This window comes from Schistocerca americana, chromosome 8 (genome assembly GCF_021461395.2).
Source record: "Schistocerca americana isolate TAMUIC-IGC-003095 chromosome 8, iqSchAmer2.1, whole genome shotgun sequence".
Classification (NCBI taxonomy): Eukaryota; Metazoa; Arthropoda; class Insecta; order Orthoptera; family Acrididae; genus Schistocerca; species Schistocerca americana.
Window position 1 is genome coordinate 287,834,908 of NC_060126.1, and position 72,089 is coordinate 287,906,996.

General features: G+C 42.3%; 1 protein-coding gene and 1 pseudogene across 1 annotated transcript; both read right to left on the minus strand.

Annotated features, from left to right (window-relative positions):
* Positions 1-5,735: 5,735 nt before the first annotated feature.
* LOC124545246 (cuticle protein 19-like) lies at positions 5,736-38,862 on the minus strand. Its single transcript, XM_047124119.1, has 4 exons — positions 38,825-38,862; positions 30,319-30,399; positions 16,276-16,597; positions 5,736-6,394 (listed from the first exon to the last, which is right to left on the minus strand). The coding sequence occupies exons 1-4, from the start codon at positions 38,837-38,839 to the stop codon at positions 6,285-6,287; spliced, it is 528 nt and encodes a 175-aa protein (XP_046980075.1). The 5' UTR covers positions 38,840-38,862; the 3' UTR covers positions 5,736-6,284.
* LOC124546321 lies at positions 28,497-28,614 on the minus strand (annotated as a pseudogene).
* Positions 38,863-72,089: the final 33,227 nt, after the last annotated feature.

Genomic DNA, 72,089 nt, shown 5'->3' on the forward strand with positions numbered 1-72,089 from the left:
TAGGGCTGGGGTGAGGAGACCCACCGACGTATCAGACATAGGATGTAATGCAGTCACGTTTGGTTCTCTGCAAGTATAGATACTATTAACTGAAGTTTTCATCTTCTGGTATGTGGGTCAATAAAGTGAGGCAAACGATACTGTGTGTCTTATACTGTGTGGCTTTGTGGTGTCATAATGTCGATTCCTGGAGTCTTGTGGTTGTTGGTCAACACTGAAATGCCTTCAGATCTAGATGCAAGGGCGAATAAAGGTATAATATACAAACAAGTGTGGGCACCATGGTACAAGATCCACTTACTCATTCGAAGTTTTTCTCCTATATAGCTTGAAAGCACAACAGTTCACGGAACCACGAGACAGACTTTCTGCTGTAGATGAAAAGAAACAACGAAATACCTCAGTTTCCGTGAATAACATAGATTGCCGTAGTGTTTCAAACTTCAGTCGGTGGAGAACAACTAAATTAGTGCCATCGACGAAGGACGCATTAAGGGATGACAGAAGCTGCGTGTAATCTTGATAGGTACTACGAACTTTATATAGTACGTCCAGCGAACAGGGACAGAACAGTACCAGTAATGTTATACAGCACAGAGACTTTTTGAAGGCGTTACAACATATGTGGCGTGGCCACAACACTTGTGCGGACCAGTCCCTATAACAAAGGAAGAGAGCTGAATAAGATTAATTCCCTAATTTAGATGACAGATGCGGGATGCCTAAAAAATTACGAGTTGAATGATAGTAATTACAGATCAGATAGACCATTAATTAATAACTCATAAAACTAACTCATAACCCCCCCCCCCCCCCCCCCCCCCATGAACCATGGACCTTGCCGTTGGTGGGGAGGCTTGCGTGCCTCAGCGATACAGATAGCCGTACCGTAGGTGCAACCACAACGGAGGGGTATCTGTTGAGAGGCCAGACAAACGTGTGGTTCCTGAAGAGGGGCAGCAGCCTGGATGATTGACTGATCTGGCCTTGTAACAATAACCAAAACGGCCTTGCTGTGCTGGTACTGCGAACGGCTGAGAGCAAGGGGAAACTACAGCCGTAATTTTTCCCGAGGGCATGCAGCTTTACTGTATGGTTAAATGATGATGGCGTCCACTTGGGTAAAATATTCCGAAGGTAAAATAGTCCACCATTCGGATCTCCGGGCGGGGACTACTCAAGAGGATGTCGTTAGCAGGAGAAAGAAAACTGGCGTTCTACGGATCGGATTGTGAAATGTCAGATCCCTTAATCGGGCAGGTAGGTTAGAAAATTTAAAAAGTAAAATGGATAGGTTGAAGTTAGATATAGTGGGAATTAGTGAAGTTCGGTGGCAGGAGGAACAAGACTTCTGGTCAGGTGACTACAGGGTTATAAACACAAAATCAAATAGGGGTAATGCAGGAGTAAGTTTAATAATGAACAGGAAAATAGGAATGCGGGTAAGCTACTACAAACAGCACAGTGAACGCATTATTGTGGCCAAGATAGATACGAAGCCCACACCTACTACAGTAGTACAAGTTTATATGCCAACTAGCTCTGCAGATGACGAAGAAATTGAAGAAATGTATGATGAAATAAAAGAAATAATTCAGATTGTGAAGGGAGACGAAAATTTAATAGTCATGGGTGACTGGAATTCGAGTGTAGGAAAAGGGAGAGAAGGAAACATAGTCGGTGAATATGGATTGGGGCTAAGAAATGAAGGAGGAAGCCGCCTGGTAGAATTTTGCACAGAGCACAACATAATCATAGCTAACACTTGGTTTAAGAATCATGAAAGAAGGTTGTATACATGGAAGAACCCTGGAGATACTAAAAGGTATCAGATTATATAATGGTAAGACAGAGATTTAGGAACCAGGTTTTAAATTGTAAGACATTTCCAGGGGCAGATGTGGACTCGGACCACAATCTATTGGTTATGACCTGTAGATTAAAACTGGAGAAACTGCAAAAAGGTGGGAATTTAAGGAGATGGGACCTGGAAAAACTGAAAGAACCAGAGGTTGTGCAGAGTTTCAGGGAGAGCATAAGGGAGCAATTGACAGGAATGGGGGAAAGAAATACAGTAGAAGAAGAATGGGTAGCTTTGAGGGATGAAGTAGTGAAGGCAGCAGAGGATCAAGTAGGTAAAAAGACGAGGGTTAGTAGAAATCCTTGGGTAACAGAAGAAATATTGAATTTAATTGATGAAAGGAGAAAATATAAAAATGCAGTAAATGAAGCAGGCAAAAAGGAATACAAACGTCTCAAAAATGAGATCGAAAGGAAGTGCAAAATGGCTAAGCAGGGATGGCTAGAGGACAAATGTAAGGATGCAGAGGCGTATCTCACTAGGGGTAAGATAGATACTGCCTACAGGAAAATTAAAGAGACCTTTGGAGATAAGAGAACGACTTGTATGAATATCAAGAGCTCAGATGGAAACCCAGTTCTAAGCAAAGAAGGGAAAGCAGAAAGGTGGAAGGAGTATATAGAGGGTCTATACAAGGGCGATGTGCTTGAGGACAATATTACGGAAATGGTAGAGGATGTAGATGAAGATGAATTGGGAGATACAATACTGCGTGAAGAGTTTGACAGAGCACTGAAAGACCTGAGTCGAAACAAGGCCCCCGGAGTAGACAACATTCCATTGGAACTACTGACTGCCTTGGGAGAGCCAGTCCTGACAAAACTCTACCATCTGGTGAGCAAGATGTACGAAACAGGCGAAATACCCTCAGACTTCAAGAAGAATATAATAATTCCAATCCCAAAGAAAGCAGGTGTTGACAGATGTGAAAATTACCGAACTATCAGTTTAATAAGTCACAGCTGCAAAATACTAACACGAATTCTTTACAGACGAATGGAAAAACTAGTGGAAGCGAACGTCGGGGAAGATCAGTTTGGATTCCGTAGAAACACTGGAACACGTGAGGCAATACTGACCTTACGACTTATCTTAGAAGAAAGATTAAGGAAAGGCAAACCTACGTTTCTAGCATTTGTAGACTTTGAGAAAGCTTTTGACAATGTTGACTGGAATACTCTCTTTCAAATTCTACAGGTGGCAGGGGTAAAATACAGGGAGCGAAAGGCTATGTACAATTTGTACAGAAACCAGATGGCAGTTATAAGAGTCGAGGGGTATGAAAGGGAAGCAGTGGTTGGGAAGGGAGTAAGACAGGGTTGTAGCCTCTCCCCGATGTTATTCAATCTGTATATTGAGCAAGCAGTAAAGGAAACAAAAGAAAAATTCGGAGTAGGTATTAAAATCCATGGAGAAGAAATAAAAGCTTTGAGGTTCGCTGATGACATTGTAATTCTGTCAGAGACAACAAAGGACTTGGAAGAGCAGTTGAATGGAATGGACAGTGTCTTGAAAGGAGGATATAAGATGAACATCAACAAAAGCAAAACGAAGATAATGGAATGTTGTCGAATGAAGTCGGGTGATGCTGAGGGAATTAGATTAGGAAATGAGGCACTTAAAGTAGTAAAGGAGTTTTGATATTTGGGGAGCAAAATAACTGATGATGGTCGAAGTAGAGAGGATATAAAATGTAGACTGGCAATGGCAAGGAAAGCTTTTCTGAAGAAGAGAAATTTGTTAACATCGAGTATAGATTTAAGTGTCGGGAAGTCATTTCTGAAAGCATTTGTATGGAGTGTAGCCATGTGTGGAAGTGAAACATGGACGGTAAATAGTTTGGACAAGAAGAGAATAGAAACATTCGAAATGTGGTGCTACAGAAGAATGCTGAAGATTAGATGGGTAGATCACATAACTAATGAGGAAGTATTGAATAGGATTGGGGTGAAGAGAAGTCTGTGGCACAACTTGACCAGAAGACGGGATCGGTTGGTAGGACGTGTTCTGAGGCATCAAGGGATCACCAATTTAGTATTGGAGGGCAGCGTGGAGGGTAAAAATCGTAGAGGGAGACCAAGAGATGAATACACTAAGCAGATTCAGAAGGATGTAGATTGCAGTAGGTACTGGGAGATGAAGAAGCTTGCACAGGATAGAGTAGCATGGAGAGCTGCATCAAACCAGTCTCAGGACTGAAGACCACAACAACAACAAAACTAAATCAGTAAATTTAAATAGTTAGATAAATCTTCCCCAGCCAACATATACCACCGATGGCTTGCCTCCATGGAGTACCATCAATTACAGGGCGTAAAGTAATTTCGAACTCGTCCTGAAGCAAGTTGGCAGCTTGCCAAGCCACTGCTTGTGACAGGACAGCCTCACATTTGTGTTTATTTCTGCAATATATTCAAGATTAACAGCGTTTACTGGGTATCATTAACCTGTAGCTTTGCAACTGTGCCTTTTTATTTAACTAAACTATCAATTAGACGCCGAAACACCTGCAAGGAGAAGAAGCTTGACGCCGTCGAGGCCCAGGGACAGAAGATTAGCATGTGAGTGTAACTTCCTGTCTCATAGGGAAATTGTGATAGGCAGTACATTCCCCATTCTAGTAGACTTTATAGTTACACCCCTGTGTATCGCTCTCGCAGAGACCACAAAGACAAATTTACACTAATTACAGGCACACAGAGGCTTTTACTCTTTCTCTTACAGCTGCAGTGAAGGCAGATGTCGTATCAGCCACCATATACAATCGTCGTTCCGCACCTACATCTTCTTCACCCGAATAACTTCATAAACAAAATAAAATGTATTACGAGTCGAAATTTTAGTATAAAAGCTTTGTTTTGTGTGACAAAGTGTATCTATAAATGTTCTTGCAGGCGAAATTAAACGACTTTTTCTGATATTTTCTTGGCCCTTTTTTACTTATGTGTTTAAAGGGCAATGTAACCTATAAACTACGAAATAATTAGATTCTTTGTGGGCTATAAGCAAACAATCAGTTTTAAATAACTAACGATAAGCTTACTAAATGGAAGGCATATGTTTAATGACGTGTGGCAGTAATACATGTATTTGCAGAGATTGTGAACAGCCACTCCGTAAACTTCGTTGCCATGCAACCAAATAATAAACAACTCCTCAACATACGACATAAATATTCTAATAATCCTAAAGTCAACTAATTGACTTGCTCTACGATTCCTGTTATGTAAATTTAGACATGTCATTATCGTGTATTCGGTAGAGTGTGAGTACTGTTCTATGAGTTTATTTCTGCCGCTGAATTAAAGACTAAGAGCGCGAGGAGCAATACAAGAAGAAAAAAAAATGTGTTATTTAGATAATGATAACCGCAAGAAAGCTAAATAGAAATATAAACAAGTAAAAGGACAACGCTGCTTTCTTTGGCGGTTCATCTAATTAAACTTACTGATTAACAGACTTTTAAACTGAACTAGTACAGGTGTGGGCTCCCAGTCGATAACTGATTTATTTTCCACTTAAGTTGTCATTGAACATCAGTTTCTGGGTGGATGGTGGTCGACGTAAATCTCTTGTGATCTCAGATTTCTGGTTTTAAAACAGAATCCCTTGCTCTACGTCCAGTATTTCTTGAATTGTCGTTATAAAGCTGAATGGAACCCATACCAGTTTTTCAATAAAGATTAAAAGTTCTTGCCGCCACCGAGAATCGAACCATGTGCCTACTAGCGATACTGAAGGACACACAGACAAAGTCTAATGGAGAAAAATAACGAAAGAGAACCATAAACGCTTATCGTAGTATACTACTGGCAGAAATTATCAACAAATTTGTAATAAAATAAAAATATTTCTTTACAGCAGTATTTAGAAGATCTGTATACACATTGCTGTTGCAATGACATAATTGCAAAGAATTTAAGGATTACTTTTTCTTACACAGTAGTTCTGGAAACTAACATCTATAAATATTTAGGAGATACTTTTATTTATAGTCATACGTTTTTACAGACTTATGAAATTAAATAAATGTTGTACACTGTACACTATGTTACGGACTTCATTTTTCATAAATTTTGATTGGTGTTAGCGCACTGTATTTTTGTAGTTATGACAGAAACACGTGCGACGTGACAAGTTTATCTATTGTCCCGACGCAGAATGTGCTAGACGTACTGTAACCTCACAGCTGTTATAGCTTTGCTCTTGCTGTTTAATATATTGGTTACAATATATATGTAAATATGTATTTACATGTGAGAGGTACATAGTAAGAACGTGAGTAATTACTGGCCTAGGACAGCGAGCACCGTCTAGACTCTTGTATGAGGTAACGAATGTGCCGCGGTGGCGTAGCTTGAGCGGTAAGGCCCACTCGCGTGCAGCCCCCGACAGCCCCTGGCGACCGCCACTCCTGGCCGCCTCAGTAGTAGCTGTAGTGGGGGTAGTGCGCCGCGTTGTCCACCACGTAGCCCGCTGCTCCGTCGTACAGGTCATACTCGTGCTGCGTCACGTAATGCGGTTTCACTACTTCTGTCAACAAAAACAGGTTTTCTGTACTTGACTGGTTACTTCATTCCCCATCAAGATGTTGAGGTGACAGCAGCCACAGCGTCGCTACTCAGAATACAAAAGTATTTTATCATTTTCTTGATCCTTTACAATAAGATAAAAGAGATAGTTGGAACGAAATTTGTACGATGCGCATCTCCTTCCTAGCCCTCTGCCTAACCCTCCGGGAATATCAGCGCTCCTCCCAGCCCCATCTCAGTCAGTTCACCTCCTAGCGGCTCTTTAAACTTCCCATGGTTTCCATCTCCACGAGTTTTTCATGGCCGTTTATGACAATCCTATCCACTTAAAAGAAAATTCCACGTCAGACTAAAACTACATACTTAGTAAACACGAGGACTGCATTCCTCCATCATATTCCACACCAACAAAGAGTTGATCCATACCATCCTCAGGTGCGTCCATGTAGACTGAATATTTGACCGACCAAAGTTCCATCACAGTGTCCGTATCATTGAAGCCAGACATCCCACTTTGCTTTCTGCATCCGTTTAACTTTGCCTACACGAATCCGTTACCAGCTCACCCCTTACCTCTCCCTCCTGACACTCATTGAACACTTCCGCATATCTTACACGTCTCCACCAGCTCGACTCTAACAACTCCCTCTAATTTCCAGCTCTGTTATGCTGCCGCACCTATTCTGAGACAGCCTACACCCATGCCTAAACACTCTCTATATCCTCTATATATTTTAACATACCCCTCTCTCAGACAAAGAAATTCGCCCTGACATTTATCCTTCCTACCGGATCTATACCACCCATATCAGGGCACTGTATTCTCTTCCCGTTATCTTGCACACATTCTTCCTCATAACTATGTACGGCGTCCATTTTAGTTACACCTTCCTCAAATTCCATATTTCCCCATCTTCCACCTGCCCACATTACACCAATTGCCAAAAACAAACCCTCTTAATCAACTGTTATTTCACGTCTTCTTCACCAGAACCACTCAACCCATCCTCTCCCAAATAATTCCCTCGGAATGCAGTTCGTTGTAACTTTAATGCAGGTAAGTGCATTAACAATTTTTCAATTTTTCTTTAAAATCAAGTATTTTTAACACTATCAATGAATAATCATAATATCAATAACTTTTAAATGTAAATGTTTTATCGTTTTTTAATAGTTTCAAGATGCATTGTATTAGTACAAACGCCAGCCCATCTCACCCGTGATGGGCGATGGAATGAAAGAACAATGGAACAGTGTAAGTTTCACAGTAGTAGCTTCGTTTGTGCTGTTAACAAGTTTGGTTATGCAAACCTGTGAAAGACAACAGGAAGGATGGACAAGGTATGTGCATACTGTCTGTGGACACAGGAGGAGCTGGTCTCAGTTTGCGAACAGCAAAAGACACTTCTCGCCACGGTCAGCCTCAAGATGCAGCGGTAGCGCGGAAGCTGGTGCATCTTATGAGGCACCTCAAATGCCGCTCGATTCGCTAATGGCCTCCGCTTGTGGGGTACCTTCCGAAGTACACGACGTGGGAGAACAGCGCTCGCTGCTGTTTGAGTGGTAGTTTGCAACCCACTGAAATCGCTCAAAGCGGAGAGTGATTGTTGGCTAGCGACCGTCTGGCCTTGCACATTCCCCCTACGAGTGGACAAATGGCTTCTTCTTCAGCAGGGTTTGAGCAGATACGCGGGGCGAGAGGTTTGGTAGTTATCGGAAGCTCCAATGTTAAGGTGTTACGGAGCCCCCAAGGAAGTAGCAGAGTTGGGAAGAAGTCCAATGTGTGCTCGGTATGTGTGCTAGGAGGGTCCATGCGAGAAGTGGAGGAGGTCCCATCTGCAGCTATAGATGGTGCAGGGTGCAGTCATCCGTAAGTTGTGGCTCACGTCGGCAACAATGACGCCTGCCGTTTGGTTTCAATTTGTACCGACGATTTACTGCTGGCCTACTATTTGTAGTTTCGTAACTATAATTGGTCTGCGCTCTTCAATTTGGACCTGAATGGAAAGTCTCGACGAGAAACTCCGTCGTTTCTATGATGGCTGCAGATCTTTGAACGTGTTACAGTGTACAGAATTGTAGGATTTCCCTATAGTTCAGGGAAGTGTTACACAGAGGAAACAGCTACTCAGGTAGCAGTGTAAACAGTGCAGTGCATATCTTTCTTCCTTTTTTGTTTTACGATAGGCGCTAGTTTGGAGTCCTCTGCTGAAATTTCACCTGGTGACACGCGGAGAATGAAATCAGAAAGCGTACAAAGTGAAGATACTTCAAACGTCAAATTTTTGAGAACAACTAAACGAAGCATTTGGCACAATGTACCTGTATTTATCCCTCACCATAAAAGCTGTCGCGCTCGAATTACGCTTGACACCGAAAGCTGGAATAAACTTAAATGGCGAGAACCTAGGTTACACCTTCCACAAAAATATTGTGACTGTCGAGGCAGAAATTGACTGTGAGTTGTCTCCAGGCGTGTAATCGGCCTAAGTGAACTAAGTCATCGGATGCCTGAACACTGTCGAAAGGCAGTGTTGTGTTCACAGACGAAAGGCTCTAGTTCCCCGTCCTTCTTCGAAGAAAGAATTTACTGGTTAATAATCTCCTGGCTACTACTGGTGAACTGTCGTCGTTGTGTAAATACTGTAAGCAGATACTAACAGAGAAGGGAAACCAAAATATTATTGTTGTGCGGTCTCGATTGTCTCCTGGTAGCTGTTAATTTTTTTCCTTTTCTCGCCGTGGCTTGGTATTTACTTTGTGAGATGGGCGGGTAGCCACGAAGGTTCGCGGACTTTCCTTCCGTAAATGTTACTTTGTCTGTGTAGTACGCGTGTGTTCTTAAAATTCACAACTTCGGCACATTCTTCTTGGTGTGCCGTTCATTTTCTACCTAGGGAGCTAAACATTGCTTGTCTGTTCCCTCGTCGGCATATTGATGGATTTATTAACTTTAATGACAATCGCCGCTATGATGATATTACTACCACTAATCCGCGCTTTACTGACAGTGTCGATAAGGTGAGGCATATAAGTCTGCAGGCTTTTATTGATCTGAATCTTTAGGCCGCGCCATATTCCTTATCATACTCCGTCTCTGCATGACGTTCGATCACTCTGCTTCGATGTTCTTCAAAAGTCCACTGGTGTCCCAGGATGGTGGAACACTGTCGAAAGACCGCTTAGTGTTCACTTAAAGAGCACGAAAGTCAGATATGTTTCAGATAACCCTTATATCGTGTCACGCTGAGACTGCCTTCTTACTAGCAGTATGTATTTCGTCAGCTGTGCATAAGAGATAATATTAATGTAGACAATAATTGGTGCTCCACCTGACTCAAGATGTACGTAGAGAGCCGGCCGAAGTGGCCGTGCGGTTAAAGGCGCTGCAGTCTGGAACCGCAAGACCGCTACGGTCGCAGGTTCGAATCCTGCCTCGGGCATGGATGTTTGTGATGTCCTTAGGTTAGTTAGGTTTAACTAGTTCTAAGTTCTAGGGGACTAATGACCTCAGCAGTTGAGTCCCATAGTGCTCAGAGCCATTTGAACCATTTGTACGTAGAGATGTCATAAGTTCAGGAAGTAAGCTAGATCTTTTATTACACATTCATGTGCCGAGTAGCCTAATCCTTGTAAGTCTTTCTAATGTTAAAAGGCAGTTGATGTGTTTCTCGAATGGCCTCTAACTTTTTAACAGACACACTGTGTTGGTGTCCAGTCATAACATATTCTGGGCCGGATGGCCTCTAACTTTTGAACAGACGCACTGCGTTGGTGTCTAATCATAACATATTCTGGGACGGAGAGGAGAAGTAGTGGACGGCCAAGTTTCTCGTGTGCCGTGTAGTCTTGCGTAACACAGCGTGGGCGGCAGGCACTGCATGATGTGGGTCTCGATACGAGTGCAACAATGGACAGGAAGTGCCGTTTCCTTGAAACGAATCCCTCGCCGGTCTTATCTGATAGCTTCCGGCAGGCCACAGAGGTTTGGAGATAACTACTGATTACATCTCGAGGGAAGGAGTTAATTGAAGGCTGTCGAGTCTCGCTTCTGTCCTCCATTTTTATCTCAAGCAGATAACGTTATGTGGCTGCTATTGAGGAAGAGCTGACCAACACCTGGCTTTGCGAACGGCATTATGTCGGGAGAAAGTTGTTTCCAGGAAACAACAGTTCTGAAGTAACAGGTTTCCCAATCGCGTAAATACGTACAAAATATTTCAAACTCAAGTTATGTAAAGCTGTCTTTACTGAGACAGCAGTTCTCACAATGAAAAGAAACTTATGTTTCCGATTGTGACAACTGAGCTTTCGGATATACAGCGAGCCCTTCGTTATTGTGGAAGAATCCAGACGACCAAACTTCATGCTTCTTATGATTCACCTCTTGTAATTCTGAGCTACCGGAACAGAAGGTGCACTAATGTATTAGTGAAATACAAAATTATAAATCTGAAACTAAATCTCTTACCTAGGAATACATCGCTACAGTGTACAGCTTACGAGCTAATTGCAGGATTCTTGGAAGAAAAGAAATTTATAATGATGAATGGGACTCTGTCGGGTGTCCCAGTCGTCTTACCACAACAAGCAACTTTTTGTCCAGAAGCAAAAAAATTTAAGCAAATGATGAGAGTTTAGAACGTATTCTGAATTCTAGTATAATAAATTTCCCAGATACCACAAATCAGCACGGTTTCCGAAACTCTGCTTCATATTTTCTCCCATGATATACTGCGAACTGCGGATGAAGGGCAATTGACAGATTCCATACTCTCAAACTTTCGAAAATCATTTAACACGTTACCCGATTGGAGACTGTTAAAGAAGGTAGGAGCATGCGGAATAGGTTCCCAGATATGTGAGTGGCGCGAACATTGCTTAAGTGATAGAACCCAGTACATTGTCCTCGACGGCGAGTGTTCATTAGAGACAAGGATATCGTCAGAAGTGACAGAGGCAAGTTTGATAGGACAGCTGTTATCTTCTGCATACATAAATTATCTGGAGGACAGGGTGTGCAGCAATCTGCGGTTGTTTGTTGACGATGCTGTGATGTCACAGTGAAGGGAAGATGTCGAAAATGGCGGTAGGATGAGATAAGATCGGATTAAAGGATGGTATTGAAGCGGGCTTCTAGATTTGTTACCCGTAGATTCGAACAACATGCAAGTATTACGGAGACGTTTTAGGGAATTCACGTGAGAATCCCTAGGGGAAAGACGACGTCCTCTTCGAGGAGTACTACTGACAAATCGAGAGAACCAGCATTTGAAGCTCACTGCAGAACGATCCTACTGCTGCCAGCATACGTTTTGCGTAAGGACAACGAAGATAAGAAATGAAATATTGGGGCTCATAGGGAGACATCTAGATAGGCATTTTTCCCTTGTTCTAGCTGTCAGTGGAATAGGAAAGGAAACAACTAGTAGTGGTGCAGGGTACCGTCAGCCACGCACCTTATGGTGGCTTGTGGAGTATGTGTCTAGAAGTAAATGTTTAGATATTAGGGAGACATTAAGCAGCACCATTGCCTTTCTTGTAACTTTGTTCGTTGCGGAGATATGAACATCAGTACGTCTCTTTTCTAGTATGCGGGATGACAAGATAAGGTGGATGGGGCACGTCTGCCAATATTTTCACTCGCAAATAGTGAAAAACCCAGTGTACTTCATGTGCAATACTTGCACACCTTCAGCACCCCACAGGTGATTTGAAACTTCAGCAAGACAACGCATCGTCCCATCGCACTCCCAACTGAGCCAAAATTGTACGCTGTAGCAACGCCCTCAGATGGAAACTTTATGATTGCTTACAGGGGAGAGCCCTACAGTTCAAATGGTTCAAATGGCTCTGAGCACTATGGGACTTAACTGCTAAGGTCATCAGTCCCCTAGAACTCAGAACTACTTAAACCTAACTAACCTAAGGACATCACACACATCCATGCCCGAGGCAGGATTCGAACCTGCAACCGTAGTGGTCTCGTGGTTCCAGACTGAAGCGCCTAGACCCGCTTAAATGATGATGGCGTCCTCTTGGGTAAAATATTCCGAAGGTAAAATAGTCCCCCATTCGGATCTCCGGGCGGGGACTACTCAAGAGGATGTCGTTATCAGGAGAAAGAAAACTGGCATTCTACGGATCAGAGCGTGGAATGTCAGATACCTTAATCGGGCAGGTAGGTTAGAAAATTTAAAAAGGGAAATGAATAGGTTAAAGTTAGATATAGTGGGAATTAGTGAAGTTCGGTGGCAGGAGGAACAAGACTTCTGGGCAGGTGAATACAGGGTTATAAATATAACATCAAATAGGGGTAATGCAGGAGTAGGTTTAACAATGAATAAAAAAATAGGAGTGCGGGTAAGCTACTACAAACAGCATAGTGAACGTATTATAGTGGCCAAGATAGCCACGAGGCCCATGCCTACTACAGTAGTACAAGTTTATATGCCAACTAGCTCTGCAGATGACGAAGAAATTGAAGAAATGTATGATGAGATAAAAGAAATTATTCAGGTAGTGAAGGGAGACGAAAATTTAATAGTCATGGGTGGCTGGACTTCGATAGTAGGAAAAGGAAAAGTAGTAGGTGAATATGGAATGGGGGTAAGGAATGAAAGAGGAAGCCGCCTGTTAGAATTTTGCACAGAGCATAACTTAATCATAGCTAACACTTGGTTGAAGAATCATAAAAGAAGGCTGTATACATGGAAGAAGCCTGGAGATACTAAAAGGTATCAGATAGATTATATAATGGTAAGACAGAGATTTAGGAACTAGGTAAGACATTTCCAGGGGCAGATGTGGACTCTGACTACAATCTATTGGTTATGAACTGTAGATTAAAACTGAAGAAACTGCAAAAAAGGTGGGAATTTAAGAAGATGGGATCTGGATAAACTGAAAGAACCAGAGGATTTGGAAAGTTTCAGGGATAGCATTAGGGAACGATTGACAAGAACGGGGGAAGGAAATACTGTAGAAGAAGAATGGGTAGCTTTGAGAGATGAAATAGCGAAGGCAGCAGAGGAGCAAGTAGGTAAAAAGACGAGGGCTAGTAGAAATCCTTGGGTAACAGAATTTAATTGATGCAAAGAGAAAATATAAAAATGCGATAAATGAAGCAGACAAAGAGGTATACAAAGTTCTCAAAAATGAGATCGACAGGAAGTGCAAAATGGCTAAGCAGGATCGCTAGAGGACAAGTGTAAGGATGTAGAGGCATATGTCACTATGGGTAAGATAGATGCTGCCTACAGGAATATTAAAGAGACCTTTGGAGAAAAGAGAACCACTTGTATGAATATCAAGAGCTCAGATGGAAACCCAGTTCTAAACAAAGAAGGGAAAGCAGACAGATGGAAGGAGTACGTAAGGGTCCATACAAGGGCGATGTACTTGAGGACAATATTATGGAAATGGAAGAGGACGTAGGTGAAGATGAAATGGGAGATATGATACTGCGTGAAGAGTTTGACAGAGCACTGAAAGACCTAAGTCGAAACAAGGCCCCGGGAGTAGATAACATTCCATTAGAACTACTGATAGCCTTGGGAGAGCCAGCCCTGACAAAACTCTAGCATCTCGTGAGCAAGATGTATGAGACAGGTGAAATACCCTCAGACTTCAAGAAGAATATAATAATTATAATCCCAAAGAAAGTAGGTGTTGACAGATGTGAAAATTACCGAACTATCAGTTTAATAAGTCACGGCTGCAAAATACTAACACGACTTCTTTACAGACGAATGGAAAAACTGGTAGAAGCCGACCTCGGGGAAGATCAGTTTGGATTCCGTAGAAATGTTGGAACACGTGAGGCAATACTGACCCTACGACTTATCTTAGAAGATAGATCTATCTTAGAAGATAGATGTCTTGTACTCCCGTGCCTACAACCACATTTCAATCCCCCATGACTATTAGATTTTAATCTTCCTTTACATGCTGAATTACCTGTTCAGTATCCTCACATAGTTTCTCTATCTCTTCATCTTATGCTTACGACACGTGTATGTGTACTTTAACTATTGTTGTCGGTGTTTTCTTCCTGTCGGTTCTGATTCGAAAGAACAACCCTATCACTGAACAGTTCATAGTAACTCACTCTCTCTCTTACATTCCTATTCATAACTAATCCAACTCCCGTTATACCGTTTTCTGCTCCTATTGATAATATCCTGCTGTAAACTTACAAAACAGACCGCCAATATAAGGAGTGAGAGTGCCTGAATAAGAAGGAATTTTCATAAACGAGGAGGGACCAGGCATCAGACTGCGAGCACCCGATTGATTATGGAGAAATGTGTATCTCTGGCTTATTGATTACGCTTAACTCTTCGACTCCCTAGATCGCAGTGAATTATGGGACGTACTTAAAAACATGAGAGAACCATATCATCACATTCACCCCATAAGGAATTTATACTGCGACCAGGATGTAAGGGTGATTATCCTATATGGCGCAACTAAACGGGTCAAGATTCATGTGCCGTCACAAGACTGGGCGCTTCTCTTGTGTTGGAGGTCAGCGGATATTGCTATATGGTATGCGCTGTTGCGTGTACTGAGTGAAATCAGTCTGATAAGCTCAAATTATAAAACCAGTACGTTCTTCTACCTGTGCTTGGTATCTGTCAATTCTAGATTCTCCAAGTTTTTCAGACGCGTACTCTTTTGGCCACTGGATTTGATGTCACCTGATTTCCCGTTATGTTGTATGCAAGGCTGCTCCCTATTTAACCGTCACTTTGCCTGGTGATGATTATTTGGATTTTATTTTTATTACAAAAATTCTCTTACAGATTGGAGGTGCAATATGCTACTTGGGTAATGGTTTTGGCCGCGCGGATTGGCCGCACGGTTTGAAGCGTCATGTCAAGGACTGCGCGGCCCCTCCAGCCGGAGTCCTCCCTCGGGCATGGGTGTGTGTGTTGTTCAAAAATGGTTCAAATGGATCTGAGCACTATGGGACTTAACTTCTGAGGTCATCAGTCCCCTAGAACTTAGAACTACTTAAACCTAACTAACCTAAGGACATCACACACATCCATGCCCGAGGCAGGATTCGAACCTGCGACCGTAGCGGTCGCGCGCCTCCAGACTGTAGCGCCTAGAACCGCTCGACCACCCCGGCCGGCTGTGTGTTGTTTTTCGCATAAATTAGTTCAGGTTAGTTTAAGTAGTATGTAAGTCTAGGGACCGATGAACTAAGCAGTTTTGTCCCTTAGGAATTCACACACATTTGAACACATTTTGGTAATGGTTTTGTGTGTAATCTTTAATATGTACGTATTTAAAATGAATTTATTGTTATGAAGCAGCATTGATACTTCATGTGTTTTCACTGTAGGGGAATTTCATACTGTTACGTGAGCATTTTGGTGTTGAGTAAATAATTCTAGTTGAGTAGCTACAAAGCGGATTCGTTTACCGATATTGTAACATTTTGGATTGGAAAACGTGTCTTTTCAATTTCTAAATTGTGCTAATTTTTAGGAGAAAATAAGTATTTAGAAGTTGTGTAAAGGAAATAAAAATTTTGGCAAGGAGCAAGAACGACCCGCAGCTCAACCCAGTCCTTCCTGTTACTCCCTCTAGTGGCATAATTCAGAAAGTATTACGGTTAAGCTGTCTATCGCAACCCTATTTCTTCAACCTCAATGCAAAGCACATTGCGAGGGATGCAGGGTTGGATGAAGAAGAAATTAGAATTAAAATAGCTGGGATAAATATAGATAAACTTGGAGGTGCAGATGATACCATCCTGACGAGAGAAAGTGGAGAAGAGTTCCTAAACGTGAAAGAAGAACGTGTAAAGGCTAGCCTGATAATTCCACACGTCACACCGTTCCTCGTGGACAAAGGTAGAGCACACACCTGCCGTGATGACCTGCGGCACGGCGACGACGTGCGCGGCGGGCTGGTGCACGACCGGCGGGGCGGCCACGACCACGGGCTTGGCCACGACCACGGGCTTGGGCGCGGGTGGCGGGTGCACGGCGGGTCCGCTCTTGCTGACGACCGCGTTGAAGCCGTTCACCGGGTCCGCCGTGTAGTCGACCGTGCGCACCGAGCCGTCCGGCTCGACCAGCGAGTACTGGCCCTTCACCACGTCCCCGTGGCGCGACTCCGACTGCTGCTTGATGTCGCCCGTGTTGGGGTCCGTCACGCCGTACTTGAAGGCGTACCGCGCGGGAGCCTGCAGGACAGCGCGCAGCGTTAGTTGCTACTGTACCGTAATGCGGGAAGGACCCCAAGCTAGACTTCGACACTCGACAGCTAAGCGGGCATTGGAGCTGGACCACTTGCTTAGATGGACGAAGGAGAAAGAGCTTAACGAGTGAGCACTACAGTCACTAAGACCATCCTGGCACCAATCAGAAAGAAACGACGGAAAATCTAAAATTGGGTGGACAAGTGACAATTTGAGCCTATTTCCTCCCAAATACAAGTCCACCGTATTAAGCTTAGCATAACCTCCCCAGAATATTGAGAATATGTTAGATAACTATCTGTTTGGCTTTAGGAAAAGTGAAGGCATCAGAGACAATTCTGATTTTGCAGTTGATAATGGAAAATAAGGTAATTTCCAAGAGTGATTGCCTATCGTGTCTATCGAAGTGGCGGGGTCCAAACGATACATATCGAACGTGCTATCGTAAATCGCTCAGATGGAAACCCAGTTCTAAGCAAAGAAGGGAAAGCAGGAAGGTGGAAGGAGTATATATAAGGTATATACAAGGGCGATGTATTTGAGGACAGTATTATGGAAACGGAAGAGGAGATAGAAGAAGATGAAATGGGAGATATGATACTGCGTGAAGAGTTTGACAGAGCACTGAAAGACCTAAGTCGATACAAGGCCCCAGGAGTAGATAACATTCCATTAGAACTGCTGATAGCCTTGGGAGAGCCAGTCCTGACAAAACTCTACCATCTGGTGAACAAGATATATGAGACAGGCGAAATAACCTCAGAATTCAAGAAGAATGTAATAATTCCAATCCCAAAGAAAGCAGGTGTTGACAGATGTGAAAATTACCGAACTATCAGTTTAATAAGCCACGGCTACAAAATACTAACACGAATTCTTTGCAGAGGAATAGAAAACTGGTAGAAACGGACCTCGGAGAAGATCAGTTTGGATTCCGTAGAAATGTTGGAACACGTGAGGCAATACTGATCTTACGACTCACCTTAGAAGAAAGATTAAGGAAAGGCAAACCCACGTTCCTAGCATTTGTAGACTTAGAGGAAGCTTTTGACAATGTTGACTGGAATACTCTCTTTCAAATTCTGAAGGTGGAAGGGGTAAAATACAGGGACCGAAAGGCTATTTACAATTTGTACAGAAACTAGATGGCATTTATAAGAGTCGAGGGGCATGAAAGGGAAGCAGAGGTTGGGAAGGGAATGAGACAGGGTTGTAGCCTATCCCCGATGTTATTCAATCTGTATATTGAGCAAGCAGTAAAGGAAACAAAAGAAAAATTCGGAGTAGGAATTAAAATCCATGGAGAAGAAATAAAAACTTTGAGGTTCGCCGATGACATTGTAATTCTGTCAGAGACAGCAAAGGACTTGGAAGAGCAGCTGGACGGAATGGACAGTGTCTTGAAAGGAGGATATAAGATGAACATCAACAAAAGCAAGAGGAGGATAATGGAATGTAGTCGAATTAAATCGGGTGATGCTGCGGGAATTAGACTAGGAAATGAGACGCTTAAAGTAGTAAAGGAGTTTTGCTATTTGGGGAGCAAAATAACTCACGACGGTCGAAGTAGAGAAGATATAAAATGCAGACTGGCAATGGCAAGGAAAGCGTTTCTGAAGAAGAGAAATTTGTTAACATCGAGTGTAGATTTGTCAGGAAGTCGTTTCTGAAAGTATTTGTATGGAATGCAGCCATGTATGGAATGAAACATGGACGATAAATGGTTTAGACAAGAAGAGAATAGAAGCTACAGAAGAATGCTGAAGATTAGATGGGTAGATCACATAACTAATGAGGAGGTATTGAACAGAACTGGGGAGAAGAGAGATTTGTGGCACAATTTGACTAGAAGAAGGGATCGGTTTGTAGGACATATTCTGGGGCATCAAGGGATCACCAATTTAATATCGGAGGGCAGCGTGGAGGGTAAAAATCGTAGAGGGAGACGAAGAGATGAATACACTAAACAGATTCAGAAGGATGTAGGTTGCAGTAGGTACTGGGAGATGAAGAAGCTTGCGCAGGATAGAGTAGCATGGAGAGCTGCATCAAACCAGTCTCTGGACTGAAGACCACAACAACAACATCGTAAACCGATCCTGCGACTCTGGTAGTGGGCGTTATGAGTATCTTCACGGTGGTCGCTACAGCAACAACAAAAGAAGAGCGTTACAAATATACTTTTAATTGCAAAGGAGACGACTTACCTTACGCGTCGTCGGTATTGTCATATCAAAGTCCATTACGGTGGTCTGGATGGATAATTTGGAAGAGTCGAACCATGCATTCTTCCTGATACTCGTTCGTTTTCCGCACTGTCCACAATGAAATTGTAAACGGTATTTCAGCATCGAAACTGTTCTTACGAAGTTTTACACACTTCGCACCGCCACAGTCTACACAGCCCCTTCTTCCCTCGTCCAGTAGTACTCCATATTTGCGACAAAAAGTCGAATAATTTTCTACGTTGGATAAACTTGGAATTAGATTTTCCATGTGAGGAAATCCGCCGAAGAAACGTCAAGAACACCAGACATCCCACTCACTAACCACATAAATCGTCTGGGATTCCCTAGCAATTCACAAATAATTCCTGGAGGTATGTAATTTAGAACAACTAAGGGAACGACGGGAAACAGCTAAAAATGACGATCACAAATAACTGATCACAACGCCCGCCACCAGTATCGCATGATAGATTTACGATCGCACGTTCGATATGTATCGTTTGGACCCCGCGTCTTCGATAGGCAAACATTCTTGGAAATTACCGAAAATCAAGACACGTTCATAGGGTTTGTCGATCTGGAAAAAGCGTACGTCAACGTTAAATTGTTCAAGATGTTCGAAATTTTCAGAGAAATAGGGGTACGATATATGGAGAGATGGATAATATACAATACGTGCAAGAGCCAAGAGGGAATAATAAGAGTGGACGATCAAGAACGAATTGCTCGGATTAAAAAGGGTGTATGACAGGGGTGTAGTCTTTCGCCCCTACTGTTCAATCTGTACATCGAAGAAGTAATGATGGAAATAAAAGAAAGGTTCTGAAGTGGGACTAAAATTCAAGGTGAAAGGATTTCTGTTACGATTCGCTGATGATATTGCTCTCCTGAGTGAAAGTGAAGAATAATTACAGGATCTGCTGAAGGGAGTGAACAATCTAACGAATACAAAATATGGATTCGGATTAAATCGAAGAAAGACGAAAGTAATGAGAAGCAGGAGAAACGAGAACGGCGAGAAACTTAGCAACAGGATTGATGGTCACGAAGTAGATGAAGTTAAGGAATTCTGCTGAATAGGCAGTAAAATAACCAATGACGGACAGAGCAAAGATGACATCAAAATCAGACTAGCACTGCCAAAAACGGCATTCCTGGCCAAGAGAAGTCTTCTATCATCAAATTTGAGGAAGAAATTTCCGGGAATTTACGTTGGGAGCACAGCATTGTATGGCAGTGAAACATGGACTGTGGGAAAACTGGAACAGAAGAGCATTTGAGATATGGTACTACAGACGAAAGTTCGAAGGGATATGTGGTAAAGGAAATGAGAGGATGGTAGCACATCTGTTAAGACATCACGGAATTACTTCCTTGGTACTAGAGGGAGCTATAGAGGGCAAAAACTGTAGAGGAAGACAGAGATTGGATTACATCCATGTCACAGCTTTTGTGCAGGAGAGACTCCTTTAGGGCCTCAGATGCTTAAATCGGTAATATTTTTTTTCTAATCACATACATCAGCCCTTGACGAAAGAGTGAAACTCGTGGTTTTTTGCATATGTGAGTGTGACGAGTGGGTGTAGTTGTCATGTCATGATCTGTCAACCTTTCTCGGTGAAACTGTTGATCTACAGTGTCTGGATTTGTAGCAGAGTTGATGTCTTTTTTTTCTTTCCACGGCATTTCGACAACTTCCTTAGCTGTATTCGTCAGATACTGAGGGCATGTTTCGTTGCTCTCTGTTTAGACTCCAACCAGATTTACATACGTTTCGTAGGAGTTAAAATTAGGGTTTCGTTGGATTTCATGCAGCAAACAACGAAATATGCGCTCATCTGACGAGGAAAAACTACGCCAGCCGTCCAAATGTATTGATAGGATATCGACAACAATAACTTAGTTGCCAAAGCAGACGTTAGGAAGTTACGTTGAGTCATGCATGTTCGAATATTTTGCCATAATATTGATCCTGAGGACACTGTCGCTTTTATACTATAGTGCGTAATCCAATATTGTTAGTGCTAGTTTTTGACTTTAATTATGCTTATGAAATGTCTATGCAGGACAAAAACAATGGCTCAGCTTAGCACTGCCAAAGACTTCTGTGCAGACTTTTGAATCTTGTGCCAGAACTCCTATAAAACATAGCCAGTGCATTATTATGTACTGCTCTATTGAAGGGATCAGCTTTTCTAGTTTCTTGTCGTTTATAGCTATTTGATATCCTTGTACGCCTTTGTTCAGACTGGACAGAGGAATGAAGCAGAATGAAGCACTCCCAGATAGTGAAAATTTGATTGGAGGACACTTTCTGTCTCATAGAAAAAAACCAACCTTACAAGAAGCAGCAGGCAGCAGTGACACAGAGAAGTAATATTACATTTTCTACTAGGCAGCGGACAAACTAGAAGACCATGGGTTCGGTTAACCGTTAATTGTGGATTTGGCGAATAATTACTAGTAGCAGTATTCCGCTCAAAGGTCGAGATAAGAAAAGCGACTGTTTACATCATAGCATGGCATACTAGTCTTCCTTCCTGAAGGCTGACATGCCCGCTGTAGACATTCAGTACAAAGTGTACAATAAATGTACTTTGTTATAACACATTAGATTTATCGAAGATTCAATGAAATGTTTCGGAAACTGGCTGCCTAGAAAAGTAGAGATTTTTAAAGTATGAATACCTGAAGTACAGTACGGGTTTATATTTTCATGTTATAGAGGACTACAAACAAAATATAAATTTTAATTCATTGCTTCAGCTTCTATCCTTATCGAATATAAATTTGAGACTTATATGTCTCCATGAAAATGTAATTCCATCAGAACAAAAATAGCAATATACAAAAACGCATCCTTTTCATAGATTGTATAAAGGACTCGGTAAAGTAAACTGCAATTGTTATGGGTGACATTAAGAAGAAGAGCCATACAGATAAGTTTGTACGGTTAATTCAGAAGATCTATTATAACACAAGAATCCAAATAATTGGGGTTAATGAGAAAAGAACAGTTCGAGTCTCGGTCCGGCACTCAGTTTTAATCTGCTAGAAAGTTTCATAGGATATTAACTTAGGAGTCTGACAGAGCTGCAGCCTTTCATCACTGCTCTTTAATATAGACACTGGCGAAATTGTACGACAAGGAAAATGAAACTACGGAATTACGATATCGACCGACAAGATTATACGATGATGGTGCCATTCTCAGAGATCAAGTTTTAACCTCGAGCACTGAAGTTTGCTATGGACAGCTGTCTATGACCACACAAAATATGTTAGACGTACAACATGCCATTAAGAATAAAAACATAAACCGTAGCGTTTTATGGGACAAACCCAGTAACGAAAAAAACAGTGATACGAAATATGTTTATATAGCTAGTAGATAGATTTTCAGTGATTGAGGCCTTGCTAAGATATAGAGGAGACCTAGCTCAAAATGACAAACGGTACAACTAGAAGATCTCTCCTACATAATGTAAGGACAGAAACATAAGTTAATTTTTTTTGTAAAGTTAAGGAGTACCACTATTGCTGTGTGGGATTGAATCACGGGTAATGACAAAGAAAAAGATAAAATAAGATTATAAGCCAAAGAGTTTAAATTCTTCAGGGGTATAGCAGGATACAGTAAGTTAGAGTATAAAAGACATAAAGATAACAGGAATGAATTGAAAATATTTTATATACATGAAATTTAAAGAAATATGTAAAACGACGCACTGGAAGAGTAGCATGAAGATGGAAGGACCTAATGCAACTGGAATAGATCAAGGAAGGCCTGATGAAGCACAAAAAAAATATTTTTTTATATATCGTAATGCAAGAAAAGAAAACGTCACTCTGAAACAGACACACCGAGGAAATGCAATCAAAATTTCAGACTACTTGCATTATAGTCTCTTACGAAGGAGTCAAAGGGTAATGTTTAGACTGGACACAAGAGTGTTTTATCATGTTGGAGGCTACTTACTCCAGCCTACCTACTACGACTTATGATCTGACTAAACCAGTCAGTTATGTGGACAACGATGGGTAGGACGGGTGAGGGTTGGAATAAAGTAGTAGTCAAACGGGAATACCAACCACGAGCTTAGCATTTTTTTAAATACGCGAAGTATTGCAGAGGTGTAAAAAAAATTCTACGACCAGCCGGAGATGAGAATGGGCTAACGTCCAAAAGATGAGTTTCACGCTAAGAACTCAACATGTTACAATATGAATTCGAAACATTCAGTCTAAGTAAAAGGATTCAAAGACCGTCAGTAGATGAGGAATGATTCATGTTGAAACCGAGGAAAATAATTAACGTCAGAAAAAGAACAATAGGTCAATGAAATGCTTGCCTTAAAAAACCATGGTTAGTTTAACAAATACTTCAAGGTATCTGTGAATTTTATATCTTCTATTTCCATTACTGATAGCAGCTGTATCAGAACAGATAGTTCAAAAAATAGGAGAAAGTTCAAATATAAAATGAAATACCAGAAACTAAAAAGACCGTTGAAAGAATTAATACGTGAAACAGAAAGATTAAATATAACTTTGCAGGCGTGGTTTGGGGGAAGAGGGTGGGGGGAGTTATTGCAACCGGAGAGAGCAGCAAAGAGTCGACACTGTACACTGAAATACATTAACACAACATAAATACAGTGATGCGATGTAAGAGTACGAAAATATTCACGAGGACGCTCTGAGAAAATAATTGTTGCCTTGTTAATCTGGTACCGGGAAAAAACGTCAAAGTAATTAAAATCAGTGGCGTATTAGTTACATTTGCTTTTAGCATCTACGAAACAAGAGATATTTCATCAGATGCTCGAAAAACATTAACCGCATTTTGCCAAAGAAGAAACTTGGCTGATATCTCCGGCTTCAAATAACTGACTGAAATGCTACATGGGAAAACAGAAGCAAGAATTGCAAAGTACAGATAGCAATGTGAAGTTACAGACAACCAGTTCTGAAAATAAAGCAAACGTTACGGAAAAAAATGAAAGTAACTTTCCTGGTATTACTGTACTTAAGACAATGCTAAGTGAAATAAGACGTCAGCAGTTATATAGCTGGATGTGAGTACTGTGGGAATGAAAATTCGTTACATCTACGAATATTGGTTTGAAATGACAACAGCCGTACAAGTTAAAAAGGTATTAAGGTCCTGAAAAAATATCAGAATACGGATAACTACTGAAGAGCAAAGAATAACCATATTGTTGATCAAAGAATATAATGACATTGAAGCTGAAAGGAAGACCAATAAGAATTAAAATTGCTACTTTATTTTAAATACAATAAACAACACACGCAAAAATTAGGACGAAAATATTGAAAAAAGAAATCTGTGAAAAATTTCGTTCTTACTTAATAGAAATATACTGATTTCAAATGTTGACCTAAAATTATAAAAAATGTTCATCGCACAGTGAGTTTCATTTCAAACTTCTTCATGAAGTTGAAACTTTGAAAGTGGAAAGTTTCCAAAGAAGTAAATTACTATTGGAGGCAGAGAAAAGAGCTGTTGGATGGGCCATGTAGTGAGTCTATAGGAGGGTCTGTTAATTAGGATGTTGCGACATGAGGCTGCATTTAGTACAGTAGATAATTTGATGGGCTATCTGGAGGAGGGCGTGCTTACCGGAAGGAATATCGTGCAGTGTTAACTAAGTCCGTAGAAGAAGAAATGAAAAAAATGAAATACGAAAGACAGATACTGAAATACAAGGAACAGACTACTCATAATGCTAGGTGTCGAATATATGGCAAGTGTGTATGCCACTCGAGATTGAGAGAGGGGTAAAATTGTAGGCTAGAAAAATTGTAGACTAGCGAGTAATACGCATATTCCCCATACGTAGCAGTTCGAAAACCGTAGTTCGGGTTGAATGAATTATCTTTGAGTACCCATTGTGATATCTCAGAAAGCGACAGAGAGAGAGAGAGAGAGAGAGAGAGAGAGAGAGAGAGAGGGGGAGGGGTGGAAGAAGAAATAAGAATGATGAAATAAGTATGCCCATCGATTCAGAAGCAAAGGATCTGTGGTCGTTGGACACTTTTGTTTTATGAGAAAGAACTGAAGTGCAACACTGCTGACAAAAACTTTCTGGATACGGATGTGAAATGTGACGTAAGTGTTCACGCTGATGTGCTTGCTGTATCAGAAGATTCTAGAAAAAGGTGACACACATGGCGAATTAGACTGCAACTGTCGAAATGAATGGGTTTCGTACGACATTGTTACAAATATTCGACACAAGCAGTCTGTCACTGAGTACTGAACGTAGAAAATTTCCAGGAGTAATGATTTTATTATCAAGGGAAATACGGGGTATTACTTGGGGCGTGACACCAGGGGTGCATATTGTAATAATAGAGGGAGGCAGAAATACTCCGTTGTCGTTTATAACCATATTACTGTGGCACCATACAATAAATCTAATGAAAGCGTAGCTCTACCGAGCAAAATGTGCAACCAGAGCGTATATACAAATTTTGAAACGTTAATTCAATGCATAACCCTGGAATATTTGCCTGACATATCAAACAGCATACTGTTTTTGAAAAAGGAATGCTTCCTGTCTTACGTTATTGTATTTTTGATTATGACATGCATTAAGAATACTAGAATTTCGATTGACCATTGAGATAAATTTGCGTTCTTTTTCTGGTATTGTAACTGGAAGTAGGTGTGACGTCTGAAATATGCGGAGCATACTGGAACTATAAAGTGGAGTAACACTAACGAGGTGGAGTTGTTTTTTGTTTGTTTCTTTCAGTAGATGATGGAAAATATATGAAATTTATAGAGCGCTGCTTAATACTAGGATTTTGCGCATTCTCTCAGCACCAACACGAATGACATTAGAAGACCCCAAAACAAGTACTGTTACTTGGAAAGAAGAAGAGAAAGGAAATATATGTAATAATTCCCTGAAATCTGAATCTAATACTAGAAAGCGTATTTTAATACGAATGAAATGATGGTTTTACATAAAACGCTCCATAGGGTGCACAACCTTTATAATCGTGAAACAGAGCCCAATCGGAGAAGAATTAATTTCTTTAAATTTATTTGTCGCTGTTTTTACGTATAAAACACAACGTAAAAGCTCCTGCTGACCGGGTTTCACAATTATTATTACTAGATCCACAGTAGATTAATGATGCTTTATCCTGATTTTATGAATAGTTTGAGGCACAGCTCGGAAACCTAAGATCACATTTCTCTACTTAAGTATTACTAAGATCTGAATAAAAAGAACGTGATTGAAGATGAATGTAACTTTTACCAATTTTTATGCGAATACAGAAACAGGGGTCTTTCTAAACATTATTTGGAAGTTGTAAATGGTTCGTAAGCATAAGGTACATCATTCGTGAGAATGTTTTAATCTACCGAGGGGTATAAAAACAAATTAACACCATCGCATAAGTTTCCAATATGAACCGTGATATACTCGTAACGTGGAAATTGAGTGAGAGGTACATGAATACCCGAAATGCCTCCTTAATTTGGCGAGGAAAGATATTTTAGGTCTTATAACGAGTCCAATAGTTTTTCTGCTAATCACTACTTTTCGAGACGTTTCATCTGCGTTTACACTGTTTAAAACAACGCGTCTTAGTTAAGAGAAATTAAAATTTATTTTCTTTTCCATGATTAAGTACATGTTTATTTTACTTATTCATTAAGTACAACGACTATACTTTCACATCTGTACAAGACCCTTCTCATCGACGTAATTGTCTTCCTGGTGTTTTTGAGTATGTTATGATGTTTCTTCGATGAAAATCTGCTTTTAAGAAAGAGATTTCAAATATGGATTTCCAGTTTATATCGTCAAAATGTTTTTCAGAATTTGTAGTTGTATATACATGTTCATCTCGAATTGTGTATCTACTATTATATGCAAAAATTAATATGAAATTAGGCTTGGAGCAATCAGTAATTCGTCTTTGTTGGAATAGGTCTCTCTGACACAATGGACGCTAACTTCCGCTACACCTCCGTAATTTACGATGTTATCGTTTTCTTCTTTTTTGCCACAAAGAACTACGACAAAATAAAATTTTAAAAAAATCAAGAGTTTTCTTGAAGACTCCAAATAAGGAGCTAAAAGAAATTTCGTTACTGTCCCACTCGCTGGAAAGATAAGTTCATGTTCATACTGTACTCAAGAACGTAGACGTTTCACTCACTACAGAAACAGTTTGTTGGCAAGTTATGAGCTACGTGACTTGAGAAAAAACGAGGAGCTTTACGCGAAGACTAGGATAACGTCGTTCCTCAGTTGCAAACGACGTAATCATCCCTGCGGAAAGGAAGAGTCAATGAAGAAGCGGAAATGTTATTCTAAGTGCCGGTAACGATCCTGTTTCTGTTGAAATAATTGCAGAAAGAGATAATAACTACGATTCTTGCATAAGGAGACCTTTCCGCTGTTGTGTACACAATTTGCGTGTACAGTTATTACTCATTACTGTCACCAGATAATGACGGACATATTTCTCGGTAACCTACAGTATTTTCACCTTCGCTTGTAGCAAATAGCATCAACGTCGTAATGTTTATATTCACACTTATCCTTTTGGCAAAAATATCTCTGTGCAAACTATTTCCACTCAGGGTTATTACGTGAAAATTTGATCCAGTGAGAGGATGGCCTGTTGACCGTCATGTTATTTAAACACACTATTACTATTATGGCAGCCCCATCTCACTTTTGCAATGGATAGCGTGCCTCCAGTCCCCGAAAGAAGATTTCAGCAAATCGGAAGATTCTGGAAAGAATGAAACATCATAAAGATCCAAAAACTTTGAACTTATCGGCAACGACCGTGTAAGCCTATTTTCTTAAACGACAAAATTGTTTAAATAAATTGAAATGAGACTATCGAGTTTCATATGTTCACACGAGGAACGTTGTTAAGAGTAGGGTATAAGTAAACTAGTCACGTTTGTAGCTCTAGACCGATTCTTGATTACAGAGGTAAACTGGAGAACCCGTAAATCGGCTCTGTGCCCTTTCCACGCAAGAAGAGAAGAGTGTTTGATACAATGATTTCATCAAGCAGAGTAAACTGTAAACGATTGTTATGCAGTCGACGATCACTTGATACCAAGGCTAGTAAAGAAAGTACTTTCTCATACTCGTTCATTCTGTCGATATCCAAAGTTGGTTGGAATGAGAGCGAGATGTAGATGTAGAACAACGAAACGAACTACATTAACACGAGATGAACGCGTTTATACAACTACGTACCAGCAGAGTCTGTGAGCAATGGCGTTTTTCGTGAAACGCGACACCAAACGTCCATTCACAACGTTCACTTGGGAACTGGTTGTGATGGACCTTCAATTCTTGTCAGGTTTGAAGCAGATTACGGTTGTCTCCTGTCGGTTAGGATCTCTGTACGACCACTGTTCTTAGACCTTGCCACATGTCTATGCACTCCGTCCTCAGGCCACGAGTGGCCTACCGGGACCATCCGACCGCCGTGTCATCCCCAGTGGAGGATGCGGATAGGAGGGGCGTGGGGTCAGCACACTGCTCTCCCAGTCGTTCTGATGGTATTCTTAACCGAAGCCGCTACTATTCGGTCGAATAGCTCCTCAATTGGCATCACGAGGCTGAGTGCACCCCGAAAAATGTCAACAGCGCATGGCGGCCTGGATGGTCACCCATCCAAGTGCCGACCACGCCCGACAGCGCTTAACTTCGGTAATCTCACGGGAACCGGTGTATCCACTGCGGCAAGGCCGTTGCCCTCACATGTCTGTGAGTGGTAAAATATTTCTTGAAGACAAGTTGCACAATCCGCGTTAATACATGGGCTGACAAATAATTTGTCCATTTTATCTTATATTCAGTTCCTGAAATTTGTTATTTGCAAATTTACTTGCTGTTTATTGTGGTCTCTTTATGAAGGGTGTCCCAGCAAGAATATCAATATTTAGGGATATAAAAGGAACGATCATTCGAAGCAATAAAATTATAGTAAACATGGGCCCTTCCATGGATACCTTCATCTCCGATACTGTGAAACAAACCTACTCTACTGCATACGCGTACTCTTTGCTTTCCGTTTACTGAGTGGTGATGGTATGGTCGAAACAAGAAAAAAAGTCCGGTAAACAAGGGCTCTAAAGCGAATACCTGAAGAGCTGTGGGTACTTGTTTATCCTTGCTGCGGTGAGACACGTTTTTCCTGCTTGAAAGGTGCTCATAGCCCTTTGAGGTATGCATTTTAGAGCCCATGTTTAATAGTTTTTTTGCTTCGAATGATTATTCCTGTCATATCTCTGAACACTGACCATTCCTGCACTGATGGCCTATCGTAATTGGCTTTATCAGTCGTAGCGTGTTTACGTGAAACGCACTCCTATTTGAAATGAGCAGCTAAACGTTAAACTCTATAAAATAATTAAAGCACTGTGGAAACTTCAAACGCTGAAAGTAACATTTTTGTTAGGAGACTAAAAAAACAGTCTATTTTTTGTACATAACTTTTTTTGTATCCAAAAAACAGAGGAGGCATTCTGACACCACAGAATTATGCTACTCACATCACCGCAAAAAATAAAGAGAGAAATTAGAAAATAAGTAGTTTATTGAGAACGTTCTAAGTGCCATACTAGGTAACTGACTGGTTCCAAGCGCTAATAACAAAGTTTTTCTTTCAGAATTCATGTACAGATGTACAGCAGTAATGTTGTAACTAACAGAACTGCAATCAACAAAAATCATTTCACATGCTTTTAAACTGTTTACAGGAGAATAACAAAACTGAATTCATGAAAATGTAATCTTGCAGTACTAACTTCTATTTCTTACACAACTCCGTTATCGGGCTCAGATGTCGCAGTGTTTACAGCAGAACTCTCTGAGCTGTAGAGAAAGAAATAGTAACATCGACAACAGGTCATTCTGTTTTGCAACTGATAAACATGGCTGATATTTAAGAAGAAGTACGGCATTCCATACATCATGTTCTTTCAAGACACTAACGTTTTTCTATTCTGAGGTTTTAGAGCGAAAATTTTAATATCTCCTTGAGAGAAATGCGTTTGAGAAATCTTAATCATACTGAGTTTGGATCTTTTACAATTTTGCATGGAAAATAATGTTTCAGTAGCGTTTTTAATATCAATGAAGTCATTCACATGGATTGGAATTATAGGGCATCTTACAATCTTGCATGAATCTGGCTGAACAAAAGCCGCGCTTACCTTTCTTCCACCATGTACCATCCAATAGTGAGTAAAACATGTTCTTCAAGATTAGGTACCAGGAAGAACATTAAGGGCATGCAACAGAGTAACGACAACATAACAGCGTCGAAAACATGTCTGGTGAAAATGTGGCACTTAGAACGTTTGACACTTCCACTCTTCAGTTATTGGACTGTGTTTGCATGCACGCTTGGAAATGGAACTTGAGGCAGGTGTTACGTTGAGACGACATTACTTACGTAGTAGTCGATGGCGACGGGCCTGACGAAACCCGGCAGCGCAGACGTGACTCGCCACACAGCAAACGCCGCCAGCAGCGCCTGCACAAACAACGGCGTTACTACACACGACAAGTAGTACGAAAGTGTGAAAGCGGTGTGTGCCCGCTGGGTACGTCGTCACCTCAAATAGTAAACGATGGACTATAAAGAGCCGGCTTTAACGGGTGGAACATAAATCCACTTGGGGCAAAAGCTAGTATCAACTGAACATCCATAACATGTAACGTACCACTGGAAAGCTGTCAACACTATACGGGGACATAAATGGCACGACAGATACACTACGTGATCAAAAGTATCCGGACACCTAACTGAAAATGACTTATAGGCGCTTCAGTCTGGAACCGCGGGACCGCTATGGTCGCAGATTCGAATCCTGCCTGGGGCATCGATGTGTGTGATGTTCTTAGGTTAGTTAGGTTTAAGTAGTTCTAAGTTCTAGGGGACTGATGACCTCAGAAGTTAAGTCCCATAGTGCTCAGAGCCATTTGATTTTTTTGGAAATGACTTAGAACTTCGTGGCGCTCTCCATCGGTAATGCTGGAATTCAGTATGGTGTTGGCCCACCCCTAGCCTTGATGACATCTTCCATTCTCTTAGGCATACGTTCAATCAGGTGCTGGAGGGTTTCTTGGGGAATGGCAGCCCATTCTTCACTTAGTGTTGCACTGAGGGGAGGTATCGATGTCAGTCGGCGAGGTCTGGCACGAAGTCGGCAATCCCAAAGGTGTTCTATAGGATTCAGGTCAGGACTCTGCACGCCAGTCCATTACAGGGATGTTATTGTCGTGTAACCACTCCGCCATTGGCCATGCAATATGAACAGATGCTCGATCGTGTTGAAAGATACAATCACCATCCCCGAATTACTCTTCAACATTGGCAAGAAAGAAGGTGCTTAAAACATCGTTGTAGGCCTGTGCTGTGATAGTGCCACGCAAAACAAGAACTGGTGCAAGCCCCTCCATGAAAAACATGACCACACCATATCACCACCGCCTCCGAATTTTACTGTTGGCACTACACACGCCGGCAGATGACGTTCACCGGGCATTCGCTGTAACCACACCCTTCCATCGGATCGCCACATTGTGTACCATGATTCGTCAATCCACACAACGTTTTTCCATTGTTCAATCGTCCAACATTTACGCTCCTTACACCAAGCGAGGAGTCTTTTGGCATTTGCCGGCGTGATGTGTGGCTTATGAGCAGCCGCTCGGCCAGGAAATCCAAGTTTTCGCACTCCCACCTAACTGTCATAGTACTTGCAGTGGATCATGAAGCAGTTTCGAATTCCTGTGTGATGGTCTGGATAGATGTCTGCCTAATACACATTACAACCCTCTTTAACTGTCGACGGTCAGTCAACAGATGAGGTCGGCCTGTACGCTTTTGTGCTTTACGTGTCCCTTGACGTTTCCACTTCACTATCCGACCTGGCTTTCACATAGTCGTTATTTTCGAAACAAATATTCATATCTTAGGAGGAGATTTCCTTCTCTAGAAATGTCATAATACGCGAGAATAAAAGTTCTTCCGAAATTCTATAGCAGACCGTAGTCAGCGATATAAGCCTGCAGTTTTGTGGATTTGATTGACGACCCTTCTTGAAAACGCGAATGAGCTGTGATTGTTTCCAATCAGTAGGAACTCTTCGCTCCTCTAGAGATCTACGGCAGACTGTTGCAAAAAGAGGAGCCAGTTCTTTTGTATATTCTGTGTCGAATCGAACTGGCGTCTCGTCAGGTCCAATGGTCTTCCCCGTTGAGCCATTTCAGTTGCTTCTCGATCCCATGATCACTTATTTCGATATGTCGTTTTGAGGCTTGTGAAACAGTTTTGGAAAAATGCGTTTAGTATTTCGGCCTTCTCTGTGTCATCCTTCATTTCTAAGCAAGTAGTGAAGGACTAGCACAGGCAAGGAGGACTTTCCTGGCCAAGAGAAGTCTATAGTTATCAAACATAGGCCTTAATTTGAGGAAGAAATTTCTGAGGATGTACGCGTGGAGTGCAGCATTCTGTGGTGGTGAATCAAAGACAATGAAAAAATCAGAGCAGATGAAAATCGAAGCGGTTTGAAATGTGGTGCTACAGACGAATGTTGAAAATTGAGTGGACTGATAAAGTAAGGAATGAGGAGATTCTCCGGAGAATTGGTGAGGAGAAGGATATGTAGAAACACCGTCTAGAAGAAGGGGCAAGATGACAGGATACGTGTTGTGACACTAGGGAATAATCTCCACGGTAATGGAGCTGCAAAGCGTAAAAGCTGCAGGGGATTTGAAGAATTCCAACAAATATTTAAGATAGTTCTCGTTTATTGTTTCGCCTCAGTTGCACACTTTTATATTACATGTTTCGATCACTCTGAATCCTCTTGAGATCTAAGTAGTTGCGTCAGCAACATGTCTTCTCTACTCCGAACCATATATCAGAGGACTCCTCTACTCAGAATGCTACTCTACTCAGAGTGCTACTCTACTCAGAGTACTACTCCACTGCAGTGCACAGGCCCTTGAGTAGACGTGTTGCTGACGCAACTACTTATATCTGAAGATAACCCAGAGTGACCGGAACATGAAACATGAAATATAACCAAAAATGTGCAATTAAGACGGAACAATAAATGAGAATTCTCTTAAATATCAATACATTTTCTGAATCTCTCAAGACGTTTATGTCAGCCGCAGTGATCCAAGAAATAATTGAGGACTTAGAATAAAAGTACTACTCTGAGATGAAAAGGTTAGCGCACGCCACATAAAACCAGAAGACTGATGACTCAAAAAGTGTAGAATAGCCCAAATCCAGATGAAAAGTCGAATCTGAACCGTCATCCTCCGGAACACAAGTCCAATGCCTTACTCTGCGCTGGGGCATGGGGCGCCGAGAGAAAAGGAGGCGCAGAGAGACTTCAAGCGACACTTGTATTTTCTGTACAGTTGTTCACATAAAAAATGAACTGTGTGTAATTGGAGGACGTGGAAGGCAAGTCAGCAGCCTACAGCCCGTCTGTATCGCAGAGTTTGGGATCATTGTTAAGTTCAGTTGGAGTGCGATTGTTAATGTCGATGGTCACAACTGCTCTACAGTCGTATCTCGCATCGGTTCGTGCACTAATAGACTTAGGTTGGGTTGTCAGTTGTCATCACTGCGAATACCAGCTACGTTTTTTAAGTAACCAGTCAATCACGCAACACGACGAGCAATATGATGAAGCTAGGTGGCACACAAATTTTAGTATCCGACAGTTATTCGGATTTCCCATCCAGCCCGAGTATCGATGTGAGGACAGTTCGATGCTTTGACTCCGCGGATGGCACACGTCCTGAAGTTCTCGCTGCTCCTTGCCCTGTTTATGTTTTTCGATTGCGTAGCCTTACGAGGACTTTCGCTACGCTCTGGACTTTCCTTCTGACTGGCTGTGCTCTCCGACGTCATCGACCACAGGCGCTACCTGTTTGTTCAGCCACTCTCTTCGTCACCGACTGTGTTCTACCTAAGCCGAGTGGGATAGAAAACAAAACAGGAAACGACCCATTTACAGGAGAAGGCAGGACCGTCCGTGTGGTTGTAGTGACAATAACAGTCAACGTGAACTTTTAACACAATTTAATGAAAACACTGACGATGATGAAATATCTGGTCGTACAGTTTAAAGCGCAGCTCCCTAAGTTGCGAGAGGAGGAGGAGTTGGACCAGGCCCGGATCGAATCTGCGCGGTGAATTAACGATGGTGGTCTGGTACACCGGACAGCCTGAGTGTGGTTTTTAGGCGGTTTACCACGCTCGTATAGGAAAACGTTGGATTGTTCCCCAACTTTCGTTTCAGGAAATCCGATAGACAAACAGCTGACATAACATAACACACAGTATAGACTTTACACGATTCACTGACAGATGGTGCACACGACTTCTCTGATGATAATGATGATGATGATGATGATGATGATGATGATATTTGGTTTGTGGGGCGCTAATCTGCACGGTTATCAGTACACATACGAATTCCCAATCTTGCCACTGTCCAGTCTCGCCGCACACCGACCGGGAATCGAACCCGACAACGACTTTCTTCCCATAGGCTACCTTGATAACTGCGGCGTCAGGGTGGCCAACCGGCTTCAAAGTAAGATAAAAAACAAAATTTGCGACGTCCTGAAACAGCAGACTCGGTACATGACGGAGTAAACGCTGGGGAAAACAAGAAAGAAGAAGTTGCCAGTGAAAAAATGTGTGGCTATGGTGGTGGTACAGTTAGGCATGAAAATGATATTTTTGTCGGTGATGCTGAGGAGGCATTAGTGGTGGAGGCTTGTGAGGGTGAATGTAGCTTCCATAGTTTGCATACAAGGAAATGGAGGGCGGTGCCGGTGACATGCAAAGTGGCGAAGAGTATCACGAGAGCTGTAAAGGTGGCTGGGGGTGCAGGTCTGTGAATCCGACTCTGAATGCAATGTAACGAAGTCGGACAGCATCGTAAATAATCATTGATTGGGCTCAAACGTGAATCGTTAAATTTTTTTAAAAGAGAAATTTCCACCAAATCATCAAGGAAGCCACTGCTCGTCAGTCTGGAATGATCACGAAGTAAAAAAAAAAAAAAAAAGGAAGGGAAAAAAATCGGTGAGGATCTACGCGATTCGTCATGGTCTAATTTCTTCAGTGGAAAATTGTGACAGAGATGATCAACATTCTCCAGTGGGAGAAGATGCAGCAAAGCGACTTACCTTTAACATCCTTACTCTTAAAATTCTGTTCTCAAACGAGCCAAGAAATGTATTGCTTTCTCACACATACACTTTGGGTGATGACCATGGCGATAAAATCAGAGAATTTAAAAGACACATGGAAGCGTTTCAATAGCCATTCCTCCAATATATCATAAACGAACTGGATAAGGAAGGCGGGAAAATGGTACTAGCTCACTATCTCTGCGCGCAAACCGTACAGTCGCTTGAAAGTTAGAGAAGCAGGTGGAGATTTGAAACTCTACGCACAGAAGGAAGGTGATATGAAACTTGTAAGGGCGTACCCCTACTAGTTGTTTCTTTAAGGCTAGCCACACGAAATGCGCAAGAGCCCACCTTAATGCAGAGTTCCGACACATATTCGGCGCTAGAAGTAGTCAAAAACTCCGAGAGTACACATCATAAGATGAAAGAATTGTGTCTTTAGTCTTCAAGGACGTTTTTATTCCACGTCGTTACTCTTCCCTATTCACGTATACGGGTTCAAGGAAGGGAGTCCAGTCAACGTCGAGGTAATTGAAAGCCTTCAAAAAGTACATTACACGTTACTATGGCAGGCCAAATAACTTTTACTGAATACTGCAATACACTTCGAAGACAGATAGTGGATGCTATTTTCCAACATAGTCGCCATGTTTCTGTATACGAAGGTCGGAACGTTCTAGCAATCGCGGAGGTTGAAAATACTGCTTCAGTTGTAAGGTTCTTTTTATTGTTCAGCAGTTAAAACACGCCCGGTTTCCGGCTCTTGCATGCCCATCATAAGGTATTTTAACTTTGTACTGTGAACCCGAGCGCCACGATGGACGAGTACAAGACGCGATGTATCACCAGCGAGCGCAGACGTCCCGCAACCGATCGTATTTTACTACTCAAAAATAAAAAGAAACAACTGAAGTAGTATTTTCAACCTCTGCTATAATGCTCAGTTGCGAGTGTTCCTCCAGCAGGATTATTTGTTCTACCAATCGTTCATATCCTCGACGACAGAACTCAGTTCCAGGGCCGTGTAGTCATTCGAGAACCACTGTGCGAAGATACTCACTGACCGTTGGAAGATCTTTTTCGCTACATACCTTATTTCCGCTTCCAGAAAATACTGCCTGATTATTGTCGTATACGATCGACGTCGACGCTCTCCTTCCCGGTCAGCCACGTCTGCGCTGTCTTGATCACACTGTGACACAGTTTCACTACTGCTGGACGTGACATTGCACTAATTGATACATAAAGCACTAGAATTTCACTGTCAATTCGTTTGCGGTTTAGACGTTTCGCCTATAAGTACCGTGTACTTTGGAGTACGTCTCCGGTTGCAGCGTGATTTAACTCCCACACTCCTATGTATCTGTTAGTAGCAGAACTGTGTCTGCAGGCATCACCGTTCGTGTATTCCCTTCTGATAATCCGTCACTCTTGTTCTGAAATGGTCTTATCGCGGAACGACATAAGTAACTTACTTTCTGAAGTCACTGCGTACACGATATTGTGAAGGGAAACATCAGAGAGTACCACGGTAACGATTGTTCCAAAGCACGATAACCTATGGTCATGATGTTGAACTGGGACGCGAGACTGTTACTCCAGAATGGAAATCCACTGTCTTAACCACTCCACTATCTGATTCTGTCCCATCATCAACGGCCAGTATGCCTTTCACGATAGAACTGATGGTGCGTGTGCTCCTTGCCCGTCATTAAAATAATGCTACAATAGTGACAGGAGCTTTCGTATTAATCAGTAGTCCGTGGCTGCCGTAGAATTCAAATTCTAACAAGACTGGTGTAACAATAGGACCGAATTATGTAGGACTTGTCCAGTGTGGAAACTGTTTCCAGCCGGCCGCGCTGGTCTAGCGGTTCTAGACGCTCAGTCCGGAACCGCGCGACTGCTACGGTCGCAGGTTCGAATCCTGCCTCGGGAATGGATGTGTGTGATGTCCTTAGGTTAGTTAGGTTTAAGTAGTTCTAAGTTCTAGGGGACTGATGACCACAGATGTTAAGTCCCATAGTGCGCAGAGCCATTTGAAGCATTTGAACTGCTTCCAGTTAAGAGTCAACAGAAGGGCATCATGCAGTGCACACAGAACTAGTGTTAAGTGCTACGCTGAGAGATTTTAATGATGAAGGGACTTATAATTTTTCTCATTTGTTCAATAGTCTTCAACGGGAAGCAAAGCAATAACTCATATCTTATGACAATCAACATATAATAGTGTAAGTGTAGGCTCCTAGTGGGAGCAAACGATTGTCAAGCTCAAGCATGTTAGACGAAAAAAGTAGTAGCTCCGGATAACATTTAAAGCGATTAGCATATTGTTTACTATAGAGCTCCAGAGCGAAAGACAGGAAAATAAGAGGAGAATTAACAAAAAAAAAAATAGGAGTCCATAGGAAATAACCATTATGAGATTACCTCCGCGTTATGTACCTGTAAATGGTAGGCATAGAAAAACAGGTATGTCCGTGAAACACAAAACTATCATAAAACTTAAATACCGGGCAGACGAGTACATTAGTCACTCCAGTGCGCACACACAGACGAATCGTTAACCGTTTACAGAAAGGCGCAGCGATCGAATCACGTGCGCAACCGCACGCACACTGCCTCTGCGTGGCCACAAGACAGCAGCGATCATGAGACATTTATGTTTCAAGCAAACACAGTACGTAAACATGGGTAAATGTAATGTCGCGACGGAGTGGCCAAAAGGGACAAACATGTTTAGCCGTGACCATGGCCATACGGTGTTTTGAAGCTGCTGCATTCGTTGGCGTTCCGCGGCCGACTGTTCAGCGTGTCTACAAGCAGTGGTGTAACACACGTGACCACGAAACAAGACGTCAGAATTGCGGTCGGAAAAAGATTCTGACTGAGAGATACCAGAGACGCGTTTGACGGCTTGTGAATCAACATAAAAAAATGGTTCAAATGGCTCTGAGCACTATGGGACTTAACATCTGAGGTCATCAGTCCCCTAGAACTTAGAACTACTTAAACCTCACTAACCTAAGGACATCACACACATCCATGCCCGAGGCAGGATTCGAACCTGCGACCGTAGCAGTCGCGCGGTTCCGGACTGTAGCGCCTAGAACTGCTCGGCCACCACGGCCGGCGAACCAACATCGCTTTCAAGCCCGACAGCCTGTCAGCAATGGAACGCCGCGGCGGGAACAGCATGCGGTGGGCATTTGGGGTGCGTCACCACGCAAGAGGCCATTGCTCACGTACGCACATAAAGACAACAACGTTCATCGGACTGGAAGAACATATGTCTGGTTTTCTGAACAACCCCCGCCATATTACACCTCGACTGAGCCGCAAAATCAGCTGAATTGAACTTCATAGAAAGTCTGAGGGAGAATTCAGAACAACGAGCAGAATGGTGACTTCAGCATCCCCGCAAGTTGGCGAAACTGCGTGATCAAATTCTCAGCGAGTGGATTAACCTGCATGTGCAGAATCGTGTGGACTCACATCCTAACTGGATCTAGGCGATTATCAAGTCCATGGGTGGAATTACACTGTGTCTAAAGATGCATGTAATGATTTCTCTAGGGGTTACTAATTTTTTAGTCGAGTGAGATTATATTTGAGACACTTTGCTGCCTATCATTAAGGACATCGTGTTGGCAGATACACTAGAAGTACGAGACCGGTGACGCTCGGCTGCGCCGCGCCGCGCGCCACTGTACCGGAGCACTCACCTGCATCGGTCCCATGGTGGAGGAGGTCCTGCGCAGCGGCGGCGCGGCCGCACTTTTATATGGGCGGCCGGTGCGTGTGCCGGGCAGCGCCAAGGCGCGGGAGGGCGACGCGGTGTGTGCAACGCGGCTGCCCCCTCCAGACGCCGGAGATGGGGTCACCGCTTCCTCCGCCGGCCTAACCTCGGCTGCAGGGGCGCAGCCACCGGCGGGTGCCGGCGCTCGCCGTCCGACGTCCGCCCACTTCTCTCGCCGTTCACTCCGTCACTGGAATGTAGCCGTGTGGGGTGGATCATAATTGTCAAGAGAGAGCCATCGAAGGGCTGCATCTACGTCCGCTACTGCGTGAAGCCGTCATCACGCGGGATATTAAAGCTGATGTCGACGTGGCGCTGCTCGAGTTCTGTGGCGTCAGTTCCTGCTATTTCACACTGAGGAAAAATTGACGCACGTGAAACATGAAATAAGTTCTACGATAATTCGGTAACATGCAACAAAACGTTTAACTAACAAGAGGTACAAATGCTCTTTACGTCGCAAGCAGAACTTGGTAGACGCCATACTGAATTTCATAGTTTCCAGTAAAAGGCCATATTTATCGGGTTTTATATTAGAAGTTATGTTCTAGAAATGTGCTGTTTGAAAACGCCTGCACATTTGGAACATCTCGAAAAAGCATCGTTATTGGCACGATTTGTTGTAATGAAATGACAGCAGACATACTATGTAAGTTTGCAGGTTTTCGTGGCCGTTGACACTGAAATTAAAATAATCTGGGTTGTTAGGCCCCTTCATGTCTCCTCTAAAATAATCGGTTTCGACCCCTCTGCAGGGATATTTTTCAGGAACTTCCGGTGTCCACAATTGCTAGAACAATAGTGTTCTAGCAATACTGGACACCGGAAGTTCCTAAAGAAGATCCGAGCAGAGACCTCGAAACGTCGATTACTTTAAATGGCTCTAAGCACTATGGCACTTAACATCTGAGCTGGCCGGAGTGGCCGTGCGGTTCTAGGCGCTACAGCCTGGAACCGGGCGAACGGTACGGACGCAGGTTCAAATCCTGCCTCGGGCATGGATGTGTGTGCTGTCCTTAGGTTAGTTAGGTTCAATTAGTTCTACGTTCTAGGCGACTGATGACCTCAGAAGTGAAGTCGCATAGTGCTCAGAGCCATTTGAACCATTTGAACTTAACATCTGAGGTCATGAGTCCCCTAGACTTAGAACTACTTATACCTAACTAACCTAAGGATATCACACACATCCATGCCCGAGGCGGGATTCGAACCTGCGACCGTAGCAGCATGGCCGTTCCGGACTGAAGCGCCTAGAACCGCTCGGCCACAAAGGCCGGCTCGATTACTTTACAAACATCATATTGGCGGTTAAAGAATTTTTGTATTGTTGTAAAAATTTTGCCATACGATCGTGGCAGGCTGTTACAGATACCGATTTGAAACTGTTTCAGAGCAAAATTGTGTCGGTTTCGCATCCGAGACTGTTTTGTTTTGAAATTCATATTTTTGGTTATTTTCGTATTATAACTTGCCTTTTACGAATACAAAAGCACATTCAAGTTTCTTCACAAGCACTCGGAGAAGCTACAGATTTAGCACCTTGCGTTTGAAGTCGAATACTATCTCATCCTTAAGCTGTTGCACTGGGTTCAGATCTGAACTACGGACAAGCTAGTCAATATCAAGAATGTTAGTAACCACAGACCATAGCCTCAAAGATGCTGCTTTATATCAGGATGTACTGTCATGCCGACACAAACGATCATTGCCTCCGAACCGTTCGACTACGGTACAGAATGATTTTTGACGTACTAGCAGAGAAACTCGGCGATCTTCAGGTTTTTATTTACAGCTGTGCGTCCAAGCCCGTAGTACACAGCGTCGGCTTTAATGTTCATGACATAGTATCTCCTGAGTTACGTGTCGTACAATAATATAATTTTGCAGTTACATTTAGCGGCGTATGTAAATACCGTCTGCAAAATATGTATGAATGGAAGTAGTAGCAACGAAGTAATAAATTTAAACTTCATGCACGATGCAGCAGTTCTTCACGCATCTCACTGTTTATGACTTTATGTCCGCTGAGCTACGTGTCGTACAGTGATATAATTTTGCATTTACATTTGGTGCTACATGTGCATCTGTCTGCAAAACATGTCACGAATACAGCTAGTAGTACAGAAGTAACAAATTATAGCGTCTTGCCTCAAGCGGTACCTGTACTGCATGAACAGTGGGAAAGTAGTAAGCAATGCACTGTTTTCCTTTCATCATGCTGAACGAATTGTTAGCATAAAAAAATTTGTAAAGGTGTGAAATTACATGTAAAATTTGATGCAAGACGCTAAGTGCCGTCATTCTCAAAAACTGGGCGAATAAAATCTGAGAATTCACACATCGTGAGCTACGCTGCTTTGTCATATGCGCACCCACCTCTTTCATAGGTAGTTGGTTCTTACCCCCATAGCCATAGTTGCCTGACAGTAAGGTAGAGGTGTATTTAGTTCAGCTGAAATCTGTCCAGTGGTTTAGGAGGAGATGTGAAACACACACACACACACACACACACACACACACACAAATACATACATCCTTCCGCACTGATCCGTGAGCAACCTCCCTCCCCCCCCCCCCCACCCCACCCCACGTATTGTAACGCCATCTCCTGCCACTTCACTATTGACACTACACATGACGGCAGGTAACATTCACCAGGAATTCGTCAAACCCAATCGCTTCCATCACATCATTCCAAATCACTCGTTTCCAGCCATCTACTGCACTTTACATCACCTTAGGCGTCGCTGAGCACTGACCAAATAATTATGTGGATTTTTAGGAGCTGGTCGACCACTGTACATTATTCGTTTTAACGCCATACGCACCGTCGTTGTGGTAGCTGGACTATTAGTGTTGTGGAACTCACGAGTGATCCCTTCCGCTGATTTCATGCCATTTTCTACAACCACACTACTAAATACTCCACGGCTCCTGTGACTTACAGGAGGTCCGCTACGTACTGGTTTAGCTGTCGTTGTTCCTTCATGTTTCCGCTTTACAATCACAGCTTTCAAACGGTTGAAATATCCCTGATCGATCTGCTACCCGGGTACATCCAGTGGCTACTCCACACTGAGCTGTCCTGACCGATCCATTCTGCTATTGTTGCTTCTCTATTGATAACACAATACTCCCTGCTTTCTTTTATACTTGGAGGCCTGCCTCCTGTGACATCTTGCAGTCAGTTCGGCATTACGTGTGACTGACCGGATAGTGTATATGAAGCCCGCTTGACTTCGTCAGCATACAGCCCCAAGAGAAAATAAAAAAGCCACTTCACGTAAGAAAAGGATAATTGAACTAAACAGAGATTGGTTTGAATATTCAAGTAAACTTGAGCACGTTAAGTTTCAGGATTGCTCACTGTTTCCTAAAAAAGGGTGCTGCAGAATATGAGAGAGCAATTACGATTGAGGCAGTAAGAGACTGGAATATTTGTGCTAAATGATTCTATTTCCGTCATCAAATTCCTTAACAGTTATGATACAACACTGAAATGATTACTGCAGTATCCATAAGATTCTGTAAAATAGGTAAGTTTCCTAATTCAGAATTAAATAGTTTCTTTGGCAGCAAGAGAAGGAAAACACAATCATTCAATAATTTCTGGGTGCACGGATTTTTTTGTGTCATCTATGATACGACACAAGGTATTAGTAAAATTGATCAGCTGTATCATTCGGCCAAATTATCAGATGACAAAAGCAGTAATAATTGCGCCTTGTATCCTTCAACTAAAACAGGTAGCCGACTGAAACGCACACACTGGTTATCTCGACGGTGCACTAGCCGTGCCGGCAATTTTAAGACCTCACTGTCACTGCTCAGTTTAAACGCCAAATATAGCTCGAAAGCAAATTATAGGTTAATAACTTTAAAGCTTATCCCTTAAACAATAAATAAGTTAATATTTATACATAAAAAATCTTAATCGTAAGGGTTTATTCGTCAGTAGAACTATCTTATTTTACGAATAGGCCATAGGTTAATATTAGTGATTTTAACTACTGCTAATGCACTTCAGACACAGAAGACGTCGAAAACAACTACAGTAAATGCTAGGTATCACTAGTGTCAACCCTGCGACAGCAACTCCATAAGCTAGCGGCTCCCCCACTTTTCCACAAGGCTCACTCGCTCTTGCAATCGCTGGAGGTGACAAGACCACGCACGAAGCACGTACAGCGCTTTAAAGTCTCATCGTAGGTCTTCGCCACTATCTAGCAGGTCGCCTGGGAAGGTGTTACCAAGAGGGTGCTAGCAAGAGATAGCAGACTGGCTTAGAATGTTGAGGACTAGATGAATAGAATGGGTGGCTAATGAAATGATACTGAAGTGACTGGGGAAAAAAGATATTTTTCGAACGGCTAAAAGAAGGTATATTTTACAGGACACATAACGAGGGATCAAGGAATCATCGAACTGCTAGTGAACGGAAATATGGCGGTAAATTTTATAAAAATGTCTGCTGGACGGCATGCTGCTGCATGATTTGGAACCGCAGTAGTCGACTGTTCCAGCTCACTGATATGGCGGTTACCGAAAGCATCAAACTCTCCTCTTATTGCAAGCTTAATTCACCTTGGAGTCGCGTATAGAGTGATTAAAATTAAGGACAGGAGGTGATAGCACAACCCCACTTAACTGAGAATGGACTACAGACTCATTTATATAGCATACAGAGATCCGTGAGTACATTTCCCAGGAGGCTGACATGAGTGGCAAAAATGGTATTATTAAAGATAACCGACAGTTAAGACGCCGGCAGACAACACTCGGTCAATAAGAATAAGACCACACATGAGGAATCATGGAATAATGCGAATGTGGAAACTGAATGTCAAAAATTAGTGGCAAGCAAGAGACATTGCGTTTAGTGTTGGCTGTCGGTAGTCCAGAAGTGATCGTAATTTCGATGCAGTAATTGGCATGACTTGCGAACAACGAGACTGTAAGCCATTTTATTCGACAAAACCAGTAGCTTCCCCAAATCTTCTGAGGTCTTAGGCACTCAAGGAATGTACTACAGCATGGCACCCAAGTTGTAGGTGCATGTGGCGTGTAAGATGTTTGTACTAACAAGGGAACCTCCCCATCGCACCCCCCTCAGATTTAGTTATAAGTTGGCACAGTGGATAGGCCTTAAAAAACTGAACACAGATCAATTGAGAAAACAGGAAGAAGTTGTGTGGAACTGTGAAAAAATAACCAAAAATACAAACTGTGTAGTTCATGGGAAGATATGCAACATCAAGGATATCGAAAATGCAGGATCGCCGTGGTCTCGTGGTAACGTGAGCAGCTGCGGAACGAAAGGTCCTTGGTTCAAATCTTCCATCGAGCGAAAAGTTTAATTTTTTATTTTCAATTTATGTGACAAACTCTTATGTTTTTATCACTTTTTTGGGAGTGATTATCACATTCACAAGAAAACCTAAATCGGGCAAGGTAGAAGAATCTTTTTACCCATTCGCCAAGTGTACAAGTTAGGTGGGTCGACAACATATTCCTGTCATGTGACGCACATGCCGTCACCAGTGTCGTATAGAATATATCAGATGAGTTTTCCTGTGGAGGAATCGGTTGACCTATGACCTTGGGATCAAGTGTTTTCGGTTCCCCACGTCCTTTCGTCTACTAATCGCACGGTTTTGCGATGCGTCGCAAAACACAGACACTAAACTTATTACAGTGAACAGAGACGTCAATGAACGAACGGACAGATAATAACTATGCAAAAATAAAGAAAGTAAAATTTTAACTCGATGGGAAGACTTGAACCAAGGACCTGTCCTTTTGCAGCTGCTCACGCTACCACGAGACCACGGCGCTCGTGACGTAACTGTCTCCTTGATATTGCCTATGTCGCCCATGGGCTACTCAGTTTGTATATTTTGCTTATTTTTTCACAGTTCCACACAACTTCTTCCTGTTTTCTCAATTGATCTGTGTTCAGTTTATCAAGGCCTATCCACTGTGCCAACTTATAACTAAATCTGAGGGGGGTGCGATGAGGAGGTTCCCTTGTAAGCGCGAAAATCCCGTGTTGTCTTTAGACCATCCCTGTAGATCATCCGCTGAACTTATAGTGAGCTCCAGCGTTGGGTACTATTTAAAACTTCTGCACGTAAAGGATCGTCTAGAAAGGAACTATATTTTGCAGCCCTCCTAAATGAGTCTTTTGGGAAGATTGTGGGGAGCGATTAGGTTGCCAGATACAGACATCCTCTAGTTGCCAAGCTGACGCGAGAGACATCGTTCCCATAATGGATTTACAAGGTGACAGTTATTGAGCTATATGAAATAAAATCGTCATAACTTCTGAACCATTTACATGAGGAAGTTTAAACTGCAGAGTTGGCGGCAGGGCATGATGGGTAATAATATGCGCATAAGCACGCGTCTTGCTGTCGGTAAATTTCATTTGGAGGCGTTCTTCAATAAGCAAAATTGTCGCATTTGTGAAACTGAGAATCCGCATTTCGCGATCGAGAAATCTCTTAACCTTTAACGGGTGACTGTGTGGCATGCAGTGCCCAGTCGCTGTGATATTTCTTGATGGCACGGTGACTACCGAACGATGCTTGAAGGTTTCCGAAGATGATTTGATCCCCATTATCCAAAGTGACCCTGATTTCGACAAGATCTGGTTCATACAAGACGGAGATCGACCCCATCGAAGTAGGAGGTTGAGGTTCTGGAGGAACACTTTGGGGACCGCATTCTGGCTCTGGGGTACCCAGAGGCCACTGTCACGTCTTCGATTGGCCGCCATATTCTCCGTATCTGAACACATACGACTCCTTTTTGTGGGTTTGTATTAAAGATAAGGTGTACAACAATAACCTCAGAACCATTGCTGCTTGAGAACAGCCATTAAGGAGGTCATCGACAGCATCGATGTTCCGACACTTGAGTGGGTCATGCAGAATTTCGCTATTCGTCTGCGCCACATCATCCCCAATGACTGCAGACATATCGAACATGTCACAAGCTAAATCTGGTTATGTGTAGTGACGTTCACACGTTGAGTAAAGCGTGTGCACGCCGCAGTTTGAAACTAATCTACCGGCTGATCAAAAAGTCAGTATAAATTTGAAAACTGTATAAATCACGGAATAATGTAGATAGAGAGGTACAAATTGACACACATGCTTAGAATGACATGGGGTTTTATTAGAACAAAAAAAAAAGATACAAAAGTCCAATAAATGTCCGACAGATGGCGCTTCATCTGATCAGAATAGCAATAATTAGCATAACAAAGTAAGACAAAGCAAAGATGATGTTCTTTACAGGAAATTCTCAATATGTCCACCATCATTCGTCAACAATAGCTGTAGTCGAGGAACAATGTTGTGAACAGCACTGTAAAGTGTGTCCGTAGTTATGGTGAGGCATTGGCATCGGATGTTGTCTTTCAGCATCCCTAGAGATGTCGGTCGATCACGATACACTTGCGACTTTAGGTAACCCCAAAGCCGATAATCCCATGGACTGAGGTCTGGGGACCTGGGAGCCCAAGCATGACGAAAGTGGCGGCTGAGCACACGATCATCACCAAACGACGCGCGCAAGAGATCTTTCACGCGTCTAGCAATATGGGGTGGAGCGCCATCCTGCATAAACATCGTACGTTCCAGCAGGTGTTTATCTTCCAGGCTGGGGATGATACGATTCTGTAACATATCGGCGTACCTCTCACCCGTCACGGTAGCAGTTTTGCTGTCCAGCGCCATCTGTCGGACATTTTGTGAACTTTGTTTTTTTGGTTCTAATAAAACACCATGTCATTCCAAGCATGTGTGTCAATTTTTACCTCTCTATCTACATTATTCCGTGGTTTATTAAGTTTTCAAATTTATACTGACTTTTTGATCACCCTGTACTTTTATTTTCATATATTTCAATAATTGTCAACCTGTACTTTCAACGGGCGATATCATCTTTGTAAAAATTGCCACCTTTTCTATAGCCGACAACTGTACTGATATTTAAAACAATCTTAACATACCGTTTATTTTTCAGTTCTTTTTATTTTTTATTCGATCTCCCTGCTTCATCTTCAGAGCTACGTAGTATTCTGTAGTGTATTGCTGATACACGCATGTGGAACTGCTAATCGTTATTGTGTTTCAGTTTTCGGCAAGATGAAGCTTCCCGTTAAAGGGAACCCTTTTGCAGAATCTTGAGCAGTGCCTCTCGCGTAGAAATGGCAGTGAAGTGGCTTAATACTTACAAGACTTTAACGCCTGATAGTCTAATCAGTCTCCGCAACCATTGCAAAAGGCTCAGTTAGGATTGCTGTAAAATATAGTCCCCTTCTAGACGATCAACTGTTTTCTGCAAGTGCGGAGGTTTTAAAAAGCATCCAACTCTACTGCACATTATATGTGTGGTGGATGATCCACAGGCAACACGAATTTTGTACGATTAGTACTGTCGTCTTACATTCGGCATGGACCCACAGCATTACTTAAGCTGAATGCCTAAAGTTCAAAAGTTTTGGGGAAGCTGTCGGTTTTGTAGAGTAAAACGGCATACAGTCTCGTAGTACGCAAGCCACGATCACTGCTAAATCGAAATTACGAGAGCAACTCGCAGTTAGGTTAATTTCCGGACCAATGACGTTCATCACTAAACATAATTCCTCTAACTTGCTATCAGATTTTAGGGCTCAGTTTCCACATTCTCATTATTCTATGATTCACTGTATGTTGTCATTTTCTTATTCACCGAGTGTTGTCTGCCGGCCTCTTAACCGTCAGTTATCTTTAATAACACCACTTCTACCACTCATTTCAGTGTTTTCTGAGTAGTTAGATACGTGAGCCTGCTGGAATGAACTCATGGGTCGCTGTGAGAAATACACAGTCCTGTCACATCAATGTTACCACCGCCTATGTTCGACGTCAACGTGGCAATAACCGTTCACAGACGACAGTTGGCAGCACTATCAGTGGAGGGTATATGAATCGTGTCGTGTGGTGCCCGGGGGGGGGGGGGGGGGAGTGGGGAGAGGGACGCGGGAAACAGTGTAGGCGTTGTCGTAATGCAGAAACGGAGCGACTTATATAAGGTCCAAAAGGGCGTTATCATTGCCTTTAGGCTCATGGGTGGAAGCATTTCCGAAACGCAAAGCTGCGCTACCTAGAATCGGTAGTGCATCAGGGGCCATGGAGGACAGGAGTGGAGGATGGCTGCGGGTATGCGAACGGCCGAACGGAGGTACAGTTCTTGAGCAGCAGGTGCCTATTCGATGTACCCATGCTGACTGCTGTTCATCGAGGATAATTGCCGGGATTTGTAAACCAATGTCGCAACTGGATGTCCACTGAGTGGCGCCACGTATCCTTTTCGTATGAATCCATGGCCCATTGGACATGGACTTTGGCATATACGGTGTGAAATGCCTAAAAGCAAACACCCTGCAACAATCGCCGGAATGGTCCAGACCGGAGGGAATTCCCTCTGTGATCTCGTCATTCTGAAAGGCATAGTGGATCAACACAAGTATGCACCTATAATTGGGGACCATGTCGGTCGGTGTGGATGAGTGGTTCTAGGCGCTTCAGTCTGGAACCGCGCGACCGCTACGGTCGTAGGTTCGAATCCTTCCTCGGGCATGGATGTGTGTGATGTCCTTAGATTAGTTAGGTTTAAGTAGTTCTAAGTTCTAGGAGACTGATGACCTCAGATGTTAAGTCCCATAGTGCTTAGAGCCATTTGAATAATTTTTTTCCACTCCCATTTAAGTGGAGCTGTCCTTAATTTTAATCACACTTGGCCACCACTGCTGTGATCAAGCGTGATGCTAAGCCGAATGAAGCCTGCAGTAAGCAATGTTTTTGGTCCTTTCGGCAACGGTCAGATCAGTAAACTCGAGTAGTCAACTACTCCGGTTTCAAGCGACGCTGGTCAGCAATCATTTTTACAATTGTTTACTCCCGTATTTCCATTCATCATCAGTTCGACGATTCCTTGAACCATCAGCAGAAGGGCTATGAATGGTCCCCTCTTTTAGTCAAGTTGTACCAGACATACCTTTTCTCTCCCAATCAATTCAGTATCACTTCATTAGTTATCACTTCTAGCCATCTAACAGTCAACAATAAATCGCAATTTTTCGCGTATCTCAGTATTTGACGTATGTCTTGAACTAGGTGCCGTACAATGATGTACTTTTTCTCGTACATTCAGTGAAGTAAGTGAATACTGTCTGAAAAATGAATCACGAATGCGGTTAGCAGTAAAGAAGTAATAAATTAAAACGTCATGCTTCATGCTGCACATTTATTGCATGACCAGCGAAAATGTAGTAAGCGACAAACATTTATTCTTTCATCATTTTGTGGTGGTCGTCAGCCAGAAAAAGTTTTGTAAAGGTTTGAAATTGAATGTAAAGTTTGTTGCAAGTCTCTTTGTTCTCTCGTTCTCAAATACTGGGTAATTAAACTATGGGTAATTCCGCGTCATGGGCTATACTGCTTTCTCACCCCCACCCCCACCCCTTCGATAGGTGGGCGGTTCTCACCTCGAAAGTGATTCCTTCCGGACAGTATACGATACGTTAACCAAGTTTGGTTGGAATCGGTCCAGTGGTTTAATAGGAGACGTGAAACTTACATACAAACATGCGTACATCCATTTCTATAATTTGCATAGGTGCAATATTCAGATTAATTTTCTATCTTTGTCTTATGTTAATGTATGCCCTGGCTTCCACGTCCTTGAAGTTTGTTCATTTCGATGGGATCCACGAAAACGATGAACGAATGTACGAATGAAAGACAGTGTGTAGGGCCCGTAACTTTGTGTCACAGTAAGTATGGTGCAGGCCTTCTTGCCTGTTGCACCCACCGCTTCGTTGCCCCGAACTTCGATGTTTCCTTGTACCAAGCAGAATGAAACTTACTTCCCCGGCTTATGTGCACAAAGGTCTTGACTGCTTTCTCTGCTATGTACACGCAGTGGTTGGCGTAAATAAACGCCAACTTTGTTATTGGAGCGAAGGTCTCGAAGGACGTAAGAAATTCCATAGACAGAAAATTCTCACCTACTCCAGTGTTCTCAGTGCCGTGTGTATCTTATCGTGATTGACAATTCGTCTGGTAAACGAATCAGGAGGCGATAATCAGGGGCCGGCCGGAGTGGCTGAGCGGTTCTAGGCGCTTCAGTCTGGAACGCGCGACCGCTACGGTCGCAGGTTCGAATCCTGCCTCAGGCATGGATGTGTGTGATGTCCTTAGGTTAGTTAGGTTTCAGTAGTTCTAAGCTCTAGGGGACTGATGACCTCAGGTGTTAAGTCCCATAGTGCTCAGAGCAGTCATCTGATAATCAGGGAAATCTACAGAGCATCAATGGTAGTATCTCGTTAGTGCGTGTAAGAACTCCCCACTTGGACTTGGAGAAAGACTGAGGTGTATTCCACATCGAAGTCCACTTGTTCTACGTTCAAGCGAGTTCCATAAGGTGGTTATAATTAAACTTTTGTCCAACGGCCTTGCAACAGGGGTAACACCGGTTCCAGTCAGATCAACGAAGTTAGGCGCTGTCGAGCTGGGCTAGCACTTGGATGAGTGACCATCCGGTCTGCCGAGCGCTGTTGGCAAGTGGGGGTGCACTCAGCCCTTGTGAGGCAAACTGAGGAGCTACTTGACTGAGAAGTAACGGCTCCGGTCTCGGAAACTTACATACGGCTGGGAGAACGGTGTGCTGACCACATGCGCCTCCATATCCGCATCCAGTGACGCCTATGATCTGAGGATGACACGGCGCCCGGTCAGTGCCGTTGGGCCTTCATGGCCTATTCGGGAGGAGTTTTTTTTAATTAAACTTTCGCTTCTTGAGAGGAACTGCATGCCTTTTAAATGATTTTTAAACGAATGTTGGTAGATTTTTAAAGTTTTGTGAATTGTCCAAAATGTTTCCTCTGTTTCTAGGGAGAAAGTCTTAATATGTTAGCAGCATGACTGGCATACCAATGTTTCTTTGGAAGTGGTCAGCCAGTCACATTTCTCTGTGACGTTGTTTAAGCTCCTCTGTCGTTTTACTTGTGCTTCAATCCCTCCCTTTGTCCGTTGTCTTCAATCGTGAGAGAGAGAGTGGTTGTGTGGCTGAACACGAATAAGGTTGAAGTGCGTGAGTGAGTGTCGTTTTGTGAACGAGTAATAGTAACAGGGCAATGAAACTTCTTGGAAACATTTGTAAGGACATGCTGAAGAGGAATAACTAATGAACCACTGAAGGGAACACATTTTAATTTCCACATGAAAGGATAACATTAGTTAGTTGAATACCTTCCTTACGTTCCAGGTTACAAAAACTGCTCAATATGACAACCATCTCCATCCACGACAGACTGGAACTGCACTAGAGCTTGCTCTACTCTTGCTCGAAACATCTCAGATGGGATGTTGTCTACCTCCCTTGCTATGCTCACCTCCAGCCTCTAACGTGTTAGTGTCCCACTGATAAACACTGTCCTTCAGGTAACACATTGCCAGACTCACACGTGTTAAAATCTGGTGATCTTGGTGACCATGCAGTTTCAAACGATGGGCCTCGCAGGCATTAGCTGGGCTACATACCGGGGAAAACATCAGACAACGCCCGAAGGCCAATGTTTTGAATACGTGGAAGTTGTGGGGCGTACGGACAGGCACTGCTTCTCTAATAAAAGCCTTTGTTTAACCTTTAAAATATTACAGCTTTGTTCACTTAATTTCAAAAAAGTAAGTGAACATTCGTTATCATGAGCAACAAGATCCTCAATATAGTTTGTTAATGAAGTTCCTGAAGTATTTTAACAGATCAAAGAACAGCTCTCAGAATCAATTTACAACGCTTTAAACTCAGAATACCTGTTTAAGCAACGGAAAAAAATACAAATTGCTTAACGCAAGGTTAAATAAAAGATTCTAATGCCACATGGCAATACCAAAATTTTCGTAGATATGGTTCAAACGGCTCTGAGGACTATGGGACTTAACATCTGAGGTCATCAGTCTCCTTGAACTTAGAACTACTTAAACCTAACTAACCTAAGGACATCACACACATCCGTGTCTGAGGCAGGATTCGAACCTGCGACCGTAGCGTTGGCGCGGTTCCAGACTGAATCGCCTAAAACCGCTCGGCCACACTGGCTGACCTCATAGATATCACCTGTGATCTCTAAAGGCAATAAAATATTGATCACAAAACTTTTTATCAAAACAACTTAAACGCAATGAAATCTGATTACTATCAACGCACACTCTAACATGGTAGCCTCTACGATGCGTACCGTATCACAAAATATTTTCCTTCCTTTTAAACACTTTATACACCATAAACATCCTTACATGTGATGCATACTACCGCAAACGAATTATGAGAAATAATTAAGCATAAATGTTATAATTAACCAGGTATGTAAAACTTTTCCTTTCAGAATCAAAAAACACCTGAAACGTCCCCTTAGAACAATTATACATGACTGTGCTTAAACTGACACACAATATTTTTAGCGCAACGCAATCTGACTTTCACAAAACCCTACAAAAGGATGGCCCTGACTAACATTAACCTATACGTTTCACAAATCACTTACCTCACAAAAATCTTCGTTAATCAAGCTACTGCAATACAGCGAGCGCCACTACTGCCAGCTAAATAAAAGATTCAAACTACTGAAGGCACTAACTACTGATAGGCATAGTTAGCAAATGAAAGATTTTGATAGAGAACAAACAATGTAATTACCTTAATAGTCATAATATATATAGCAGTTCATGCCATCCAGTCTTACAAATTTCAAAACTTCGCCATTTCTCTCCCCACATCCACCACTGCTGGCGGCTCACCACCAACTGCACAACGCTATGCGCTGTTAACAGCCAACAGCCCAACACTACAATAGCGAATATTACAACTATGCCACCCAGCCACAGACTGCACACAGCACAGCCAGTGATTTTCATACAGAGCGCTACGCGGCGTTACCAATATAAAAACCTAGACAGCCTACTTACATAGGCCCCATGCTCCCCACAAAAAATTTTACAAATTGTTTTGGGCAGTGGCCAATACAGATTTGAAGAAATTTTTCATAATTACAATAACAAAGATATCAAATGCACACACTTATTGATAAAATGTTGGTCAAAGGTAAAATTTTCTCACAGTTCATAAAGACAGTCCTGATCGTTCATCACAGTAAAATAGCAGTGTTTTTCTCAATGTCTGAGCAGTAAAAGAAAATGCACACGGAAGTAGTGGATTTTCATGCAGTCTTGAAGAATTAGTGTTGTCCTTCCAACGGAAAGACAGTGCTGACTCTTGACATGCAGACAGGTAATGGGCCACAACAGAGCAAACCCACAGCAGAGTCATTCGAAGTTTTGAAGAATACTGGTAGGTAGGTCATCACAGAGCAGACCAACTGTAGTCCTGGTAGAGATTATGGTATTGGTGGGCAACCAGAGGTGCAGACCCACTGCAGTCCTTGTAGAAATAATGGTATTGGTGGGTCATCAAAGGTGCAGACTGCCATCAAAGGTGCAGACCCACTGTAGACGTTATAGAGACGGCCAACAGCCATGAGTTGCGATTGTGCAGGTGCACAATCACCATCAAAGAGTCTTGCAGAGAATATAGCAAGTCCATAAACCACCACTTGTGCACTCACAAAGTTTTTGAATTGTCCTTAGAACCAGCAATGCTGTTAACCAGTCTCTTGCTGTCTTATTAACACACGTGCAAGCACAAACAGTCCCAAATTCTCACATATTGTCCATATACTATGACCAACAGAAACGTGTGCAGTGAAATGTAACTGACAAGTTACTTAATTTGATGAACGAGTGTCAATTACAATTTTATAACATAATAATACAATAAGAAAGGTACAAAATACATCATTAAAGAGCATAACAATACAGATAACATTTGTAGTAATACGGGCTTTACAAAAGAACCAAAATAACATATACATCAGTGTTACAAGAATTATGACATAAGTAAATACATAAAAGATCAGAATAGCTTTTGGAACAGCAACTTCACACATGAGCGTTAAAACAAAACAGAATAAATAATGTCTAAACATCTTTATGACGTAAATAACATATTATTAATGCAAATTATATTTGAGATAACAGTAGCCCTCATCATAGTGAATGTAGCTTAGTATTAGAAGAGAAAAAATTCTATGAAACAGTACACAGAGACAGGAAGAAAACAAATACACAAGGGTACGCAAACACATAGTGGGATAACACAAAAGGAAAGGACAGGGTTTGTTCTCAGTGTAACATTTGGTACTGCAGTCCAACCTAAAGCTTCATTCCATAGATCTTTCGTCTTATTTGAACATTTGTTTCCACAAAAAAAAAAATCCTATCCAAGCATGCTTTCTGTATTTATATGTTCACACATTTCTTACCTCGTTATTTATTTTCCATTATCTTACCTCATCATTTATTTCCAAGGAGATCCTACCTATACCTGCTTTCTGTACTTTTTTCGTATAAATTCTCAATGCATTTCTTCCAATTCATCGCAACTCAACTCTTATATATTCTACCCCCTCTTAAGTTAACTTAAATCTACAGAGCTCAGATGCTAAACTAAGGGACGAGGCAATGCAGCAGCACAAACAATTAATACAAACTGCAATGAAAAAAAATGGAAATTGTTGACGCAAGCTACAGTAAATCTAAATTACCAAGCAAATGCAACATTACAACGAATATGAGCCAATGTGCAGCAACAAGAAAAATAAATCAGTAGTAAAACTGGTTTAACAGAGTAATACAAAGTGACATTTAGTAGCACTATGCCTGGCAAATGGCAGCAGCAAATGCAATAACTTATATCTAAACATGACAAAGCTCAAGCAGAAAGAATATTACAGTAAAAATGGCCATTTTTAATACCTATGTCACATCTTAACACTAGAGTGATGCATCACAAAAACTTACTCTGCAAGAAAGTTACCAAGTCATTAAAAAAATTATTTATGCAATTCCTGTGAAGGGAAATGTCTATTTGTGCTCTCTTTTCTAAGAAAGTATATCATAAACGTATTCTTTACTGGGTCCGTAGACAGAAAACAGTGATATTAGTACATCTATTAAATTTTATAATAACCAATGCTGCAGTGCAGCTAGAAACTAGATATTAAAGAAAATGAGCAAATATGTACAAAGGAAGGCATGAAACATCATTCATTAGCCATATGGTATTTCATAAGGTAGTAAAAAAAATCTCTGAACTAGAAAGACAATAGTCATAATCAGGTGTATAGACATAAAAATATTTCTTGTCATTTCACTAGGCATTTCAGTAAATATCACAAATTAAGAGCTCCACAGTGTTATCATATGTTTTCGAGTTTGAGCGTGTTGTATTTGCAATGCTATCTACAAAGGAATGTCAATAGCGAGGATAATGGCCTCCTTTTTTTTTTTTACTCCACCTGTGCCTCTGAAAGGCACACACTAATGACTTTTTTCCAGGCGACTGTCGCGCAGCTGGGTGCCCATGATGCATTACGTGAAGGTGGTCCCTTAACTTTCTTACGGAAATATTTATGACATCAGTTTGCATTACAGTGACAGTCTCATATAAAAAATTTTGCAAATGTGTAGAAACAAAATCCTGTGAATATAACAGTGTTCAAAAAGTTTTCATCGGCATTGTGATACATTCGCGCATTTACACACATTTCATACCTCTTAAAGTACGATTCTTGGTTTCCAACATCCTTTTCCACAAATCAGAGTCCCTAACCACTACTCATTATTCATATACATATTCGTCGACACTTCTTAAATATTTCATTATAATAAATATGTAGCATAATCAAATTTCTCATATAACATCAGCTTATTGATCATAAACATACCTCAACAGCATAATACACATCGTCATCATAATAGTAACATCATAACACCTCAGTCAAATCTCAAAAACGTCGTAGCTTTCTGCAATAATGTCAAAACCTAAATAAAAAACCTCTGCCGATTTCAACAGTGTCATCTACCTCCAACATACTTTAAAAATCACGATCCCATAACAAATACATCATTCAAAGCTCTCATAGAATCACAATGGTTCCGAAAATATATGAACATTTCACAAAGTTCTTACAAAATACAATTTCATAAGTGTGAAGTTATCCAACTGTGTAATTACGTAAGCCGGCCAAAGTGGCCGTGCGGTTAAAGGCGCTGCAGTCTGGAACCGCAAGACCGCTACGGTCGCAGGTTCGAATCCTGCCTCGGGCATGGATGTTTGTGATGTCCTTAGGTTAGTTTGGTTTAACTAGTTCTAAGTTCTAGGGGACTAATGACTCAGCAGTTGAGTCCCATAGTGCTCAGAGCCATTTGAACCATTTTGTAATTACGTAAACATCTGTCACTGATGTAGTAAAATAAATATTTGTTTCTCTCAGTTAAATGATCAGATAGCTGTGTAATTCTGTGTTAGAGAAATATGGTACCGATGTGTAAAGTTGTATAAGCAAATACTATATTAGCTAGGGCTCCTTGTGCTTGTCAAACACATGGTACACAAAGTAGGCATGTACCCCCCTGAGGATTAATGTAATTATATCCTCTGGTGTTACAGATTACAGCAATGGAATGAAATGTATCATGGAAAACCTTTGTATCGTTGTACTTCAAATGTCTTTAAAAATAAATTATTTAAGTACAAAATTAATCACTCAAATACGTGTACTGTAGTGCTAAACTGTGCGTCTTGTTGTAAGATAATCTCTGTGGAAGTGTCATAGTTATCATCCTCCAAAAGCTAAGTTCTGCAGAAGCCAATGTACTTACCTCATGATAAACAAAAGTGAAATGCTTTGCATATAGATATCTTAGTTATTACGCTTATTGCCATGATGATGAAAGTACTGTGCTTTAATGTATTGTTGTGCTACAGAAAAGGCGGTCTCATTGCAGGTATACCACAAAAGTTACTACTAAAACATGTTTTACTTTCCAGAATAATACAGAAAAACTGTGCGGATATAAAACAGAAACACTGCAAAAGCAACATTGTAAATGGTCACTCATTAGCAGTGTCGTGATAAAATCGTGTAGCTGTCACATAAACTAACCACTGTGTCATCTGGTATCTCACAGAAAGTACTTTAAATCCAGAATGTATTTTCAAGCAAACCAAAATGTTGCATTAAAATCTCATTAGTAGTACTGGTAAATGTTCTAAGTATGTGAGCCTTATAGACGTTACGTAATCGTGCAACTAACAAGCAAGAATGTACACACACAATAACACTGTGACGTCTGTTCACTATAACAATGCATTCGTAATTTCTGTTTACATAAGTTCTCTTGGTTCTTGACTGGATGTTTAACTTCAAACATTGTTGCATGTTAACAGTTTCTAAGTCTGACAAAGTATACTAGTAACGTGAAGTGATACATTGTATGGCAAAGACAAAGATAAAAAGCAGATTATCTCTCAATAAACGGTTTTACATGTGGAATGTGGTGTAAACCTTTACTCTTCCTAGTACGCAGAGTTTCAACTTCAACGCAATTATCATGCAGTATACGTCGGTAAGGAATGCTAAAATTTTTCTCAAGGTTAGCGTCTATGTTATTTTTCTCTGAGCCAGCCGGCGCACGTGGCTGCCTGCGGTGCGAGTCATTGTCTGCTATCTCTTTGTTGGCGTGCGTCGTTATTGGGATTAGGAGACCTAACTTCTACAAATTCACCTTGACGAGAATGCCCTGCCCTGTTTGAAGCTCGCCAGTTCTGATACAATTCAGGTCTGTCGTTACTATTATATCGTCTGTCGTCATGTCGGTAGATTCCATAGTTTCATTCTTGCCGGTCACGTGGTGGGGAATTTCTTCCTGAATTGTAACTGCGCGCTGAACTGTTGCGTCTGAAGTTATTCTGTCTCCCTTGATAATAATTGTTTTTGTTCCCATATTGTCTGTTTCTATGGTAATCTCTGTCATATTCATTACTACGGAAATGCGATCTTTCTCTGTAGCTATTATTACTCTGCCAGTGGTCGTCATATGGGTGGTGTCTGTTTTGGTCACGATTTGCGTTGTAAGAATAGACTTGTCATGTCCAGTTACTGTTTCTGTCGTTACGGAATTGTGACAGATGTGACCTGTAGTGATTGTTTTCCTGTTTTCGCATCCCGCGACTGTCTGTGTCAATTTCTAATTCTTGTAAGAGTCCCTGAAAAGCTTCAATATCGTCTTTGCAACGCCCTGCCAAAATAATATGTCGTAAATGTTCAGGTAGTTTCATGAAGCAAATGCGGATGAGTTCTGAGAAGCTGTATGGGTTTGACAGGTACTGATTCTTGTGCAACATGTCTTCAAAATATTTCACAAGACTGGAAAATTCAGATTGTTCGAAATGTTTCATCATTATGATGCTATGTTTTACTCGGTCTTGTGTAGCTTGAGACCAATATGCTGAGAGGAAGGCATGATAAAATTCTCCTTCACTGTGACAATCGTGAATGACCGATCGCATTCTTTCAGCTGGTTCATTCTCTAAGTAGCCACACATAAATTCTAATCTGTGCTCTAATGACCAGTTGGGAGGAAAACAATGAGAGAATTGATGGAGCCACGCTTGTGGATAAATGTCGTTGCCAGAATTCTTAAATGTTTTGAATTTACGTGTAGTAATGAACAGCTTATAGTCAAAATCATCGTGTCGGCGAGTAGCATATCGGTCATTGTTACATCGTGTCGGCGGTTCCATCTCAAAATTCGGTGCACCTTGCCAATTTCTTTCATAATTTCCGAAATGCCCTATGTTATTATTTTGTGGCTTTTCCGTATTTCTAAGTTCCTCTTCCCGTGTTGGAGTGCGAGTGTCCTCTGAAATATATAATTTTTGTATTACTTCCCGGATTTCTCTTTTGTATTGCGTATTAATTTGATTCTGATTTTGTTTGAATTTCTTAATTTGTTCATACTCTTCTGTGTCAGTGACGGCTACAGGCCTTGTGTCATTCGGATCATCATCTACCTTTGCAGATAAGTTAGTGAACTGATCCGAAAGTTCGGCTACTTTCTCCGATAGTGTACTTATTTCCTCAGTGTGTTTTTCTGAACCAAGTTTCAGAGTATCTACTGTGTCCTTTAAGTTTTCCTGAGTTTTTGCAAGTTGCGTAACCGGATCGGTAGATGCAACTGAGTCAATTTTAGCTTGCAAGGTCTCATGATTTTCATGAACAATAGTTTGCAGTTCTTTTATGGCTGCTTTGTGATTCTGTAATGCATTTTCATGCCGCGAAAAAATAGGTTGAAAATGCTCACAAATTTGTGTTTTTACGTCATTACAGACTTTTTGACATTTCGATTCAATGTTACAACTCAGTAGTTAAATCTTCAGGTGTTTGTTCAAGCGTGGTGTCTAACTTCCGAAGATTTTGTTCCATTGTGTCTAACTTTTGAAGCTTTTGTCCCATTTGTTGCATTAATTGTAATAACAATGCACTGGTGTCTGAAACATGTTCCTCAGTGCTATTCGACAATGCATTTGAACCGGCAATATTCGCATTTTGAAAAGCAGGAAATGTGTCTTGACTTATTTGAGAAAACGGCCAGGACGCAAAACCTGAATCTACAGTATTTGCAGGATTGTGTCCTGTCACTTCGGATTCCTGAGGCAAGCTGTTGTCAACCGATCGATCAATAATGCTTCCCTGTTCACTAATTGTTTCACTGCCTACGCCATTATTTGCAGCCCACTCCATTTTCATATGCACAATTACCAAATTACTACTTTGAACATTAGTTAATTCATTACCCGGTGGCGCTAACACACTGCTTTCGTCTTCACTGTCATTTCTCAGTTTACTTTGGAGCCTAGTATTACGTTTTTCACACGCCATTATTGTCACAATATTTCACACGACAACACAGAAAAGCACAATTTGAAGAGCAAAATAAGAAAACACATTAATATAGCATTGAAAATAATATCTCGTTAATCGCAAGCGCAGCTGCGAAATACTTGGTGCAAATCTACATGCGTGCCACAACTGTTTTACTGTACAAGAATGAAAAACTACAACTACAAAGGAAATTCTCTCTACAATTACGCGCTAGCAGTAAACAAAGGCTGCACTAATTGCACAAACTACAAGAAAAAATCAGAAGATTCCAGTGAGGTATCCTAGGCTAAGGGTCGACATATGAAACGTCCCCTTAGAACAATTATACATGACTGTGCTTAAACTGACACACAATATTTTTAGCGCAACGCAATCTGACTTTCAAAAATCCCTACAAAAGGATGGCCCTGACCAACATTAACCTATACGTTTCACAAATCACTTACCTCACAAAAATCTTCGTTACTCAAGCTACTGCAATACAGCGAGCGCCACTACTGCCAGCTAAATAAAAGTTTCAAACTACTAAAGGCACTAACTACTGATAGGCATAGTTAGCAAATGAAAGATTTTGATAGAGAACAAACAATGTAATTACCTTAATAGTCATAATATATATAGCAGTTCATGCCATCCAGTCTTACAAATTTCAAAACTCCGCCATTTCTCTCCCCACATCCACCACTGCTGGCGGCTCACCTCCAACTGCGCAACGCTACGCGCTGTTAACAGCCAACAACCCAACAATACAATAGCGAATATTGCAACAATGCCACCCAGCCACAGACTGCACACAGCACAGCCAGTGATTTTCATACAGAGCGCTACGTGGCGTTACCAATATAAAAACCTAGACAGCCTACTTACACACCAATCAACTCTTAAGCTCAGTTTACATCCGTTAAAAAAATATACAATATGTATCTTTTGACTTCGTCGTGGTCATGCGCTGTTGTGCACAGTGCTGTCTTTCAGGATCATATGCGGCACGTGAAAGATTTTCCCCGATGTATAAAACGTTAACAGAGTGCAACCAATTTACATAACTTGCATACTAGGATTATACGTCGATGTGGATGCGGCTCGCAACTCTTAAAATGGGCGAGGGAGTAGATGTGGTACTACTAAACACATCGACTATACCGCACCGCACCAAACAGCAGTAAGGTGGGACAGACAAGAAACAAATCAACAACTGTTGCAAGGCAACCTCAGCAAGGCAGTAACAAAATATTTGGGACTTTAAACTCTTGGGAGGGCCACAGCAAACCACAGAATGACGTCCCAAGCCAAATTATGAAAATACTATTGACGATTTCGCCACGACAAGTAGAACCATAAAATACCATAAGAAGTGAACTGTAATTAACACAATTCACAAGCGTCCGACTGAAAAGCTCCGCAGTCAATCTTTCCCTTACTACAAACACTTCACTCGTGGACACTACCAGAGTGTCAATTACGCGTTATAAATGAAGATAGCAAGTTTAAAGCAGTGGCGCCCGACTTAGGTTTCTTAACAAGACAAGCAATGATTCGGTCCTTAACTAGAATCCACCTTCGATCCAGAACAGTCATTTACCTTCAAGCAGCTAAATAGATGACATTGCCGATATCAACGCTCTCCTCCCAAGCAGCGCTCTAACCGGAGACTGCAGTACCAAAGCAAAGTTTACACCACTCACAAGTCTGATATAGGCGCCACCAACGTGCACCTTTTTAGAATTCTTGTGTTCACGTCATACACCAAACTTGCCGTAATTCTTCGTCGGGATCCGAGGCCAGAACCAGGAAATCACTTCTCAGCCGTTGAATTACCACACGATGATCGGCATCGGGGCAACACCGGCCCTCCACACTGGGATCATCGAGCCCACTGTGTTTCGTCCCCAACCGACTGCTTCCGCGGGGCCCACCGACCAAGCGGCCTTGCCATCCGACACCGGCGGCGTCGCTCCTCACGCACATTCCAGCGCTAACTCCCAGCCACCCCTTCTTCCTCGTTACGTCCGCCTCGCGGCGCGAGGGAAGCCTACTCGCTAAAGATATGCGGCGACCAGAGACTTCAATCCGATCTCGATACTGACATCGTGGCGAGTACTGAGAAGGCGGGTAATTTCAAAAATTAAAAAAATTTAAATGGAGATCCGCACCGGCTCAGTCCAAAAGTGTTACGGAGTAACCAATAGACTTCATTAGTATTGTGATGTGGAACGGCATCGTGCATCAAAACAGCTGAGTCCAAAGCACCTCTCTTCCGTAAAGCTCGCATCACGCTGACCGTCCTTTGTGCTTGCATTCCGAGTTCCTCCCTACGTCGCCTTACTACTACCGGCTCTTATGGCAAGACATGACACTAATACTGCTAACAACGCAAATCCTGCAGTGCTATAAAGTTTGGTACACATATCGTAAATAGTTTTACGTCTACATCGGCTCAAGCAGCGAAAGTATAATTATAACCAACCGGCATTGACTTGCAGAAGTCGTACGTCATATTTGCACTCATATGAAAACTCTAAAATTCAGGAATAAAATACGCATTCTCAATAGTTTAATTTGTTGGGCTGAGGGAAGAGGCACAACATTTAAAAGCAGAAGGAATGGGTTGCCCTGAATGACTTCATGCAGTTACTGAAGTGGTTTCAACATAGCCACGACTGATTACTCATCGTCACCCTTCTCGAAATATATTATTGATTGTTACAATGTCTGTATTTATATTTCCAGCTGTTTGTGACAGATTTTTTTTTTTTTAATGTGAAGATACAGGCACTGAACACAGACGTTGTAACCGCCAACGATATACCCATGGCTCGACAGGCTGAAACGACGATCAAATATTTTTGTCTTCCTGTGCGGGAATCACGAAATGTGGGAGCATAAGCGTTGTGGACTCTGTGGCATGGAACTTTGGGTCGATCCGGGAAATGTGCTAAGATAGCCGAAGTGTTTAAGGGGCCATTTGCGATAAATGGGAAATCCGACATCGATTCTTGTTCTGGCACAAATTTACATGCTTCGTAAACAGCTAAAGTCAATCCAGATTTGCCAAACGCGACTCAATTTCGTAATACTTCTCAAAATGTGTGCGATCTTTGCTCTTTCATTACTTTGAACGACGCCGCACTTTACACTCTAATCTTCTGTAACGGTTGGATGGTAATAGCACAATGACAAATCCGTTCCATCGAACACAGTTTTTGATGTCAAAATAGTAGATTGATATCGAAACTATTTCTATATAAATCTGTAGGATTTCGTTGCCGTTGCCATTGAAAAGAACTAAGTCGATAAGCCTCTACAAACTTCTCGAATGCTCGACGTTTCGAAGCCTCTGAATATCTCAGCAGAAGAATCGAAACATCGAGCATTGGAGAAGGTGGGAGAGGAATATGATGCGGCCTATTGACTTAGAAGATTTCAGCATTGTAAGGACTAAAGATATGCACTCAGCTACCGGCATATCGGAAACTCTGACAGCTACTTGTTTCAGTACAGACGAACGCCCGTCGCAGAATGAAGCCACAGGTGAGTCTCTGGCCGGGTGTACGTGCTTAAGTCTCTGAGGAAAAGCTGTCTAAGACTCTGTTTACAGTGACTCCGATATCTGAGGAATCCGCCGACGACCGACATCGGCCGGAGACGGCTGATCTTTTCAAATCAGTACGCCACTACGTGTGCGGGTACACTATGGCCGCTCTTATCCCCAGAACGTACATACTTTGGACGACCATCGGTGAAATTGAAATCAGTATGTCTTCTTCGGTCAGATCGACCGCCGTTCTCGCACACGAAATATGGAGCATGACAAATTGAAAAGTTTAGTTCAAGAAGGAGTGAGTTTGTGGCATCCGGAGGATAAAAATTTCATAATCGGGATATAGTTCGAAATCTATGGACTTAAATCGCAGGTTTATTTGAAACCTCAAATAGGCAAAATCTTTATTGTAAATTTTAGGAATAGATTATCACCTCAAAAATTAATTTCTTTAAGTGAATAGGGTGGCGTATCATATATGCTTAATGTTACTGTAGTGGATCTTTTTTGTGGTAGATTGTCATTAGTTGTCTACAAATTATTATTATTAACGACATAGGAGGCAATCTGAATAGCCGTCTTAGATTTTTTGCAGATGTTGCTGTCATTTACCGCCTTGTAAAGTCAGCAGATTTAGATGAGATATCTGTGTGGTGCGAAAAGTGGCAATTGGCCCTGAATAAAGAAAAGTGTGAAGTTATTCACGTGAGTACTAAAAGAAATCCGCTGAATTTAGATTGCGCGATAAGTCACACAAATGTGAAGACTGTAAATTCAACTAAATACTTAGGGTTTACAATTACAAATAACCTAAATTGGAACGATCACATAGATAATGTTGTGGGTAGAGCAAACCAAAGACTGCGATTCATTGGCAGAACACTTAGAATGTGCAACAGATCTACTTAAGAGAATGCTTACACTACAATTGTCAGCCCTATTCTGGAGTATTGCTGTGTGGTGTGGGATTCGTATCAGGTGGGACTGACGGATGACACTGAAATACTTCAAAGAAGGGCGGCTAGTTTTGTATTATTGCGAAGTAGGGAAGATAGTGCCACAGACATGATACATGAATTGGAGTGGCAATCAGTAAAACAAAGGCGTTTTTCGTTGCGACGGGATCTTCTCATGAAATTTCAATCACCAGTTTTCTCCTCCGATTGCGAAAACATTCTGTTGGCACCCACCTATACGGGAGAAACTGATCATCAAGATAAAATAAGAGAAATCAGGGCTCGCACAGAAAAATTTAATGCTCGTTTTTCCGGCTCGCCGTTCGAGAATGGAACGGTAGAGAGACAGTTTGAAGGTGGTCCATTGAACCCTCTGCCAGGCACTTAATTGTGAATAGCAGAGTAATCACGTAGATTTAGATTGCTTACTGGCATTTTATGCCAGTAGGGTAGTGATTCTGTTAATATGAAGTGGTTTGCAAATGTGGCGTACTGCTTGTATTTCGACTTTTAAGTGCTTTAGGTTTTCAGAGCACATTAGCTACACTGTATATTTGACTTTCACTTGTGATCTATATCAGTCACTGAAGGTCAATTGAATTACTTCTGCGCTGCTTTAAATAAATACAGGAAAACAGAGTGTTTGTAAGTTGCTTTTCAAGTTCACGACGAATTATCTCGAGTATGTAACAAAGTTTCTCCCGTCATCTCATAATTCGTAAAACTAGTCTGGTTATTCGGTAACTGAGGCCAGAGTGTATAGTACTCGCCAAGTTCTTTACAAGATAGGAAAGATCATTCACATGCAATCGGCGTCTCTTTAATAGCAGAAGCCGCTATGTAGCACTCGTATCAAAGTACAGAAGCGATGTTTTGTCCACTGCACCCCAGGAGGTTAAAGTCTAAGCTACTTCATACACAGAATAAATTCTAACCAAACCTCCTTGACCCTGACAAAAGCTGACGAAGGAGATCGGACGCGCTATGACGACGCTGTCAGCCGACGTTATCGGCCGACCTCTGGCGACGGTGACTGACGACGGTTGTCGGTGCCAATGTGAACGCAGCCAAACTCTCGGACTATAATGCGGCCGGCTCGCTTGGCTGCGGGGACGGCAAACGCAGAAGCCGGCCGAGCTTCGTCAAACGATTTTAAGAAAATTAATCGGTCAAAAAAAAAAAAAAAAAAAAAAAAAAAAAAAAAAAAAAAAAAAAAAAAAAGATTATCGCACATCTCATAGCGTTATTCTTCAGCTTCATAATGAACTGCTTTTCATTTCATTAACCGTTATAATTATCGTGATATTTGAAAGCTACTGCAAGAAAATCAAATAGTGGTTTGCGATGAAAAATAGAGGTCACTATGAATCTGCGTTTGCTGCACGTTAGGTCATATGTAGCTGCGTATCAAATGTAGTTAATATATTGGAGTATTGTTTAAACATGGAATGGAGTCTGTAACTCACTCCATTCTCGAGTAAATGGATCATATATGGCGCTTGCCGTTTCGCTCGCATTCCTGGACTACAAAGAGGAAATAAAATACTCATATCACCCACGTATCTCATAAACGTTTTGAGATATCGAAAAGAGCTTTTGGCAAATGACAGTACGCGGAGAGTAGGTTGCCATATGGTACTGTCTTTAACTTTCTTATCTAGCGCGATATACAAGTAATTACAGATTTTTTCAGTGGAATAAGTTATTTTTTAACGGACAGCTTGTGAAACGAGAATTGATGGAAATTGGAAATTTGTGGTAATTTCCTATGGGGCCAAACTGCTGAGGTCATTGGTCCCTAGGCTTGCACACTACTTAATCTAGCTTAAATTAAGTTACGCTAAAGGCAGCACACACACCCATGCCCGAGGGATGACTCGAACCTCCCACGGGGGATCCGCGCGAACCGTGGCAAGGCGCCCAAGATCGCACGGCTACCTCGCGTGGCGAGAATTGTTACAGGCTCCTAGAAACCAGAAGTAGTTTTCGAAACATGGTTCTGACATTCACAATAGATTTCGTAACCACTCTACCAAGGTTTCGTGGAATTACCTCCAGCCACAAGATTTGAGTACCAGCCGAAGATGATTTTCTAAATATTGTACCTAATTTATACAAGATACAGAACTTCCCAAATGCAATCGGTGTTGTTGACAGCGAACACTTTCGTCTGAAATTTTCACAAAATGCTGGTACAATGTTTATAACTACAAAACATTTTAAATATTTTTGGAAGATAGCTGCCAACAGCCGTTAAGTAATGTATAAAATGCATATTTGAACCATCAGCTATTTTTATTTTAAATACAAATTCTACCGGTTTCGGTCTTGGACCATCTTCACGGATGAAAGGTTCTAATCGTTTAAGCCGCCATGTTGCGTTAGTCATTACTTAAAATGTGTTGTGCTTTTCATGAATATAAATATATAACATAGGGCTTTGAAAGCAAACATCCAAATACAAATTGTATACAGAGCAGTATGGTGGCTTAAAGCATTTTACCCTTCATCCTTGAAGATGGTCCAAGACCGAAAGCGGTAGAATTTGGGATTTAAATAAAAACAGCTGATGGTTAAAATATGCATTTTATACATAAAAAGTTTTCATTCAGTCACCATACAACCACTTTCAGATCATCAGAAGAAATTCAATATAATCAATGTCCAGTGGTATGGGAAGGAAAGAGAAGGTAGGAGATTTCACTCTTTTAGCGTATTTTTCTTGATGCAAGAATAAGAGCTTAATACGTTTATATTGCCAGATACTTCACTACCAAAGACGTCCGGTGTATTGCCTTTTGTGTTCATTGGAAATGAGGCAAGTCCATTGTTGATACATTTATCAACTCCTACAGTCGATGGGTTTTAGATCCAGGGAAAGAATATGTCGATAAACGCTTTTCCAGACCACAATGGTTAATTGAATGTGCTTTAGGAATAATGAGCCGATATAAGCTTCAACAGAATTTGCTGACAATATTTTGAAAAATATGTGTTTCTCACAACACTGTAATTGACCTAAAAGTATCCCTGAGTGTCGATAAGAAAATACTATAGAAATCGACTATTCTTTACAAGGCAATTATTAGACAAGACAAAATTTTAACAGAGCTACAAATGAAGCTGTGCAAATGAGATGGTTTTGTAAACTTTTTTCACATAATAAAACATGGTTTTTGTGTGTTTGTCAGATATACTACTTCGACTTTATTATTACCTACCGTTTTAAGACAGTAAAAGAAATAAGAGACTAAGAAAATGTATTCCGTACTTTATGTTTATAATACTACTGCCATCTTATCAGATAACTTGTCCAAAATCAACCATTTGGTGTGATACCTGTTGTGCTGGTTCCATAAAGTACACCGAGTAAAAGGAACCGCTATCAACGCTTCTACTGATGCTACAGTCTCAACAGTACAGCAAAAGAAACACAAGTGCCGGCAACAGCACTGACTTCGCTACCCTCAACAACAGCCTAATGCTGTTGGCATCGCCTGAACACAGCCATAGTAGCTGGCGTAGAGAAACAACTGAAAGATATGAAAACAAATAAATCACCAGGTACTGATGGAATCCCAGTTCGATTTCACAAAGAGTCCTCTAGAGCACTGGCCCGTTACCGAGCTTGCATTTATGTCGCATCTCTCGCCCAGCACCAAGACCCGAACGGCTGGAAAAAGCCGCAGGTGACTTCAGTATATCAGAAGGGTAAAAGGACGGACCCGCAAAATTACAGACCACTACCCCTAACTTCTGTTTACTGCAGAATTCTTGAAAGTATGCTCAGTTCGAATACGATAAACTTTATTGAGACAGAGAAGCTTATGTCCACCAGTCAGTATGGTTTTAGAAAACATTGTCGTGCGAAACTCAGCATGCCCTTTTCTCACATGATATACCGAGAACTGTGGATGAAGGACAACAGGCAGATTTCACATTTCTAGATTTCCGCAAAAGAATTTACACGGTGAATCGTTGCAGTCTGTTAACAAAGGTACGATCATATGGAATAAGTTCACAGGAATGTGAGTGACTCGAAGACTTCTTAAATAATAGAACCCAGTATGTTGTCGTCGACGGCAAGTGCTCATCAGAGACGGTATCGTCAGAAACGCCCCAGGGAAGTGTGACAGGACAGCTGTTGTTCTCTGTATAAATAAATGATTTGGCGGACAGAATCGGCAGCAATCTGCGGTTGTTTGCTGGTGATACCGTGGGGTATGGTAAGGTGTCAAAGTTGAGTGACTGTAGGAAGGTACAAGACGACTTATTCAAAATTTCCACTTGGTGTGATGAGACCGAGCGGGGTGGCGCAGTGGTTAGCACACTGGACTCGCATTCGGGAGGACGACGGTTCAATCCCGCGTCCGGCCATCCTGATTTAGGTTTTCCGTGATTTCCCTAAATCACTCCAGGCAAATGCTGGGATGGTTCCTCTGAAAGGGCACGGCCGACTTCCTTCCCAATCCTTCCCTCATCCGATGAGACCGATGACCACGCTGTCTGGTCTCCTTCTCCAAACCAACCAACTTGGTGTGATGAGTGGCAGCTAGTCCTAATTGTGGAGAAATGTATGTTAAAGCGGATACGGTATTACTAATGTCCTGCTTGATACAGTCAAGTCTCTTAAATATCTGGGCGTGATTTGTCAAAGCGGTATGAGGTGAAACGAGCATATGAGAATTGTAGTAGAGAAGGGTAATGGGCGACTTCGGATTATTGGGAGAGTTTTAGAAGAGAATGGTTCACCTCTAAAGGCAACCGCATGTAGGACGCTGGTGCGACCTATTGTGTAATGCTCGAGTATGTAGTAGCAGGTGGGATTGAAGGAGGCACAGAAGCAATTCAGAGGCGGGCTGCTAGATTTCTTACCGGTAGGTTCGAACAAATGTATTACGGAGATGCTTCGGAAACCTCTGGAGGGAAGGCGACGTTCATTTCGGGAAACACTATTCAGAAAATTTAGAGAATCAGCATCTGAAGCTGCCTGCCGAACGATACTATTGCCGCCAACATACAGTGCGCATAAGGAACACGAAGATAAGGTACGAGGAAATAGAGCTCCTACGGAGTCGTTTTTTCCCTCGCTCTATTTGCGAGTGGAACAGGAAAGGAAATGACAAGTAGTATTACAGGGTACCCTTCGCCACGCACCGTACGGTGGCTTGCGCTGTATCTACACTCCTGGAAATGGAAAAAAGAACACATTGACACCGGTGTGTCAGACCCACCATACTTGCTCCGGACACTGCGAGAGGGCTGTACGAGCAATGATCACACGCACGGCACAGCGGACATACCAGGAACCGCGGTGTTGGCCATCGAATGGCGCTAGCTGCGCAGCATTTGTGCACCGCCGCCGTCAGTGTCAGCCAGTTTGCCGTGGCATACGGAGCTCCATCGCAGTCTTTAACACTGGTAGCATGCCGCGACAGCGTGGACGTGAACCGTACGTGCAGTTGACGGACTTTGAGCGAGGGCGTATAGTGAGCATGCGGGAGGCCGGGTGGACGTACCGCCGAATTGCTCAACACGTGGGGCGTGAGGTCTCCACAGTACATCGATGTTGTCGCCAGTGGTCGGCGGAAGGTGCACGTGCCCGTCGACCTGGGACCGGACCGCAGCGACGCACGGATGCACGCCAAGACCGTAGGATCCTACGCAGTGCCGTAGGGGACCGCACCGCCACTTCCCAGCAAATTAGGGACACTGTTGCTCCTGGGGTATCGGCGAGGACCATTCGCAGCCGTCTCCATGAAGCTGGGCTACGGACCCGCACACCGTTAGGCCGTCTTCCGCTCACGCCCCAACATCGTGCAGCCCGCCTCCAGTGGTGTCGCGACAGGCGTGAATGGAGGGACGAATGGAGACGTGTCGTCTTCAGCGATGAGAGTCGCTTCTGCCTTGGTGCCAATGATGGTCGTATGCGTGTTTGGCGCCGTGCAGGTGAGCGCCACAATCAGGACTGCATACGACCGAGGCACACAGGGCCAACACCCGGCATCATGGTGTGGGGAGCGATCTCCTACACTGGCCGTACACCACTGGTGATCGTCGAGGGGACACTGAATAGTGCACGGTACATCCAAACCGTCATCGAACCCATCGTTCTACCATTCCTAGACCGGCAAGGGAACTTGCTGTTCCAACAGGACAATGCACGTCCGCATGTATCCCGTGCCACCCAACATGCTCTAGAAGGTGTAAGTCAACTACCCTGGCCAGTAAGATCTCCGGATCTGTCCCCCATTGAGCATGTTTGGGACTGGATGAAGCGTCGTCTCACGCGGTCTGCACGTCCAGCACGAACGCTGGTCCAACTGAGGCGCCAGGTGGAAATGGCATGGCAAGCCGTTCCACAGGACTACATCCAGCATCTCTACGATCGTCTCCATGGGAGAATAGCAGCCTGCATTGCTGCGAAAGGTGGATATACACTGTACTAGTGCCGACATTGTGCATGCTCTGTTGCCTGTGTCTATGTGCCTGTGGTTCTGTCAGTGTGATCATGTGATGTATCTGACCCCAGGAATGTGTCAATAAAGTTTCCCCTTCCTGGGACAATGAATTCACGGTGTTCTTATTTCAATTTCCAGGAGTGTATGTAGATGTAGATAGTCAGTCGATCGCTCTGGTCGCTGGGCTCAGAAACAAACATGTCTGATTCTCTCTGTGCCGCTTTGTGCCGCTCTGCTCCGCACCGCGCTGGTTGCAGTGTCGCTGTGATCACACACACTGAGCAGCGTAGGATTGTTCCACCAGAATTGCTCTGCCTGCTGAGCCACACCGTTCTGATCGTGCCGCAAAGCTACATTACAACCGTTGTCCTTCTGCTTAGCTCAGTGGCAACGTGTCTGCCTAACATGTCGCGGACCCCGGCCCTATTCCTGGTCCAGGTGAAGATTTTCTCCCCTCGTGGACTGCGTGTTGTGTTGTCCTCACCATCACCACTGAGCCGCAAGTTGCCCAATGTGCCGCCACCTGAAATAAGACTTGCAAGTCGGCGCTCAAGCTTCCCCGGATGGGGCTTCCTGGCCATCAATGTTACACCGTCATTCATTTGCAACTCCAACCGCAGCCTATGTGGCTGAGAATCGGTTGTTGTGTCTATCGGCCATGATGAAGGATGGAGAAGAAGCCAAGCTGACTGTCCCACAGCTGGCCAAATGAACACGCTCCTATGCAGACCAGTGAAGACAGCACAGCACGCTCATCCTATGAAGAAGGTCATTAGTCGGAAGTGTCATTCTTTCTCCACTTTAACCGATTAGGCTCGGTAAGTCTCTTTGGACTACGCCGACAGGAAAGTGATGGCGGATTTCCATAGTGTGCGTTTCATTGAAACCAGTATTTGGAAACAAATTAGTGAAAATTACTTACTCAGAATACTTATATTTCTGCTCTTCATGGCCCATTGCCTACATTGCCAAGTGAATAGTACGTAGTGTCCTCAGCCGAGAAAAACTCGTTATATAATAAAAATTTTCTCATTATCAAAAAATGGTATTCCCATAATGCTGTTGCGGCAAGTCGAACAAGAGAGTGATGGAAGAGGGGGTGGGATATACAGGGTGGTCCATTGACAGTGACTGGGCCAAATGTCTCACGAAATAAGCATCATATGAAAAAATTACAAAGAACGAAACTCGTCTAGCTTGAAGGGGGAAACCAGATGGCGCTATGGTTGGCCCGCTAGATGGCGCTGCCATAGGTCAAACGGATAACAACAGCGTTTTTTTAAATAGGAACCCCCATTTTTTATTACATATTCGGGTAGTACGTGAAGAAATATGAA

Coding starts and splice junctions, on each gene's coding strand:
- LOC124545246 (XM_047124119.1), bottom strand. Junction 16,598..30,318: donor CCGTCGCCATCGACTACTAC/GTAAGTAATGTC, acceptor GCTGTCCTGCAG/GCTCCCGCGCGGTACGCCTT. Junction 6,395..16,275: donor GCCGCAGGTCATCACGGCAG/GTGTGTGCTCTA, acceptor TTTTGTTGACAG/AAGTAGTGAAACCGCATTAC.